Source organism: Oryza brachyantha, chromosome 4 (genome assembly GCF_000231095.2).
Source record: "Oryza brachyantha chromosome 4, ObraRS2, whole genome shotgun sequence".
Lineage (NCBI taxonomy): Eukaryota > Viridiplantae > Streptophyta > Magnoliopsida > Poales > Poaceae > Oryza > Oryza brachyantha.
In genome coordinates, this window is record NC_023166.2 from 15222531 (window position 1) to 15283098 (window position 60568).

General features: G+C 43.1%; 6 protein-coding genes across 9 annotated transcripts; 4 read left to right on the forward strand and 2 right to left on the reverse strand.

Annotated features, from left to right (window-relative positions):
* Positions 1 to 9369: 9369 nt before the first annotated feature.
* LOC102706934 (sphingoid long-chain bases kinase 1-like) lies at positions 9370 to 16394 on the forward strand. 2 transcript variants are annotated; one of them, XM_006652531.3, is made up of 9 exons: positions 9370 to 9783; positions 11002 to 11528; positions 11629 to 11985; positions 13104 to 13197; positions 13295 to 13332; positions 13412 to 13558; positions 13705 to 13804; positions 14563 to 15515; positions 16017 to 16394. In XM_006652531.3, exons 2-9 carry the CDS (start codon positions 11121 to 11123, stop codon positions 16164 to 16166), a joined length of 2247 nt encoding a protein of 748 aa, XP_006652594.1. In that variant the 5' UTR covers positions 9370 to 9783; positions 11002 to 11120; the 3' UTR covers positions 16167 to 16394. The 2 variants fall into 2 exon arrangements, with proteins under 2 accessions (XP_006652594.1, XP_015692174.1); XM_015836688.2 differs by lacking the exon at positions 9370 to 9783 and adding an exon at positions 10460 to 10555.
* Positions 16395 to 21381: 4987 nt separating this feature from the next.
* LOC102707208 (homeobox-leucine zipper protein HOX22-like) lies at positions 21382 to 22519 on the forward strand. The gene is made up of 2 exons (XM_006652532.3): positions 21382 to 21860; positions 21967 to 22519. The coding sequence occupies exons 1-2, from the start codon at positions 21438 to 21440 to the stop codon at positions 22297 to 22299; spliced, it is 756 nt and encodes a 251-aa protein (XP_006652595.2). The 5' UTR covers positions 21382 to 21437; the 3' UTR covers positions 22300 to 22519.
* An 8632-nt stretch (positions 22520 to 31151) lies between these two features.
* LOC102718829 (uncharacterized membrane protein At1g16860-like) lies at positions 31152 to 34480 on the forward strand. Its single transcript, XM_006653563.3, has 4 exons — positions 31152 to 31614; positions 32274 to 32429; positions 33872 to 34083; positions 34178 to 34480. The coding sequence occupies exons 1-4, from the start codon at positions 31216 to 31218 to the stop codon at positions 34374 to 34376; spliced, it is 966 nt and encodes a 321-aa protein (XP_006653626.2). The 5' UTR covers positions 31152 to 31215; the 3' UTR covers positions 34377 to 34480.
* Positions 34481 to 36912: 2432 nt separating this feature from the next.
* LOC121054240 lies at positions 36913 to 38212 on the forward strand. Its single transcript, XM_040523440.1, has one exon. It carries the CDS (start codon positions 37043 to 37045, stop codon positions 37652 to 37654), a length of 612 nt encoding a protein of 203 aa, XP_040379374.1. The 5' UTR covers positions 36913 to 37042; the 3' UTR covers positions 37655 to 38212.
* Positions 38213 to 40140: 1928 nt separating this feature from the next.
* On the reverse strand, positions 40141 to 45445 carry LOC102719107 (probable metal-nicotianamine transporter YSL9). Of its 3 annotated transcripts, none has more exons than XM_006653564.3 (8): positions 45339 to 45445; positions 44611 to 45013; positions 44344 to 44516; positions 43331 to 43428; positions 43109 to 43243; positions 42787 to 42976; positions 42590 to 42704; positions 40141 to 42508 (listed from the first exon to the last, which is right to left on the reverse strand). In XM_006653564.3, the coding sequence occupies exons 2-8, from the start codon at positions 44939 to 44941 to the stop codon at positions 41586 to 41588; spliced, it is 1965 nt and encodes a 654-aa protein (XP_006653627.2). In that variant the 5' UTR covers positions 44942 to 45013; positions 45339 to 45445; the 3' UTR covers positions 40141 to 41585. The 3 variants fall into 3 exon arrangements, with proteins under 3 accessions (XP_006653627.2, XP_040379100.1, XP_040379101.1); XM_040523166.1 differs by having other exon boundaries at positions 44611 to 45016; XM_040523167.1 differs by lacking the exon at positions 45339 to 45445 and adding an exon at positions 45123 to 45278.
* Positions 45446 to 52515: 7070 nt separating this feature from the next.
* Positions 52516 to 55813, reverse strand: LOC102719382 (probable metal-nicotianamine transporter YSL16). Its single transcript, XM_040523694.1, has 7 exons — positions 55291 to 55813; positions 55021 to 55193; positions 54550 to 54647; positions 54302 to 54436; positions 54010 to 54199; positions 53808 to 53925; positions 52516 to 53713 (listed from the first exon to the last, which is right to left on the reverse strand). The coding sequence occupies exons 1-7, from the start codon at positions 55790 to 55792 to the stop codon at positions 52785 to 52787; spliced, it is 2145 nt and encodes a 714-aa protein (XP_040379628.1). The 5' UTR covers positions 55793 to 55813; the 3' UTR covers positions 52516 to 52784.
* Between the last annotated feature and the right edge of the window lie 4755 nt (positions 55814 to 60568).

Here is a 60568-nt window from a genome sequence, read left to right on the forward strand (position 1 = left end):
TTATAGTAGTAAAGATCTTCACCTGATACTGAGCGAATGGCCATGGCTTTGGTGCGCGCCGCGCAAGCCGTTGCTGCGCTGCTTGGCGCGCGATTGGGTCTCTGGTTGCTCGTCCTTTTGAGCAGTATAACAAAGATGATTGTGTTGTACATAGGTGTTAAATCAATCTTTCGAGTACTTAAATTTCGAGTACTTCTGTTGACTATAAGCACGTCACATAGAATTTAAGTTTGATAATGAATTTGATAACCAGGTGAAGAAGAGAAATTACAGGAGTGCACTCATATTCAGCTGCACATGAGCTTAAAAAAGTCTTTTTTAGACCCGCCACTGTGCACGTGATAGGTTAATTTGTGTGAAGGGGGTGTCAGAAGGTGATCTATCGATAAGGAAACCGGGAGATAATTGCGACCAATTTTCACCCATTGGCACGTAATAATAGGAAGATTTTTCATATTGTAATGATTGGGAGCACTCCTTCCATATATGATCAGATCACCCCCGATCTTCCTCAGCACCAAAATAAAGGGAACAAGCATGGTGGTGGCCCGCATATATTGCGCGGCTAGTATTTTTATATAGGTTTTTATTTTGATAATAATTAATTATTAATTCAAAATTAAATTTATCTAAATTTATTTTTACATGGAACCTTATTTATCTCTATTCTAAATTATACTTGTACATACACTCTTTTCTGCATAATAATTAATTTGTAATTCAAATTTTAGATATTTCCAAATTGTATTTATATGTTGACTTCTCTTAATTTACTTATTTTTTACCGGAATTTTAGAAATTGTATTTATAGATGGACTCTTCCCTCAATATAAATTATTTTAAAATTTTTAATTCGACTTTTGCATTTTTTTTATAAACTGTATTTACACATGGACTCTTTTATATTATTTTTCTTTATTTTTAATTCTGAAACTGTTTTTCTAATTGAATTTTTTGCCGTAATTTTAGATTTAGATGTTTCCAAATTGTATTGATGGATGGACTCCGAAATTTGTTTTTTTTCTAAACTATGTTTACACGTATAATCTTTTTAATTATTTTTCATTATTTCTAATTCTTAAATTATATTTCTAATTGGATTTTTTTTAGAATAACGTGGTTTAATTCGATATTTAGATTTTTTCTAAATTGTGTTTACGCATTTACTATTTTTATTATTTTCTTTATTTTTAGTTCTAAAATTGTATTTCTAGTCGGATTCTTTTAATTACACATGGACTATAAAGTTGTATTTCCAATTAGATTTTTTTTATGTTTTTGGGTTAACGTGAGATTTTATAGCCCATAAGAACGAACATGCATATATAATGCATATATAGAAACATAATTATATGTAATGCATATAAACAACTGGCTGCCAGAATCATTACGCCATTGTGTTCGTATGGTTGGTAATTTGTACCCTCTAGAGTGAACGTGGTGTTGGTGTCGTATGATGTATGAGATATATCATGGTCTAACGGTGTAGATTTTTTTTCGATTAACGTGGTAGTTTCTAACCTTAAATTTAGACCATATGATCTAGATATATCATGATCTAGCGGTGTAGATTTTTTTTTCCATTAACATGATAACTAGCATCGTGGCCCGCGCAGATTGCGCGGCTAGATTCGTTATGAAATTTCTTATAATATCAAATATAGTTTCATATTATATTATAAAATATAAATATTAAAGTGGCAATATAGTTTTAAACTCGAACTTAACTTGGATCAAACTTTTACATTCACGTTTTGTTCTCCTTGTCCAATTCAGATTAAAAAATCCAATCCTTCCAAAAAAAATCGACGTTCTTTTTTATCCAAAAATCATGTTTTTTTCTCTTTTTTGATCCAGATTATAAAAAATGCAATCCTTCCAAAAAAATACACATTCTTTTTATTCAAAAAAATCATGTTCTTTTTATCCAAAAAATCATGTTTTTTCTCCTAAAAAAACTCCTTGTCCAATCCAGATTCTAAAAAAAATCCACATTCTTTTTTATATCCAAAAATCACGTTATTTTTTTTATCCAAAAACCATGTTCTTTTCAATAGAAAAATCATGTTTTCCCCCTTTCCGATCCAGGTCAAAAAAAATCCAATCCTTCCAAAAAAAAAATCCACGCTCTTTTTTTTATGCAAAAAATCACTTTTTTCTCCTAAAAAAATTTTTATCTCCTTGTCCGATCCATATTAAAAAAATCCAATCCTTCCAAAAAAAAATCCACATTCTATTTTTATCCAAAAAATAATGTTCTTTTTCTACCTAAAAAATCACATATGTGTCTATTTTTTTTCTCTGATTTATCTACACCGTTATAATCTGGACCCACCGTGATCTAACGGTTCATACTTTTTCTTTTTCTCCGATTAACGTGGTAATTTCTTGCTCGTGAGAGCGAACGTGGAACCTTCTTTTTCTATTACTTTATATATATAATAGATTTCTAGCCTTTAGAACAAACATATGTTATAACAGATATGTAGATTGTGTTCACCTCGGAAACCAATTGTAAGCACCATATTATATTTGTACGTTGATCTATCACTGAACCAAATAATTAAGCATATCTGATTAAGATATTCTCACGTGAAGGAGGAAGTCCGACTCAAATACCGGTATTGTCTTTTTCTCTCTTATAGTATACGGTCTGTTCATTGTCCGACTAAAAAAAAAACTGATCCTTTTTTTTTCCTTTTCTCCTATTTTCTTTCGATTAATCTCAGAATTTCTAGCCCATGAGAATTAACATGATGGCTCGTTTTTCTATTACTTTATATATATAACTAGCATCGTGGCCCGCGCAGATTTCGCGGCTAGATTCGTTATGAAATTTCTTATAATATCAAATATAGTTTCATATTATATTATAAAATATAAATATTAAAGTGGCAATATAGTTTTAAACCCGAACTTAACTTAGATCAAACTTTTACATTCACGTTTTTTTCTCCTTGTCCAATCCAGATTAAAAAAATCCAATCCTTCCAAAAAAAATCGATGTTCTTTTTTATCCAAAAATCATGTTTTTTTCTCTTTTTTTGATCCAGATTATAAAAATGCAATCCTTCCAAAAAATACACATTCTTTTTATTCAAAAAATCATGTTCTTTTTATCCAAAAAATCATGTTTTTTCTCCTAAAAAACTCCTTGTCCAATCCAGATTCTAAAAAAAATCCACATTCTTTTTTATATCCAAAAATCACGTTATTTTTTTATCCAAAAATCATGTTCTTTTTAATAGAAAAATCATGTTTTCCCCCTTGTCGGATCCAGGTCAAAAAATCCAATCCTCCAAAAAAAAATCCACGCTCTTTTTTTATCCAAAAAATCACTTTTTTTTTCTCCTAAAATTTTTTTTTATCTCCTTGTCCGATCCATATTAAAAAAATCCAATCCTTCCAAAAAAAATCCACATTCTATTTTTATCCAAAAAATAATGTTATTTTTTCTACCTAAAAAATCATGTATGTGTCTATTTTTTTTCTTTTTCTCTGATTTATCTACACCGTTATAATCTGAACCCACCGTGATCTAACGGTTCATATTTTTTCTTTTTCTCCGATTAACGTGGTAATTTCTAGCTCGTGAGAGCGAACGTAGAGCCTTCTTTTTCTATTACTTTATATATATATAATAGATAATAGATAGATAGATATTTTTCTATTACTTTATATATATATATAATAGATAATAGATAGATAGATAGATATGGTCGTGTAAAGGGTCTCTCTCACGTTCACTACTGCTGAAACCCCCATTAGCTAGTTCGATCGTTTTGGGCGCTGAAAAAAAAAAACATGTAGCAATCATCCGATAGTGTAGGTGGTGCCCCAAAGGTCGCCACTACCCTGCCTCCCATCACCGACGACCCCGTGGGGATCAAGCCGGTGATCGTTGCATCACCCGAACGACTACAACGCCTACTTTCTCTATGGTTCTTACAAGGGAGACAGAAGATACTGCAATGGCTTCAAATAATGGCCAGACTTCTGAGCTTCCGTATTAGATGATCAAATAGGCTAAAGCATATTATTTTTAGTAGATTAGAAATCGACAGGGAGAAGTATGGTTGAAATTATATTTGTAAAATATATTTTCTATTTATTGTGACAAGGAGCTATATATTAGTTAATGGCTTGAAAAAATTGAATCCACTAATCGATTTTGTGAGACGTTGGATTGAAATCGAACAGTATCAAAGAGAACTAAACAAATTAGCATGTGAGCAACAAACATAGATCTTCACGTGAAATCTAATGAACAAAACATTCGATTAATAGATTAAAAATTTTAAGTGATTGATAAATAACAAGCCTGATGTGACAATGCTATCATCACTATCATATGTTCTGTCTATATAATTGGTTTTAGATGATACTACCTCCGTTTCATAATATGTAAGATATTTGACTTTTTTTTATAACGTTTGACCATTCGTCTTATTCAAAAATTTCATACAAATATAAAAAAATGTCAAATTGTGCTTAAAGTTCTTTTGATAATAAAGTAAGTCACAAACAAAATAAATAATATTTCTATAATTTTTTAAATAAGATAAATAATTAAACATTGCTAGTAAAAAGGTTAAACATCTTCTATCACGAAACGAAACGGAGGGAGTATATCATATGTTGATATCCAATTCTCGGCTATACTATTGAACTTGCGGTAAACGCGGCAGTTGCATAGGGTTGATGTGTGTCGGCCCCTGTTGCTCCGGCTAATCGACGCGCGCGCGTGGGGAGGGCACCTAACGTGCCGTGCAAATAGCCAGACAGTAGTACCGCGGAATAAAGCCGCCGCGCCGAGGCCTCGCCAATGTCCAACGCCTCGATCGTCATGCCCCGCGTCCCCCCTCGTGCGGCTCCTAGCTAGGGCAATCAAGCTACTCCACATAGGTGCCTGTAGCTTCTCATCCCGCCGTAGCTAGACGCGACGGGCCAAGCCGCGCGTGACACGCCTAATTGTGCTCTGATATGATTTTTTTTTGTTTGAATCATGCACGTCTAATTCGACCGTTGGCACGGAGCGTTTGTGCGTGCGAGTGGCCAGGGTTCTTTTCCGGCAAGCACCAACTGATGTGAGTGAAGGGAAAAGCTGCAGTGCACATTGCTGCTTGGTCACAGGGGTGGGGCGTTTCTGGTTCTCCCGATTCAGGAAAGCTGACCCAGGCCAGGTCTTGTGCTATGCTGCAAGCTTGCAGCTGAGTTTTATACTATAGCTATAGCACATGACAAAAAGGAACATACGTACGTACGATTCCAACGAGTCACGCCCTGGCCCGGTGGATGAGCCGGTCGATCGATTGAACATGGCATACCTCCCAGAGTTGACGGGATGTACGCATGTATTTAGTATATTACTGGTACTACGAGACTCACGGAGCTGCAATCCAAACAGGCTGGACTGCGATCAACACAGTCGCCGTCGGCGTTAGCTCCACTGCCTAGCTAATTACCGGCAACTCGATCGATCGAAGTCACCTGGCGGATCAAACGCATATGCACGCGTACGTCCACTGAGGCACTACTCCGATCACCACCAATCCAATCACCCGTTCGTTCCGTACTACTCGTTGATCTGGGCTCCTGCTTCCTGGCAGCAAATGGCAGTGACGTGACGTAAAATCGTGCATGCGCACACGTTCGGCGTGGGCGCGTGGCCCAGCCGGGAACCGACCGGTGACGCCGCGACGACGTAAATTAAACACGGAGTTACTGATCTACGTACGCGCGTGGTCGTCGCACGATCGATCACACTCTACCAGAATGGGGCGCGCGACGGCGTCGGCCATTCACCCCACCAACATCTCCAGGACAGATGAGCTGGGGGGTCGCCACTGTTCACGCAAGTAGCGTCACATGACGCCGGCCGCGCGCGCGCGCGCGGTGGTCCTTCGGCGCAACGCGTGCCCAGACGCTGGAGCATCACCGAGCTGTGCAGCTAAACACACACATACGGGAGGAATCCCACGGGGAATTAATACCTTAACAATCACATCGATCGATCCGTCGATCACAAGCTAAGCTCATGATCAAAGGGGTGGGGGATCGATCCATCCCGGGGAATATAACCATGTGCCCTTCCCGGGTGTAAAAGACGCCACGTTGAGCATTATGATTACCACGATACTCGGTCGATCCTAGCAGTTAGTAAGTGCCACTCACCTGTAATTTCGCGTCTGCAAGCTGTATCGGACACGGATGAGAGATACGTATGTACTGTATTGATGTACATATATACGCATATGTACATGTGGATACAGGCGGAGTTATACGGCACCACTACGCCCCCATCTCCTGCCCACAAGCTAGGCCACCAGTTGGTTGGTTGGTTGGTTGCAACTGTCGAGCTCCACGCCTCCACATAAAGCGTGACATGTTCATTATTTGCCGTCGCACGCCGCTGCGCCGCCGCAGCACTAATCAAGCCCCTCCCAGATATACACTGGTAGATGCTCATACTATCCCGTAGCGTAACCCATCATCCATGCGCAGCAATGGTAATTAATCCGCTCGAGCGATCGGCCAGCCATCACCCGCGCAACCAATGGATGAACTAACCGCGCGCTTTAGTTTGTGTTACGGCAGCACCGACGAATTAGAACTGCCCGCGAGCGAGAGCGCCCGTCCGCGGCATGCAACCGCGCGTCCGTTCGTACCCGACTCTTTGATGCCGGGCACGACGCGTGCCTGGCTCTCTACAGCTCATATCGCCAGCGCGGGGCACGTGAAAATGTGAAATCTCGCCGGAATTGAGCGATCGCGGCTCGTGCTGCCGTGTTGCGATTATTTTACATGCCATTTATTGCCGCGGCCACGCTTTACCGCCGGGTCGAATGGTCGATCGGAACCGATCCGTCTCATCTCAACCCCGTACGTGGTAGTCGGCGACCGGGCACGGGAAGGTTACTTGGCCTGTGCGCGTTCGTGCCCGGGGACCAGGTGGCTAGCATAGCTGAGGCAGTAGCATCTGTACGTACGAGCACAGCGAGACTAAATCCAATCACCGCCGGGCTGCATCCAGATCTGACAGCCAGGTTTCCCAAGTGGAATTAATCCAACTACCTGCCCGATTTGACACCTCGTCCCACGTTCCCATGCATCTGCGCGCGTGACATGGAGGCTTTCAATTCTGCTGGCGCCTGTGAGCGACTAACTGTGGCGACAGTACGATACGTTCTCTGTTCAATTGATTCATCTCTTGCCGATCAGCCTCCGAGGCTGGGCCATCCCTTCCATACGAACTACGGAAGCAACTGGGAGAGAGAGAGTAGTATAAAACATGAAGGGACGACACGGCGCAGGCAGGCAGCTTCTGCGACTGCAGATCGATCACGGTGGTGTGGTCGATCACTGGATCAGATGCGTGAATATAAAAAGGGCCCATGCCGCCACCATGACCTGAGAGTTAGCAGTGGCGGCAGCCTGCCTGAAATCCCTGCAACTATGTACTTTACTGGCCATTGCTAGTATATTGTAATCGTACCATGATTGATTGGCCTAATCTAATATATCCCTCTGACATCTCATGAACGAGGAGTATCTTTCTGTGGCCGGCCGTCAGGCCGGCTTGCTGCTGTTGCGTGGGCTTAGGCAGGCAGGCACGGGCACGAGTGGATCGCATGTTCGTCGTGCACCCGCGTCACTTTGGGAATGTTTGCGCCCGAAAGGCACTCCTCGTGCCATTTCCGCCACCTATCAGCTGCCGCTGTTGCACTTGCGTGCGAAATGCAGAACAGTGGGCGTGGCCCGCTCTTATTTTGGAGATCCAATTCAAAGGATGCCCATATAAAAGAGTCCCTGATATCCCCCGAGAATCTTTGCTTTGCTGGTCTCATTAGATAGGCGGAATCAAAGTTGCACTTGTGACTCGTACTGCCAAATACTTTAGCCGAAAGAAAACGACTCGTGATTCATACACAACACCAACTGCAAGGGTAATGGTAGGTACTAGTAGTAGTGCTAGTAAAATGGTATAGGGTGATTGTGTAAACGTACATAGACATCCTTGTCGATGTTACAGAGACACAGAGCCTTTTGTTCCGGAAGTGCACCACTTGCTGGTTGCTACTGCATTGCAGAGCATGGTCCAGGCATCAAACAGATTTGTGCCATGGCAACCTAAGGAATGCGATTGCTCTACAGAACTACTTCAGAAGGAAGATAGCTCCTACTTTTCTGAATCCTGAAAGAAAGATTGTGAGCTTTGTACTGTAAAGTTATCGGAGTTGGAGAAAAAGAAGTGGACAGAAATCACATCAATGTCCGACGCATATTATCCTGCAATGTACTGGATGCTCTAAGCAGGCTTCTGACACAAGAAGAATCAATTTTGGGCGTCACGACTCCACAGCTCATATGTGCCCTGATCCGGCACCAAAAAGGATTGATCGAAGTTTATTGTGTGCATTTAGCATCAGCAACGAGAAAAAAACTATGCTAGTGCTTATTCTGTATCCCCTTGTATGTTAAGCAAGGCTTAAGCAATTTTCCGGTCCAAAATAATTGGGCCGTGCACCAAGGTGACGTTTAACTTGGGCTTATTCGCAAAGGCAAGAAAAAACAAGAGAAATCGTGTGGAGAGAGTCCAATGGGCCTGTGAAGTAAGCCCAGCTGTGACGGACTGACGGGCCGTATGTATAGCCAAGGAATAATTTCCTATGTCGACATAGCTCCCTCAGTTACGACCTTTGAGAGCTGGAATCCGTTATTTCTAATCATTCTCTAGAAGGAATTAAAGTACTTTCTTTGAGCCACCGGACTTGTATATAAAAAAGACAAGACTGGAATGAACAAGGTGAGCTAAAGTCGCACCACATTATTAGCTTTTGAGCTTTTATTGATGGGAAATAAAGCCATGATTTTCCTGCGCCCCCATTTTCTAAGACCTTCACCGTTAAAGAACGTATGCCAAATCGCCAACGTCACCACGACCACCTTTTTAGACCAAAGATGAACCAGCCAAGTTGGACTAGATCCAACCAAGCCATAAACTGGATATTTCAGCCACGAAATGTTTGGTTAATTCGGGCACTAACTTCTACTGCTACCCAGTCACAGCTTTGTTGCCCCAATTGAAATTTTCTACTGTTTCGCGAGCGTCTGTTCTATATCCTATTACATGCACGAACAAGTGGTCAATCTGTCGGTGTCCACTGAGATTTTTTTTTGCAGGTCAGTCCGGTCGTTCCATCGTAGGCGTGATTGGGGGAGTAAAATCCATCCTAAGCCGAGCATCTCATCATCCACTTCTTGTAACATCGCTTTCTGGACTGGCTCGTCAGGTTTCCAATGGGCATCTACTGAACAAAAGCTAGCACGCACTCTCCAAAACAGGAATACCAGTGCGGGGGGAGAAAAGAGCGGAGCAGAACAGAGGAAACGGCGGCACCGTCTCGTTTCCACCGGGCTTCTACCCCCTCAACCACAACAGCAGCAGCGCAGGCCGGAACAACGCCGCCTAGTGTCCGCCACGCCATTCTTTTCCCCTCGTCTCCTCGCTGCGAGCGGGCACGCCAAAACCCATCGAACGAACCACCCTCCCCCCCACCCCGGCGTCCACCATCCAATCAACCCCCCACCGTCGCCTCCGCGTCCGGATCCTCCTCTTCCTCCTACCACCACCGCCTGCCAGCTCTCGGGGTCGCCTCTCTGCTGTCCCCAGCCCCGCGACCGCGAGAGCTCGCGCCGCGGCTCCCCCCGCCCGTGACCGGGGCCGACGGTTCGATCTGCTGCCGGCGGCGGGAGACGAGGGCTTGCGTCCCCAGGACCCAGGTGAGTTCCGCCTCCCGATCTGATCGTGTCCAGGGGGGGTAATTTAGTACGCCTCGCTGGGTGGCTTCGCCTTCGATCCGCCTGATGCTCTTCGTGCGGTTCAACCTGTGTGTGTGTTAGGTGCGTTAGTTTAGCTGATTGATTGCTCGTCGTGTTTCTCCCTCTAGCCCTGGCAAATAGTGGATTGGTGCGCCTGCCTTTTGACATTCGAATTATGCTAATCGAGATCTGGTGCCCATACTTCTTAGTTGCTATTCGTGCGCTAAGACCTCCATATATGTGCTCGCGTAGACCCTTATGAAACCAAACAATTTAGACTTCTATGGTCACCTATAAACATATTTTTATTAATTTGTAGTCATAGAGATCTGTTTCTGGTATCAACCTATGCTCGATTTTGAACTTCGCAGCCTACTACACTCGAAGTACAGTTTTCTGTATTACGCAGCTCATCATTTGATTGCCGATGCTTGAGAATTCAGTGTCACGTTCTACTTGATAATGCTCATGCAGTCTACTTGGCAGTTGCAAATATCAGGGAACTGAGTGCTGACAGCATCTGTATATCTATGGTTTAGCTGTAAGCTATTAAGCATTCTAGAAGTATGTTTGAGGGCTGAACTGATGAATTTGTGAAATAGTTTATGTTCCTGTAAGTGTCCAGGTATTTCCCTCTAAAGGAAGGCAAATGAATTGCAGAACCATAGCCTATGTGATGACTCATCGTAATGCCATCTTCTAGAGCATGGCGATGACCTAATTTAAACATGAGGTACAGAACTACGGATGCTATCAGCATGTCATATGAACTATCAATAATTGAGAACTGTAATACTTAGGTTAGTGGCTCAAATGCAGCACATGAATACAAATGTTAGAAGTTAATTTGTTCTAAAATAAGCATGCACACAGTTAAGCATAGAGTAGAAGTTCATTTGTTAGATGATAGGAAATCACCATGTAAATATTTTAATATTTATCAGAAGTTTATTAGTTGGAGAAGTGTTTCAGGCTCTCAGTACTTCAACCCTTTGAGGAGTTTTTCTTTAGACCCAAGCTGTTGTGGTGCTAGCCTTTTGTGACTACCTTCTTAGTTATCTGTGGAGATGAAGCTCGGATGTGCTCATTTTTCCTCAACAGCTGCTTGCGTTTGGTCAACAAGTGATGCATATGTACAAGCCAGCTGTATCTTATACTTCTGCTTTCCTTTTGTTGCAGGTTTTTTTAGTAATTAGCATCTTTAACATGGCATTGATGCCATGATCTCATACACCTATGAGGTCATGCCAACTTCCTTACCTATACCGATGTTCTGAAGCCCTCTTCAAAAGAAAGAGATGGAAGTAACTGATCTAGAAAATCCTACTTCCAGAAGCTCATCCCAGAAATCCAGTCGCCGCTCTGGTAGTCGGCGTTCTCAAAAGTCAGCAGGGCAACAATCTTCGCCAACTGTATTTCCAGAGAAAAAGGGCAAATCAAAATCTTCAAAGCAGAAACACTTGGTTTTTGACAATAAAGATTCCAAGAAAGCAAAAAATAGTGAGCAAAAGAATGATGTGGTGGATGAGAAGTCTAATTTCTCCGGTTATGAAATATATTCTGGAAAACTCGTTTTTGACAAGAAAAATAGAATTACAGGAGATCAAATTTCAGCAAATGGGAAAGCCGATACAACTGATGTAAGACTCACAAGTAAAGCCCTAATATGGGGTTCCTCTTTACTCACTCTTGAGGATGTCATCTCTGTAAGTTTCAGCGACCCAGAAACATTATCATAATTCTATTGTTATTTGATCCACTTGGGCTAACCAGTTATGTTTGATGATTTGTTTTATGTGCTGGTAGGTATCTTACAGTTCTGGCGTCCAACATTTTATTGTGCATGCATACCCTTCTAACAAGTATTTGTTTGGAAGGACACAGAGAGTTCGGAAGGACCTACGGTTTATAGCTCCTACTGTAGAGGAGGCCATTTCATGGGTAACATGCTTTGCCGAACAAAACATATATGCTAACATAATACCTCTCCCTCCAACATCCAGTACCGAGCAAGACCCTGATGGTCCCCTCAGTGGTGCTTTATTTGACTACCCACCCATCAAATGTAGAACTCCACCAAGAATACTTGTTATATTGAACCCTCGGTCTGGACATGGTAGATCATGCAAAGTTTTCCATGACAAAGCAGAACCTATTTTTAAGGTACCTTCTGATACTGTCATAGTGTAAGCTTCTACTTTTCGCACTGCAGTAAGCAACATATAGTTTGGCTAACTATTTGTGTCTATTATTCTTCTTGGTGATAAACTTTTGTCTTGAACCTTTTCTTTCAACTATTCAGTGTTTAATCTTGAGGGGACATCATGAGGAATAGAATAGTACCTTTGCTCTTTTTTATATTGAATTAATTGGTTGTTTCATGGTCTATGATGTGCTGCTTTGAATTCTACTCTATAGAACTTAATGTTGTTACAACCTAAAGTTTCTATAGTTATATGAGAGTATTTATGTTTCAAATCTATTGATATAGTTAATGTATATAGATACTTCTATATACATTAGTGCCATCTAGATACTTCTATGTATAAAGTTTCTATAGTTCTCATGAGTAATCTAGATACTTCTAAACAGATTGATGGTTAATGTATACAGATTGTTTGACTATGAAGATTCTTTAGTGCCATCTAAAGAGGAATGTTCGGTGTATTTTTTTTCCTTGGTAATGGAATTTTAGTTTCAATGGTGAAAAACTCACGAAAAGCATGTCATTTTTCTTTTTAATAGATTTTTAGTTCCAACCTGAAATGCTGAATTTTAAAACATATAAAAGATGATTCATGGTTAGATTTCCAAATGGTTAGTTTATGTTTTTTGTTTGATCTACCAAGTACCAATTTATACATGTGATGGGACATCATACATTCCTATTTTAGTAGTTCCACAAAACTTTTACCTGGGCCTCCATGTGATTCTTTAGTAGTAAAGGATTCAATTGTGAATGCATCAACAGAGCTGGACATAAATCTGGGTAAAACTTATTAACAAAAGATTATGGGGGATTATTTAACCCCATTTCCCCTGGCACACCCAGTTTATAAGCCTCATTTGAGATGCCTTCTTTTTTTAAAAAAAAATAAAAGGAATCAAGCTGACTTACTCACCTCATCTCTTATATATTTTCTAATGGATTGTTTTGATTGGTTTTATCCACGCACATTTCTCACCTTGGTTTTTTTTTTCTGTTATCCTGTTTTAATTCTGCATGTGTAAGTTCACATATTGTTTATTTCCATCTACTAATTTTCTATCTTCTGATGTAGCTTGCAGGTTTTCACATGGAAGTAGTGAAAACTACTCATGCTGGTCACGCTAAATCGCTTGCATCTTCATTTGATTTTCGCTCATTCCCTGATGGTATAAACTACACAGATGTAGCTAAGTAGTTTATGTAGGTCAGCACATCAACCATTTCAACTGGTCAAATTGATGATGCCTTAAAAATGTTTTGTAGGAATTGTTTGTGTAGGTGGTGATGGCATTGTAAATGAGGTTTGTCCCTGATGACCATAATATGGTTTAATGACATTTAGAAAACTTAAAGGCTAGCTGAACATTTATAGCTCTGCAGGTCTTCAACGGTCTTCTCAGTAGAACTGATAGAGCAGAAGCTGTATCAATTCCAGTTGGAATAATCCCAGCAGGATCTGACAATTCACTTGTTTGGACTGTTTTGGGAGTTAAAGATCCTATTTCAGCATCATTACTAATTGTTAAGGTATGCCTACTGTTATAGCTTACAATAGGAATTTGTTATGGCCTCATCTTGCAGGAAGAGAGAATTTTCAAAATTGCCCTTATGGATTTTCAGTTAATTTTATCTGGAACTAGATTATCACTAAAAGACCTTTTCCTTGGTAACAGGGTGGCTTTACTGCCCTAGACATATTGGCTGTTGAGTGGATCCAATCGGGACTAATACACTTCGGCACAACTGTTTCATACTATGGTTTTGTTAGTGATGGTAACTTCTTTACTAGACATTTGCTCTTCAGTATTGTTGTTCCTTTTCGGTTTTCATGTATACTGTATGGCATCGGTATCCTAAGGCCACAAAAGTTGCATATGCATTAAATTCCCCATTCCTAGACCTTGCATTCCCATTTTCTTTTCATAAATCTTTAAATTTTAAGTGCTTCGTAAGTTGTATTGGAACATCGGTAAACTTTTAGCTGACAACAGTATTTTCAGGATGTGATAATTATTAACACCCTCATCGACTTATGGTTGTAAGCCAAAATTTGAATTTGAAACTTAATTTTGGAATCAATTTTATGATTTCTTTCATTGCAATTTATTTTACAACATTTGCTTTTGAATCATTAAGGACATGTATATAAAAGTTTTACCGGCAAAATATTTTTTGGTTTCTAATAAGCCGTACGGATATGTATAAGCATAGGCGAAGTGACGGGAGCATAAAATACTTTTGGTTTACCCAAAACGCATGCTCAGTTGCAGACCATAGCTGTGCTAAATCTAATCATCATTGCACACACTTGGCAACATGCAAGTTATCTTATTATATTCTTAACTGGTAAATTTGAGATAACTTGTATTCTTCTCCTGGTCAATTTGCTCATCTTTTTTTCTTCGATGACTGCTCATTAAAATTGAGTACTTTATCTATCCGCATTCCAGTATTTGTGGCAGTGCAATGTAGTGTAGTAGTATAACACTGAGCAAGTTCAATAAGCTGAAAAAACTACTACTTTGCTGCAGTCCTGGAACTTTCTGAGAAATATCAAAAGAAATTTGGTCCTCTTCGATATTTTGTGGCTGGAATCCTGAAATTTTTTTGCCTGCCAAGCTATTTCTATGAGTTAGAGTATCTTCCTTCGTCAAAGGAGATGTCTGGCCATGGAAAAGGTACTGGACAAGACAATGCTGTGTCTGATATTTATACCAATGTAACGCGCAGTCGGTCAAAAAGAGAAGGAATTCCACGGGCTTCCAGTTTGTCAAGTATTGACTCAATTATGACTCCAAGTCGTATGTCACTAGGGGACATTGATACATCAGGTAGCACAGCAGCAAGTACTGAACCGTCAGAGTATGTTCGTGGTCTTGATCCAAAAGCAAAACGCCTTTCTCTGGGCAGAAGCAACATTGTTTCAGAACCAGAAGAAGTTTTACACCCTCAACCACATCACGGATCATTCTGGCCAAGAACCAGGTCTAAAACAAGAACTGAGAGAAATTCCGTTGGTGTCACGACTACAGATACACGATTATCTTGGGCAGCCCCATCAATGCATGACAAGGAGGACATTTCCTCAACAATTTCAGATCCAGGACCCATTTGGGACTCTGAACCAAAGTGGGACACTGGACCAAAATGGGATACAGAGGTAACCTGGGAGTCTGACCACCCGATTGAACTCCCTGGACCACTAGAAGATAATGAAATTGGACCATCAGTGGAACTTGTGCCAAATTTGGATGATAAATGGGTAGTCAGGAAAGGGCACTTTCTTGGTGTCCTAGTTTGCAACCATTCATGCAAGACAGTGCAAAGTTTGAGTTCACAGGTTATTGCACCAAAAGCCAACCACGATGACAACACCTTAGACTTGCTTTTAGTTGGTGGAAGGGGTAGATGGAAGTTGTTGAAATTTTTCATACTACTTCAATTTGGTCGTCACCTTTCTTTGCCTTATGTGGAATATGTGAAGGTAACATGCAAACTTTTTGTTATGCTTCGCAGACATGGCATTTTTCATTCAAGTGCCAGTGCCAAAATCTCTAAACACCTATTTACTACTTATAGGACATCTGAAAGAAATTATGTTGGCAACAAATTAACCTGTTCATAGTTGAATGCATTCTGAAAAGAAACATATTCCAATATCGATGTTCTGCTTTTTGTTGAAAGGTTGTATCAATATGCTCATAAATATCTGTCTTCTTTCATGAACCTTGGGCTCTCAAGAACAGCAGTCTGCAGTGCATTTTACTTTTTGTTATTTCAATAGCCGTATGGTTGACTGTCTCCACCTGTTAGGCCTATGTCTAGGCATTTATGTCGGCTCTGATCATGGACCAGTGAGACTTATCCTAAATTAAGACAATAGTGAATAGTTTGTCAAGACATGATCTGGCCATTTTATTTTCTGCCTAACTATATTTCCTTCTAGTAAAAATAATGTCTAACTCGTTATCTGACGTTGACACAGGTAAAGTCTGTCAAGCTTAAACCTGGTGCAAATACGCATAATGGGTGTGGGATAGACGGCGAGCTTTGCCGCGTCAAGGGACATATACTTTGCTCCCTGCTACGAGAGCAATGCATGCTTATTGGCCGGCAGAGCAGACAATCTACTTAAGTGCTGTAAAATTTGTTGAATTTCGAGTTTTTGAGGCACTGTATTTTCTGTTTCCACTTGAACAACTGATTTTGCTTTTTTTGAGTTGTCTATATCTCGTTACTTGCTAATGGGGGGTGTGAGTGGGTTCAGAACGTGCAGACCTCGAGAATTTGGACTGAACAAACAATGTTGTGATGCTTCTGTATATTCGAGTGATTATAGGAAAATACCTTGATTCTTTTCATTTATCTTGTTTTCCTCCGTCACATCTTTCGTTTCCAGCCTAGGGAATCCCTAGAAGGTGCCTAAAATTAATAAGTAAAACTGAATTTTGGGAATTAGGCTAGAAAACATATCTTCAACAAGTTTCTAAGTTTATTCTTAATCTATACATGTCTAAAATCAGTTCTTGTATCCGAAATTTGGGTTAGAAATATGTGTTTTTAATACAGGTTATTTGGTTGTTGACTTCTTTTGAAGCATGGTTTAATTTTTATGCCTAATATTTTTTTATTAAACCTAATAAAAGTTTTGAGAAAAATGTGTTAGCATTACCGTGGAGATGTTTTTAGGCTAGTCTCAAGGGTTTTATCCATATTTAATAGTAGAGCATTTTTCTCATCCGAAGTATTGTGATATGTCACTGTTTTTTATGTAAAATTACATAGAAAACATTTTTATGTAAAATTGCATAGAAAACAGTGAGGCATTTAATTTTTTGCCACTCTTCCAAATGACACATAACATATTTATCACCTGCTATCTATGACATGTGGGGTATCATGTGTCTATGACATGTGGATACAGTGGTAAATATGTTAGCATCTTTTATAAGAGTAGCAAAAAGTTAATTATTTCGAAAACAGTGGTACCTCATGGTACCTACTTAAGGATAGGAAAAATACTCTGAATAGTACACTACCATCAGTAAAAACAGATGACGTGGCAATGAATTAATAGTAGTGAGTATATTTATTTTATGGGAGTTTCATCGGGACAAAACATTGTTGGTCTTGTTTCCACGATGAAACAACAATGAGAGCAAAAAGTTTCATCTGAACTAGATTTTTGTGATCCTATGCGGAGAAGTCGAACGCATCCTAGCCAAAATCCTTCCACGTGTGATCCTTACATCGCCCGCGCACCTCCCGCCGCCTTAGGGTATGTACAACGGTGTAGATAATTGTTATCTATTTAATATACCCAGATAGTCAAACAGAGGTAAGTTGTATAATGGATAGTCTACTTGCTTGTCTGCAAACATTTAATACACTATTTTTTATGTCTTGTATTTGTTGCATGTAACTAATGCATGACGTTTTTTTCTCTAGGAAATGTTACATATAACTTAGGAGCACATGCCTAAGAGCAAGTTCAATAGTATAGCTAACCACTAGCTTCAATTCATCTATAATTCATCTAATAGTCAATTCATATAATAGTTACCTACAAAACATTAATATATGGTCTCATGTATCGAACATATATTTTATTTTGGAGTCCATATGATATCACTTGGAATGATTAATCTGGCATTTATATGCTTTTACGTGCGAGGCTGTGCGCCGCTCCTAGCTGATTGCATGCCTCCCGGACGCCCGCGCACCTAGGCCATGCGGCTCCCTGCCGCCTATGCCGAACCACTGCATGTGCGTTTGGGCCGTGCTGCTCTCCGTTGCCACACCTCACGGTCCTCACCGACGCCCGTCTTCCATCCCACGAGGCATTGCCGCTAGAAGGAGACCCACCGCTTCACTGCTTACACCGCCGCACCATTAGTTACTGGTGAGCGCCGGTGACTATATAATTTATATGTACGTTTGATCACAATCTCATATAAATGTTTAATATTGTGTCTAGTCCTTTAAAACTATGAGATAAAACTGTACACTGAGAAATGATGTTTTATCAAGAAACTTAACAAAAAATTGATGTAACACTTGAGAAATATGAGATGAAACTGTGCATTGAGACTTGTTTTATAACTTCGTTGGCATGATTTATTGTGAGACCATAATCAGTTTGGGCCTGTAACACGTGGGTTCTGCTTGCAAACATATTTATTTTTGTTTTTTAGACGCTCGTAAATATTTTTGAATGTCGGATACAAATTTATTTATTTTTTGCCTCTGTTAGTCCTGGACATGAATCGATGCATTGAATCGTCAGTTTGCATCCGGAAAATGTCGAGGCACACATGTGCATGAATAAGAGACCAAGAAAGATGCACGAATGAAAAACCTATAATTAATACTGAACTTAACGTGTAAAAATGTATCTATTTTAGTTTCAGCCGGTGTATTCTTCTCCTCGGAGAGTCGGAGGCTAGGTCGACAGCAAATTCCACGTCGAGTTTGAGATATGTTTCTTTAATACGCAACGCCTCCTTGATTAGAAAAAGTTAACCACTGTTAGAGGTCAACTCAAACGATGGAATAAGAGGGCATAGCACAAGCAATCTGGTAGGGCCAGCTAATCAACTATGATAATCTTACAAACTTCTAATGGTCAGTGCGATTTAGCGCAATTCTGCAAAGGGGCCAGCTATGCTTTTTCAGTATAACTGGACGGGCCACTTAGCAAACGTGCGTTTCTTCAACTGGCTGGACTAACTTTAGTTTTGAATTTACTGAGAAAATGCCTTGTATTACTATATAGATATGTCGTGCGGATTAGAATACATGATTTTGCCATGTGATCTTCAAGAGTCTCGTGTTACGCAACTCGCAAGATTAGTCGCTCCAGAAAACCCGGCTTGTATTTGTAGTTCGCAAAGAAGAAAGCGTGAACAAAAAAGATAAGGAAACAGTCATCGATCCGATCGTTCAATCCTCCTCGTCCCATTGCCTATGGATCGGATCGTTTAACTGATCCATGTTAAGAGGCCGAACTATCAAGCGGATGCACGGGTTGGTTTCTGTCCAGGACCACCGAGAAATCGAGAATTAAGCCCAGAGCAGCGACGCATGCAGCAGTGGTAGCGGGGAGGAGTCGTAGCCAGGGAGAGCGTCAGCTTGCGAAATTGGGCAGGCGCGGGCGTGACCGAAAAGAAAACGGGGAAGTTGTGGCCACGCGGCCGCGGGCGCGAGGCTTTCGCCCTCACCGCCCCGTCCCCACGCCGCGGACGCCCACGCGCGCACCAGCCACGAGTACCCGGGGCGACGCTGACCCGCCTCTCCCCGCCACCACTCGCGCGCCGCCGTGTGTCCGCCGCTGCGCGGCCACGCCCGTCGACGTCTGTCCCCGCGCTCGCGCGCGCGGGCCCCGCCGCCGCGCGCGCGCTCTCCTCCTCCTCCCGCCACCCCTTCTGGTCCCGGCTGATCAGTCATCACTACTGATCAGCATCAGCTTAGGCTAGCGCCCACAGAATTAACTGCCACACGCGCCGTTTCCTTCACCTTGCACACCTCTCCCGCCCTGCGCAGCTGTAGCTATAGCCGTGATTAATCGTGGTGTGACCCACGGACAGCTACCGCGCCGAGCGCCTCGCCACCGCGTGCGCGACGCCGACGCGGGCAAAGCAATGCCGTCTCGATCTCCTCTCCCGGCACGGAAGCATGCCTGCCTGTGGACGCGCCGCGCTAGCGAGCTAGACAAGCTATGCTATCTAAGCCAGCCGGAAGTCCAATTATCAAATCCTTTCTTGACGGGACGAACTACCACCGCCACGGCTGTATATATTTCCCCCAGAAAACTGTAGCTTAACTGGCTAGTCTCGTCATTACTCATTAATGGTTGCTAATTATCAACGTGGTAGTTGAACTTCCACAGTTTAATTTGTCTTTAATTAATGAATGAATTAATCCTTGGACAAAAAAAAGGTCGACGTGGTGTGGTTTCGTTGGGTTATCAAGTTGGTGGCCTGAGGCCTCGTACTGACGTGCTCCTGTTGCCCGAATTGTTCGCGGTTCTTTCTAAGTTAAACTCTCGTTCGCTAGCGCGATCGCGGCTTGATTATCCCCGGCCGTCGAACTCCTCCAGATCGAAGGTAAAGGTCATCCAACACATTGGATCACCACCTTTTAACTTACCTGATCTACTCCAACACGTATGGATCGGACAGGAGGCTGGGAACAACGAACCACTTTTTTAGGAGAAAATTTACCGGTAACGGATAATGATCCATCGAGATAAGCTCTCCTCGTCGCACTAAATCGGATCGGATAGATCATCGAAGTGGTGGTTGTCACAGTAGAGCAATTTTACCGTCTAAAAAAAATACCTCACGGTACCAAATTTTTTTCTAATCGTTACGATCTAACAGCACACATACTACTCAGCTAGATCAATGATTTAATAACTCGAGATACTCTTTGTTGGACCGGAACAAATATCATCACAATATCACCTAGCCAGATCTGTCTCTCATCCAGTTACCCCCACCACTGTCTCGTTGGTACGTAAACAAGCAGCAGGTTACTGCAGATCAAGCCGAAAAGAGACCCGGCACCGCGACGCCGCGCGCGCTGGCTCGCTCTACACACTACTTCCGACGCGCATGCGTCGGCCCCGGCCGGTCCTCCGCGCAACGGGACAAACGCGGCGCGCCACCTCGACGACCCTTTCGGGCGAAGCCCCCCGCACACTTGGCGCCGCGACCGCGACCGCGACGCGTGCGTGCGCCGCTCTCCTCGACCATTGGTCTAGCTACCTGTTCCAATTGCGCGCGTCTCCGTCTCTCTCCGGCACACCACCTTTCCGCCACCCATTGGGTGCACCACGGCACGCCATCATCCGCTTCTTCGTACGTGCCGCACACCTTGGCGGCAGCAGCAGTGGTAGCAATCCGTTCCGTCCTTCTCCTCTCCCAGCCCTGGCAAACAAAAACAAATTCCTGCACCGAGGTGGCGATCGCGAGACGGCGAGAGGGGAGAGAAAATACTCCTAAACGAAAAAGAAATCGGAGGTGTACGTGCAGCAGCCAACGATTCGCTAGCGGTAATCCACAAGGAACAGGAGAGCTGGGGAGGAGGAGAATATCTCGTGCTCGTGCTCGTCACCGGTGCCACGTGTCAAGTGGCGATCCCGACACAGCTCTTGCGCGCGGCCGGATTCCTGACACTTGGCGGGGAAACAAAAGCAGCTTTGCTCGGTGTCACGGTGCGTGGGGCCGGGCGGTTTCTTTATCGGCAATCGCAAAGACCACATGTTCGCATCTCCGGACGTGGACACGTCACGCCGCCGCGCCGGTATAAAAGAGGCGCACCGGGGCGGGAGCCGGGAGAGGGATGAATGGTTGAAGAGCGAGCTTGCTAGGCTAGGATCGAGCTGAACGCGGCCGGGGTCGCCATGGATCGGGGTGACCACCTCCAGCACCAGTTCTTGATGCCTCCGCCGGCGCCGGTGGTGCCGCAGCAGCACTTGTGCATGCCGATGATGGCGGACGAACAGTACCTAGTGGGCGGCGGCTCGGCGGTGCCAGCGAGGGGCTCGGCCGGGGAGAGGAAGAGGCGGTTCACCGATGAGCAGATACGGTCGCTGGAGTCCATGTTCCACGCGCACCACGCCAAGCTGGAGCCGCGGGAGAAGGCCGAGCTGGCGCGCGAGCTGGGCCTGCAGCCGCGGCAGGTGGCCATCTGGTTTCAGAACAAGCGCGCGCGGTGGCGCTCCAAGCAGCTCGAGCACGACTACTCCGCCCTCCGTGCCAAGTACGACGCCCTCCACTCCCGCGTCGATTCCCTCAAGCAAGAGAAGCTTGCTCTCACCACTCAGGTATAACTAATGATCAAGCAAGTTAGTAATCATGTGAAGACTCAGATCACGTTCCATAATTTAATCCAGACGTTTACTTGATCAATATCTCTTTGTCTATATGCAGTTGCACGAGCTCAGAGAGAGACTGAGGGAACGCGAGGAGAGGAGCGGCACTGTTGCCGCCACAGCCGCAGCTAGCAGCAGCAGCTGCAACGGAGGCAGCGAGGAGGTCGACGACGACAAGAGGAACGTCGCCGCGGGGTGCCTAGACCTCGACCCACCGGAGAGCTGCGTGCTCGGTGGAGCGACGTGCGCCACGCCGGCGGACGTGTCGGTGGAGTCCGATCAGTGCGACGACCAGCTCGACTACGACGAGGGCTTGATCCCGGAGTCCTTCTGCGCTACGCCGGAGCTGTGGGAGCCGTGGCCGCTAGTCGAGTGGAATGCGGTGGCTTGAAAGACGGAGTTAGCTTAGGTTAATTTGTGTGTACATGTAGCTTGAACGTACGTGCATCACGTGTGCTCGACCGATCAATCGTCCCCTAGCTTGGGACGGAGAGGCGAAAGAGGGGCTGTGCCAATGACGTATGGGGTTCGGTTTAAATTGGGGTTGCAGGTCATTGGAGTAGTGGTGGTTAAAACCTTGGAAGCAATATAAGCCAATGGGCTTTGTGTTTTGGAGGGTGCCAAAATGGAGTAAAAATAGAGCTCATTGGCAACATAAGAATCTATTTTTGTGGTTCTTTGAATTCAGAATGGTCGCTTGGCAATATCATTAAGCCAGTCCAGTCCCATGTCTGCACAAGTACACACGCATATACTATGATGTTGTCAGAAGTTAACCTAATAAGGATTTAATAAAAAATAAAAAACTAATGAGGATTTTGTATGATTCTCCAAGCTAACATCGATTATTGCTTATTATTTGGGGGTATAATTAAATTGTAAAATAAACTGCATATACTTTATTAAGTTATCATAAAGCTACATATTTAACATGATACATCAAAAAATATAGATTTAAGGAAAGAGTATGTCAGGCTACAAACTTTTTTTCAAAAAATGTTATCACAAAACTATAGATTTTAGAGTTCAAATCCGTAGCACTAATGCTATATTGGAGCCCTAAATGCTGTGATTTTGTGATTATTAAGTTGACGTTAAGCATGTTGTTTTGTGATGACTTTATTATTAAATATATAATTTTGGATGTTCTAGTAGTTTTGCGATGAACCGTCTTAAATATATAGTTTTAAATAGTTTGATAAAAGTATTTATATCTTGGTGAAATTTATTCAATTTATATATAACCTTCGTCTCCTTTCCACCTTATTTAATTAACTCCAATTCACATACCTATAGTTGTCTATTGATCCAGCCATGCTTTCTACCCCCACCACACATATATTGTTCCAAATTGAAGTTTTGTTGGATATTAAGAAATGAGCAACAGAAAGAATTTTTTTTCTTAGGATTGAGGTGGCACGACAAGCAGAACACTTCTGAGAACCTGAGATATGCATGGCCAAGAATTTTCTACCATTCCCTGTCAATAGGTCACAAGCACAAAATTTCACACTTGATCACTCTCTCGAGCCTATATAAGATTTCTGTTTTCTTAGAACTGATTTATGGGTTCAATAATCATGGTATTTACCTTCTGCGAGCCTGTTAATTTAAACTAAATATAATAATACGAGTAGTTCATTTATTTGCACTCTTCTAGTGTGTTACATTGAAGCGGGGTAGTTTTCTCGCCTTGAAGTCTCTTTTGTAATTTACATTTGCTGGTTATGTCATTATGTGCCTCTCTTGATACAGGCCGGATTTGCCTTTTATTTATCTAGATTAATGTGGAAGGTTCCAAAAGAGCCTACTGAATTTGCATAGTCAACTAGATTGTTCATCTAAGTTAAGCGTGGAGTATTCCAAAAGAGCCTTCAATTGTTATATATTTGGTATAAAGAAAGATATTCACTTTGCATTGTTATCAAGTTTTTCATCATAAAATCCCATACTCAGGATGGACAATGGGATCACAAGTTGTAACCATCTTTGCTACAAGTTCTTTACTGTCTTTCAAAAAATACATCAAGATACCACACTTTTTAGTATAAAAGGTAGGGATGGTAAAAAAAGCCATCTTTGCTAAAAGGATTTTCATAGTCATCTGAATTTTTCAATGCTACTTATGCCTAACACATATATTGATAGAAAATTGATATGCGTACGACTCAACAATCCGACTTGTGTACGACTCAACCATTCAACGGCTACAGTGCCACTCACTTGACCCCTTTGCCTAATCAATGGTTACGGTGTTTCAGTCATGCGCAGGTTATACAATTGGGCTGTGCGTATAGCGGGACTAATGATTATATCTCTGGCCTCTGCTATTTGACAATCAAAGCATACAATTTTTCATAGTGCATCATAGCTTAAACTTTTGATGTTCACTTCGGACTAAAGGCTGCTTAGATGATATACTAAGATTACCACCATTTATCGTACTTCTACGCCATATTTGCCTAAGTTGTGGCCAACAAAATATTGCCACACTTTATCTAGCAAAACAAGATTGTGTTACACTTTTTTGAGTTGATGACACGTGAGACCATAAGAATTGATAGAGAATCTTGTCACTAAATGTGGTTATAAACCAAAAAAGATGTTAACTTGATCAAACTTACCTAATAAGAGGTGTGGCAACCATAGGCAATGTTTGCAATGGACCAAACAACCCCTTGTACATTGACAATGCAAAAATCCTAGGCAAGTTTTTATATTGTCAAAATTTTAGCGAGATTTGTGTTTTTTTTTTTTGCAAGACTTGGTCGAGCATTACCAAATACTATTCAAAATGCTAATGTAGGATAGAAAACCAAATAGCCCCTAAAAGAACCAATTTTGTAGGATAGAAAACCAAACGTTACATGGAAAATTTACTGTCTTGAAGTTTTGGCATTGCTCTTGTATTGATCATTTATTGGCACGATTTTGACACCAAAACAAAAACCATTTTCTCATTTCCGTGCCAAAATCTATCAAACTGACCCAGATAATCCTCCGCGAGTGAAGTTACCCCTGATTTGTTGCCCTTATTCCACGGCTGATGCGATGATAGACAGCGCGTGATCTGTCCGGAATGCTTGCGATGAGACGCTACACCTCAAGGAAAAGGACGCCATTGTTCCTACACCCAGTAGCCGGCAGATCGCTGTCGTCTCGTTGCTATACAATCAACAGGAGATGAATACGTGCCAGGGCTTTTCGCTTTGGAGCCTAGCAAACATTCCACTGCTCATCGATGTCGACTTTTTTGTTCCCTTTTGCCGCTTTGCGAATTGCCCGCTACTGTGCAGGGGCACAACGCAAGAAATGAAAAAGAGTGCGACTGTGTGAGAGATCCCGATGGGATGAATCCATCCATCGATCGATCAATAGCTAGCAGCAGTAGTACGGGTACCATAGTACTTCTGGACCTGCCTGCCTGCACGTCACCGATCAAGAACTCAGGAGAGGGGGCAGCAAGGAGAAAGTTCTCGAGCTGTGGCCCGGTTGCTCGAATGGGTGGTCGAAACCGGTCCTCCCGGACCGTGTCATGACAGGAGCGTGTAAAATGATTTAGCCGGACAGATATTCCTGAGAATTCTAAAGCTGAGGTTATCTCGTGGACGTCCAGGATATCACAAGTATTTTGGGAGTATTTGATTTTATTAATATTTTGGAGAATGGGAGTGGTGTTTGATTGGCAAATACGGGCCTGTGCAGATCATATGGCTGGCTGGATGCTTATTTATGGAGAAACCTGACAAGCCCGGGATGGGACAATTCATCCTGGTTTAAGTTCGAAATCTATCTATTATATATATAAACTAATAGGAAAAAGAGCCGTCACGTTTACTCTTACGGGCTAGAAAATCTCACGTTAATTGAAGCAAAATAAGAGAAAAAGAAAAAATAAGGATTTTTTTCGTTGGATCGGACAACTCCTAAAAAACGTGATTTTTTAAAAAGGAAAACTGCCACAAAATTTGTTACAACGGTGGAAAATAAGAGGAATTTTTTTTGGATCGGACAACTCTTAAAAAGGAACATGCAACTCCTTAAAAAAAAGAAGGTGATTTTTTTAAAAGGAAAACTTTGTTACAAGAGGAAACATTTTTTGGAATCGGGCTAGGATTTTTTTAAGAAAAACTACGTGAAATAAGATAAAAAAAGAAAAATATGTTTGTGTGGAATCGGACAAGGATTTATTATATATGCTAGAAATTCTAATATTAGTCAAAAAAATAAGAGAAAAGATAAATCGGATAAATATTTGCTATAACAGAAAAGATCAGGTCAACAAATCATATTTTCAATCGGATGAAAGATCGATCAGAGACGAATAACAGAAAAGATCATGTCGACATATCGTATTTCTATTTTCTCCGTATGTAATGGCATACCAGATCAATAGCAATTAAAAAGAGAGACAAAAGATCAATCGGACATATGTATAAGAAATTTCATAACGAAGTAATATATATGAAGAGAAGGTGACAATATCAGTATGAAGATGCGGGGAGGAAGAAAGAGATATTATGACAGAAATTTTATGTAAGTTTGATCTATTGTAGTATTATTCTTATATCTATTATATCAGTAAGATAATATAAAAGGAGTCACCGTTTTACATTGCGTAGAGCATAAAATATAAAAGTTTGATCTAAGTTAGGTCCAAGTTTAAAACTATATTATCACTTTTAATATTTATATTTTATAATATAATATGACACTATATTTGATATTATATAAGAAATTTTATAACGGAGTTAGCCACGCAGTATGCGCGGCCATGATGCTAGTTAATTGATATTGGGGACTAGTCACGGCATATATGCTGGCGATTAACTGGTTTCTTTTAATATCGTTTGTTCTCTATTCGGGTATTCAACATGGGTGACCAATGATGGGTCAGAAACTCAAAGCATTGATGATATCTTATGATTATTTAATTGTTTGGTGCGATACAGATAGTTTCTATAATCGCCTTGCTTTAGGAGTAGAATTGAAAGGATCATTATAGTATAAAAATGATCATTATAGTCAAGGCGACATACAAGGTCACTGTTATACTAGTTTTCTAAATCATCATTAGTGGCATTGCCGGGTATTGGAGCTGGTAGAGAAGAATCTCAATACATGTGACGTCTAAACCTCTGCTTCTAAGAGGAAAAAAAAAGGTTCAATCAGATAGCTTGTTGTCACAGAGATCTTCAGACACTCAAGTATGATGAGTTGATTATCCTCAATCAAAAGCTCTTCAGAATTTCAAATTGTTCTCTTTGTGTATCTGTACACCGTTTCATAAATATTATATGATAGTGTACGTGAAAGAGAGAGAGTCTGCACTCATTTTTTTTTTAGCAGTGCTTTGATCGACGGAGAACGACTGGTTCAGAATTTTGTGCACCAATTCGACCTTGACAATTAACAAACCAACAGACCGATTTTTTGTGCTATTGGGGTGCAACTTTATCCTTTCATCTATGATCTCCGATTTCACCCAAAAAAAGTACTTTTACACCGGATGGCGACCTGCTCAAAGAAAGGAGATCAAAAGGAGTCCAGCACGGCTAAAGCTGCGACTTGAAAGCTGATTAAAACCCATTTTAAAATCAACGGTGTTAGTTCATCCTCAACGTAAGTTTTATTGACACGATTAAACATGTCATTTAAAAAGTTTAAAACTAGATAAAATACCCATCTCTCAATGTATAGTTTTATCTATTATTGTTTCCTAGGTTATATACATGACACAAGTTGTATAGAATGTGAAACTCATTTCATCTCTATCTTTATTAATACTTTATCACACTATCATAAATATAAACATAAAATCTTATTTATTGCATATAAAACTTTATTGAGACTGGTCTTACGGCACTTCAGCTTCGATCAGGCCGTGAAATCTTCTAGAAACGCCCGAAAGGCGCAACGAAAAGCTGGGCCTCCCTCATCTCGAAAAATAAAAGAAGGGCTGGGCCACGTTCTGTTGGGTTAACCGCCCAAACACCACCACTCTGCGAGGATATATATGGCTAACGATTCGATCATTGCACTGCTTTATGGTCCATGCCGGTATCTGATCGCACAGTGCACACATGGACTCATGGAGCATTGTTTTTTCTCCTTGACTTGCGCCGACTGCAAGCCGCGTGTTAAGCCACTCTCTGCCTTCGCAATCGCACTTACTATGCTCCTGCTTCTTTCTATGATTGTATTTGTCTCCGGCCGTCTAGTGAGGCAGTGACCCTGTGCTTAATGCCACTGAAACCTTTGCTACGACAAACTTGCGTTAGCGCGAAGTAAAGAATCTTTATAGCATACAGCTTGCACAGTGCTTGGTCCTTGCTCTGGCAAAAAGCTTCAGCGATCACTCACTGCAAATCTGCGATCGATCGGTAGTGTGCCACACCTTAGCAAAGCAGAGAGAGAGAGATGCAGAAAGCGGCTACCCCGTCTCGGCCGAGGCATGCATGCAGGAGCTGGCCCTGCAACTACAGTACGTGACAGGGACCAAACAAAAGGCTTTGCTATCCAACGGCTGGTCGATATATCAGCGTGCCGACACGATGCGCTGCCGCGACGAGGCGAACAGCACGCACTACGCCTGTACGAGGAGGAGCGCGACGACGGCGTCGTTTCGAATTGCGAAGCAAAATACGCAGCCGTGGCGCGCGCCACCTGCGCGCGCGCGGGACAGCGCTCAAAAAACCGATCGGCTGCCCCGTCTCTTCCGTCGTCGCTAGGCCGTTTTGCGTCGATCTCGCATCCCCCTCTTCATGGCACCGCGAGCAAGACGTCCCGATCGATCGCCGGCATGGCGGCAATGCGGCGGTGGCCACCTGCTAGCTAAAGCTCGATCGGCGGCGATCCGGTGCTGCATCTCCTTGATTTCCAAGGGTTGAGTTAGGCTAGCTAGCCAGGCCGAAAAGACGAGCTTGGTTGGTAAGTGTCAATTCTCTGCCTGCATATAGGCGCGATGATACAGAACGATATGATGGACCAGCCAAAGCGTTGCTTTTTCTGAGGTGGAGGTAGTGTGTGACTTTGTAAGTCATTGTCTAACACCGGTCGATTGACCAGAACATATGTTGTAGCAGTAGCTGCTGGGATCCTGAGAAGGAATTAAAGTTAAGCAGTTGCAAGCAAGCTGAATCATTGGCATCACATTGTACGTCCCCCGGCTGGCTGCATCACGATAGATTAAGCAAGTAACAGAATGAACAGAATCTGGGAGGAACTCGAGTAGTCGAGTGAATACCAGGAATCTCAAATCGATACGATCTTAAACCGTCTCCCACTGTATGGGCCTTGCTACTCTAATTAAGGCCGCGTTCGTCTCCACCCATAAGTTAACTTAACTCCTTCATTTTTCGGCGCACGCTTTTCAAACTGCTAAACGGTTTAGTTTTTACAAAAAAATTTCTATAATAAATTATTTTAAAAAATCATATTAATCTATTTTATATTTTTTTAATAATTAATTAATTATATACTAATTTATTATTATATTTTCTGCATTAGATAAGTTAACTTACCCCTCTAACCGAACGCGGTCTCAGTCTGTGGTAGTAGTATATGGTCCGTCCGTCTGCGGCCTGCGGGCCGTGGCAGATGGGCCCTTCCACACGCCCACACAACTCGTGCTTTTTGTTCCGCACAGGCGCCCAGGCCGACGTACGCCACCCGCGGAACAGGAGGCCCATCTCGTCACCACGCCGTCGGCCGTTGCTGCTGCCTCGTGTTCCTCGCCCGCCGGCACGCAGCGGCTGGCCTCCCATTGAAATTCCTCCGGCCACCGGTGACCGGACGCAGCGGTCACGGCGGCTTCACGGGTGCGGCTTGTGGGCTTCTGCGTGGGAGACCGCGAGCAGAATACGGGAAGCACGGTAAAACAATGGCGCGTTGGTCTTCGCACACGGCGTACGACGCCGCCGGGCGACCAGTCGTGCTACGGTACTACGTACGCTGCCGGCCAGCCACGAGACTACGGGTGGCATTGACGGAGAGAGAGAGAGTACAACGGGTACTGGTATGTAGTTGCCAAATTTTTTTATAGAAACATCACATCGAACGTTTGATCGGATATTAGAAAGGGTATTTAGATACAAATAAAAAAACAAATTTTACGGCTAGCCTAGAAACCGTGAGACAAATCTTTTGAGTCTAATTAATCCGTCATTAGCACATGTTGATTACTATAGCACTTATGACTAATCATGGACTAATTAGACTCAAAAGATTCGTCTCAAGATTTCTTTCATAACTGTACAATTAGTTTTTTGGTTCATCTATATTTAATACTTTATTAGGTGTCTAAAAATTTAATGTGATGTTTTTTGGAAAAAAATTTTATAACTAAACAAGGCCTGAATGGGATCAGAACGCAGATCGGATCGAGGGGAGCCCAGCGCAAGCACCACTAGCGCCTGCAGTAGTGGTGATTCAGAGCAGGTCGCAGCAGTCTTGTCTCGGGGCAAGTGGCGATTTGAGAGTATCGAAAAGATTAGGCCTGTGACTTCCTCTGCCAGCAACGGCTCCAGACTGCTCATCGTATGGGGTCATATGCTCACTTCACTGCTAACTAATCCACCCAAAACGCAGGTTAGGGTTGTTCCAGTTTCTTAATTCTTCTCCTTAGCTCCTTGCCACGTAACAACCGATTCCCCACTACTAGTGGAGTAGAGTACTGGTACTAATTCATACTTGTGCATAGTACTAGTACAGATCACCACAGATCAGTTTGTAAGTACACATGATAAGTAAGCACATGAACCGGACCCCACTAGCCAGGGACAGACGTGCTCGCACAAATTGTGCGAGTACTATGCCAACCGCTTCAGTGTCAGTCACTCAGCCCAGTGATGAGGAGCAGCTCATGTGAGCACGCAACGCCTGCTCCCGTGGTCCACGTTCTCCACACACGAGGCCACTCACCACGGCTTTGGCTGACATCTCGGTGCTGTTTACACGGGCCCCGCATGTCATATTGCCACTTCGGTGCGGAGCTGTAGGCCTTGCTTTTTCGCTCCAAAAGCGAGAGGAGGGTTAAGTACGTCCGTGTACTCGACAGCATACCCCACCGGTGTTGTTTGTGTTTATGACATGTGGGCCCTAGTTGTTGTGGTCCCACATGTCACGCTAAAGTAGAGGGCCGATGCGCTCCACGTTGGTTTCCTTAAACCGCACGCCAAAAAAAAGGGAGAAAAACCAAACCCACCATAGCTAGTAGAGGACAAAAAGGTCCAAGAGAGAAAAAGAGGCGAGAGACGCCCACCCGCAGGACGCACGCCGCGGTGCGTGCGCCGTGCGCGAGCTGATTATGCTTCCGGGCGGCGAAGACGGCAAGCACCACGGCGCCACCGCCGACGAGGAGGCCGCCGCGGCGACCGCGGCCTCGCTGAACGACCTCTGCGCCACGGCCACCGCCACCGCCGGGGGCGCGGGGCTCCCCGTGCTGGCGCCGTTCCCGAGGGTGGCGGTGTGGGCTGTAGCGGCGCTGCTCGCGGTGGGGCTCGGCCTCGGCGCGCTCGTGTTCGCCGTCGTGCACAGCGCCGCCCTGCTCGTGGTGGCCGTGCTCCTGTCCGCTGCCGTGGTCGCGTTCCTCGTGTGGAATGCGGCGGCTACCGCGTCGGGGCGCGCCCTGCGGCGGTTCGTCGATGGGCTGCCGGCGTCCAGCCTCCGGGCAGCCGCCGACGGCCAGCTCGTCAAGATTACCGGTGTATGTTTGCCATGTGCAAACGCATTATCCTTCCTTTACCACGATAGGCTGCCATTGAGTAAAACTTCTACTTACTGCGTCTTAAAATATCGTGATTGCTGAATTTATGAGGAGAATTTTAGTGGAGCCACTAGACAATGGAGAATAATGCATTTCAGCATTTGGTACCGTAATTCTGCATTATGCTAGTGGTTTCATGTAATGTGGCGTTGTGGGCTACAATACCCGAATACACCTGCTTCATAGTGGAGGGTTTGCACCCAGATGATCTTAGATTTTTCTGTAGTCACGTCGTTCAGTATAAATAGGATGGGGCAAGTTATGGTTGGCATAATTGTGAATGGTTGAGTGAGCTCAGCAATATCCAAGAGTGATTTATGTGATGTAGGTCACGAACCGTATGGAATCTGTCAAACGCAGTTGCTTTATTTCCGTTATCAAGTTCGAACTAGTATAGTAAATTGTTCTAGTCTGAACTCTGAAGTGGGGAAATTTACCCATTCAACTTAGGGAGGGCGTGCTATTTTGCCTTTTTTAAAAAAAAAAACGTTTCGTTGTTCTCATTATGCTTTATCCTTGTTAGCAAAATGTTAGTTGTGTTCAGTTTTTAGCATGTCATTATTTTCACATTTCTTGAATATGTCTGTTCTTTTCTGCAGCTTGTTGCGTGTGGTGATATTTCACTGATTTCTTCATACGAGAAAGTAGAGAATTGTGTATATACCTCTACAATATTAAGAAAATGTGGTAGATGGGGTTCTGAGGTTGCAAATCCTAAGAACCGCTGTTCTATGTGGAAATTGACACATGCTGAGGTAAGGATGCTTTGTTTTATCTACATTACGCTCCAGGACTTCTGGTGTTTATATGTGGGTGTGGTAGTCCAATTCAATTTTCATTTGTCTTGCATGTGGGTGCTTTCAAATTTTCATTTGTCTGAGCATGTGGGTGCTTTCAAATTTTCATTTGTCTTGCATCTTATGTCACTAAAATTTTGTCATTTTCCTTATTTTTTTCACTGTTATGTTTATCATTCCTCAAGCTAGTCCAATTCAATTCAACTGTACTACGAATGTGTTTCTTTATTGAGCCCTTTTAACTTACTTCACCTTACTTCTATGGTAGTAAGAGTCGTGGATATATGTTGACCATTGGTTATTTTCATTTGTTATTTTGTTCTAAAATATAGTAGCTTCTCGAAATCAGTAAATGGCAGAAAATGAGACTCGTCAATGCACTTTGTTATTCCTTCCATGCTTAGCGATGCATGCATCTAACAAAATTGGCAACCGCTAGCGGTCAATAAATGCTTGGTATATTAAAAAAATATGTGAATGGTGTTATAAATCCACAGAAACCATATATGCACGAAAATGTATTAACTAAGTGTATAACATAAGCAAATTTGATTTGAAACCTCAAATTCCAAAAATCTGAAACAAATATTAGAAATTTATGTAGATGTGTATAAATTACTTGCACTTTCATATATTGAATGCAGAAGAAAATTTACTGTTTCTAAACAATGATAATTAAATACCAAAGTTGATTTTTTAAAATATAATTTGATAATAATTTGAAATACATATTCATGCAGATAATATGAATTTTAAAACAAAATTAATAAAGTTGTATGGAAACTGAATTTCAAAATATGAATACAAAACTATTGCAGTAATCACTTGCCTTTTATGGTGACCATGCTTATAAATAGCAAGTGCAAACTATCTTGTATTTCCCTATTTGTGGTGTATTACCTCATAGGAGGTAATAGGACTGTCCACCCTTAGATTGCTTTGAAACCAACGGTGTAAACAATCCCGGTGTTTCTTTATTAAGACTATTGGTACAACTGTGTTATTATTTCACAAACTAGAGCTTGCATTGTTGTACAGAAGGTTAATTGCCTATTTTTTCAATTCCAGTTATAGGTGGCCAATATTGTTTATAGCTGTAAATTCATAGTGCCATTTCTAAGTCACGTGCAAAGTTAGAGAGGCTCTGGCTCCATAGTACAATGACACAATAAAAAGATATGCATTTCATAAGTAGATCAGCAAGTAGACAATACTCATTTTTCACAGTTTTTAAAACTATTGCTCATATGTGCTATGTCTGACCTATTTCTTTGGCCTTCCAATTTCTCTAATGCCATAATGTGGTCATTGCTGTAAAATTGTGTTGATTATAATATGCAGTAAGATACCATAAATAGTGTGATATTTCTCTTATTCGAATATTTTGTGGAGTTGGGCAGAGGTTTGCTGCTGATTTCTACATAACGGATGCAAAATCAGGTAAAAGAGCTATGGTGAAAGCTGGGCACCACTCAAGAGTAGTTCCCTTGATTGGTGAAAATCTTCTGGTTACAACAAGTGGGAACACTGAACTATCTTCAACCTTGAGGTGTTGGCTGGACGAAAGAAATCTTCCTTCTGAAGAATCTCAGCCTCTCCGTCTCGAAGAAGGGTAAATCAAATTGCTTGATAGTAGACACGCATTTTGCCAGTAACGTTTCATATTGCACCTTTGTAAACTTAAAATTTGAATGCAAAACTTGTAGGTATATCTGTGAAGGAATGCGATTGAGCGTAATCGGAATTTTAAGCAAAAAGGATGGAGATCTAATGATACTTCCTCCACCTGAACCTATTTCTACAGGTTATGTGTTGCTGTCGTTTCTCCTTCCAACTTATTTTGATGGTTTAGTTCTGAGATTAGTTGACAGAAGTTATCTTACGCCCAAGTCTGGTGTTTCGTGAACCAATCCCAGAACTCATGAGATGTAACAGCTAACAATGCTAGTGTATGCCCTTGCCCCTTGGGATCTTCTACGGGACCACAATATAATTTTAGAATGTGTAAATTCTTACTTGATTGAAAATGCCAATGCCTTGCCCGATCTGGAAATGTATTGGGTATCTTCTCATTTCATTCGGCCCCTTCAATCATCATTGCCATCCTGCAAGTCTGTTACTTTGGTAGTTTGGCCGATGGTGTACACCTATCTTTATACTTCTTTAGTTTACTACTGTACTCACACTGTATGAGATGCCTCGGTGGTGGAGTACTTTCGTAGTTTGGTTCTTTGCATATATGCGGTGGTGTTCTACGAGTTATGCAAACCACATAGGCTGCGGTCGAAACCGACCTAGGAGGAACATTTTTTCCTCTTTTTTTCTTCTATGCGCACGTTCTCCAAGCCGTTAAACGGTGTATTTTTTAGAAAATAATTTTTATATAAAAGTTGTTAAGAAAAATCAGATTAATTTATTTTTTAAGTTTGCAAAAACTAATTAATTATATGTTAATGGCTTTTTTATGTGCGCTGATTAGATAACAGTGACAGTCAACTTTGAAGATTTATTTAAATTTAGAATTATTTTTAAGATTATTTATCGTAGTATGTTTTTTAATCTTTGTTTAGATTAATAAGAACATGTATATAAATTATGTTTTAATCATTAATAAATGGTCTCACTTATGTTTAGAGTTAGCAAAACAATGAGGCCGTAAGATTTGCGTAGAACCTGCCGCAATTGGTGCCCCAGACGTTCTTTCTCCTGACTCTGCTTCACCAAATCACCACCTCTGCAAAACATAAACACGTTTCCCCCTGGCTCAAAACTCGCACCATCCAGGCTTTAGTTCTGCCACCTGCTATACGTTCCCCTCAAAATCTGTGAGAATTCTGAACCTGCAGAAACCCTTGATGACTACAATTCTACATGTTTAAAAAATAGGCAGCCTATGCCGAAATACGCAGCCATCGATTCAGCTACCTCCAGCTCGGGTGGCACGCGAGATCGAGTGAAAACGAAACGAGCAAACACCAATTCTCTCCCTGTTTTAGCAGACGTGCTGGTGGCCTCAGCCGCTAATACTATATCCGACAATCCAAGCGCGCTTAATTTTTCCCCGTGTCAAGGTTGATTGATTGCGCATGTTGCATTTTTTTTCTCCCCCTAATCCTCATCTCACAAAAATTTTCAAGTGCAGGGAATATGGACGGTGGTAGGTGCCCTGTCAATCGTTCCCGTGATTGCTATGCCTGTAAACATTGGATTAAGGATGATGCTCACATCCGCTAGTGATGCTAGCGATGTCCGATTGTTTATCTGTAAGCCATTTTAAATCAGTCTGTCAACTTCCAGGCTGATGACATTCATACATTTGTGCTGCTGTATACTATCAGTAGTTCTGTTCTAACAGAGGAGATAGACAAAGTGATGACATAAAAGGGACGCAGTTACAAGATAGAGGAACGAGATGATACAAAAGGGAACGCAGTCATCAAGGTGGAGGATTATCCATCAGAGATATAATTGATGATGGAGAAACAAAGAAGAAAAGATGGCACAACATATAATTCCTCTCTTATCCAATATTTTCAACCCTGCTCATACGCACCCGTCGACGTCTTGTTTACGGTATATTTGAAAAAATAATTTATGAATAAAAAACTTATATATATGTATTGTTAATTATCTAAAAGATAATACTGAAAAATAAATTTCGGCAAAAACACCTTAAAATCAACTCGATATTCAAATTTTGGTTTATAGGTGTAAGGTGAGAAAAAAAAGATAGAATCGTTCGCTGCTGCCGTCCCCAAAACATTGTTGTTCCGTGCTCAATTTTTTTTTTCTAAATGTGTAGATTTTTTTTTGTTGATTTTACAAGCGCGTGAAAAAAAATCAAAAATATATATGTACCACGGCTATCGGCCGGTCCGCACATTCCATAACTAATACTTCCTCCGTTTCATAATATAAGATGTTTGATTTTTTTATAATATTTGATCATTTGTTTTATTCAAAAAAATTATGAAAATATTATTTATTTTGCTTGTAGCTTACTTTATTATAAAAAAAGTTTTAAGCACGACTTATTATTTTTTATATTTATATTAAACTCTTGAATAAGATGAATGGTCAAAAGTTGCAACAAAAAAAAGTTAAACATCTCACGTTATGAAACGGAAGTAGTATATATTTTTTAAAATATGATCGGTTATACATGTAAAATAAGACAAAAATAGTACATCTTCTAACATTTTTTTTTCTGCGTTCATCCTTTCATATTTTTTTTTCTGGGCGACGATTTTACGCGGAATGATTCCAGATTCCAGATTCCAGGCGCAAAGCCTTCCAAACGCCGGTGGATTTCAGGCGCTGCACGGCCGTGCCATGCGATCATCGCGACGCGATCCCTCGCGCGGCGAGCACACGACACGAGGTCTCCAAACACCCTGGCGACCCCGCTCGGTTGCCATCACCCCCCTTCACCCGCCCGCCCCCCATCGCGACCGCCACTACCCCGGGACAATAATAGCAGCGCGCCCAAAGGCCAAAAGGAAAACCACGCGACGCGCTGATCAGTAGCCACCACACAGGCGCAGCTGAGCGCGCGACGGCGAGGCTCGGCCATGTCCATGCCTGATCGCCGCTCCGGCGCCGCCACGTCCCCGTCGCTCCGCTTCCTCGGCCTCCTCAAGCAGCCCGACGACGACGGCAGCGGCGACCACGAGCTGGAGCTCGACGAGCGCGACGTCGTCTGGTCGTCGTCGAACACTACCTCGCCCTCCTCGTGGGCCTCCACCGATTCCTCCCCGTCTCTCACCCCGTCCGTGGGCGGAGGTATCCACCGGCCACTGTCGTCGTCCCGCGCCTTCCCCGCCGCCGGCAGCGTCGGCCTGTCCGCTCTCCTCGCCGACGATCACACCCCCACCGCGTCTATCCCTGCCGCGACTCGCCCGGAGAGGCAGCAGCCCCCGCAGCCGTACCACCAGTCGGCGCCGGTCGCCGTGCCGGCCTGGCCCAAGGCCACGGGCAGTGACAGGCGTCGCTCGGGTGTGCAGCACGAGGCCGAGGACGACGACGACGACGACGAAATGGTGGTGCCACCGCACGAGATGGCTGCGCGCCGCGCCGCCGCGGCGGCGTCGGTGATGGAGGGCGCCGGGCGGACGTTGAAAGGGCGCGACCTCCGGCGCGTGCGCAACGCGGTGTGGCGCACCACCGGCTTCCTTGACCTGTGAAAAAGGATGCACCTTTGGAGGTTTCGCTCGCTGCCCACGCATCACCATACGAACCACGCAGCTGTTCCTAGCAATCTGCTTCGTGTTGTACTGATCAGTAGACAAAAAGTGGGGGTTTTCTTGCTAATAAATTCAGAGTTGTAGGGGCAATGTTATGATGGCTATTTGTTATTTGTAGAAGTGTCGACGAGAAGTTCTACGTTTTCCCTTGAAGAAAACTAGTACTCCATTGGTTATGAAGCAATTAACGGCAGTGCGCTGCAATTGTTTCAGAATCTTTGCAATTTTCTGCTGGAAATAAGGTATAGTACTTTACAAAGCATCTTAGGAAAGATTTCAGCTTTGTAAATGGTTCTAGGCAGCTAAATTTGCTGGGTGCCAAGGCATGTGTGCTGTTTTGTAAGTATATCATCACTGTGATTAACACAAGTGATTTTTCAACCAAAAACAGAAATGATATTCTAGAGTTGTATTAACATACTTCATTGTGATATCAGTTAGCCAATCAGTTGTGTTCATAAATAAATCAATTGTGCTCCATGAATAATTAAAATAGCTTTTTTTCTGTGGTTAATTGGATTGTCATATGCCCACATTGTTGAGAAAATAAACACTTCGAGTGAAGATAACCTGCCATGCCATATGCCACACCACACCTAGTGTTATCTCGGAAAGATGCCGTATCAAGGGGCAATAAACTCAGATTGTGCATTCAGTGCCCTGTCGCGGACTCGCGGTATCTTTCAACCAACATAAAAACCTATTGTTGAAATGATACACTAAGTCCTCAAAATATTAAAATCTATTATTGGGTGTAAGATAGCATATGCTACTCCCTCCGGTCAAAAAAAATATTTGTCGTTTAGCATATGATTTAGTCAAACTTCTTAAATTCCGATGAATAATTTTGTGTCAAAATAAATTTGTAAAATCTAATAAGTTTATGATATTATCATATACTTTTCAAGGAGAATATGTGTGTATCCTTTGTCTTGTATTTAAACTAAGCATTAGAAATTATCAATGATCAAAATTTTAAAAAGTTTGATCAAATATTGTTCTAAACGATAAATATTTTTGACCGAAGAAGTACTATTTGTTCAGATTTATAATACTAGATTATATCACATTTGATACTTGTTTTATTACATATGTTCTAGATTCATTTATGGATCAATACATATCTTTTATATATATATGACAATAGTTATTACCATCATGTGAATCTAGAAATTACCATCAATGTGAAAGAGATATAACATTATTTTAAGAGAGAGCCACAGAGGTACTAACCTGGGGTTATTTTTACTTTTTGGTGAATATGAACCCTAACCGTCTGTCTTAATTACCCTCCCCAGTCTTGTCTATCCCAAAAGCAAAGAGAACGATTGGTGCTTGCTGTCAAGATTCGGAATTATATTTTTGGAACCTGGAATATTTCGATTATGTCGATGTATCGTTTTCTAGGGGCCAAGAGCAAACTTAACAGCTCATCTAAATTTCATCATTCATATTGTCATTTGAATGATAATCTAAAATAAATTCTCTACATATCATGCATCACTCTAACAGAACATTCATATTGTATCATTTATATATTTTATTAATATTTTGTAATTAGCTTCTCTTATATTGATATTGTTCTCTCCTTTTATAATTGGATGTTGAGATATGAATGGAGAAAAGATAATATCTATATTTGGATTTTTTAATATAGATGATGGGATAGATAATCTGTTGCAATCTTTTTTTTTCCTTCACATTATATATATTCAGGATAGATAATGAGATAGATTTTGCTCTAAACCCATCACTGTTTTTAATCATGCATGCCAATCTTCAAATACTGCGAGTAGGGAATCCATGTGTTAGCCGGCAGAAGCACGAGATGGAGATGTATAATACTAATCAAACCATCAAAATCTCTTATAGTTAGCCGAACAGTATATTTATAAATAAAGTTTTTATATATAGTTGTTTTTAGTGATTTAGAACAACAAAGAATAAAAATAAACTAAATAAAAACAAAGTTAAAATTAATTTTAAATCTAAGGTTAAAATTTTAAATTTCATGTACGCTGCGAGCGAGTAAATCGTTTCAGCGCAAAATTCACCCAAGGACAACATGACACTTGACACCAAGGCGCGGGCGGCGTGGGCGATTCGATTCGCCCGTGCGGCGATGTGCCCGTGGCTCCGGCCGGCGTCGTAGGTAGGCGCCCAGTAGGCGCGCCGCACGCGTGGTCCGGCGGCGGCGCGCGCGCGGTGCTGAGGGGTCGCGCGGTCACGCGAGCGGTCTCGCTCTGGCGCACGGGGGGCGTGGGCGCGGGCCGCGGCCGCGCGGCTTCCTACATCGGACGTGCGGGTTTAGAGATTCTGGTTTCTGAACCGTGTTTGGATTTGCCGCGAGCTACGAGCTTGTTGCTATGGTGAACTGGTCGATTTCTGTTCGGTTTCTTGTGGTGCGCTCTGCAGAGTTCATGAATTTCACTTTTCAATGCAGCCATGCGAAGCAAAAGTTTCCGCGGTTTATCCAAGGCAATTCTGGACGTTAACCCGGGTAAGAGCGTAGAGGATATGAGCAAATGTATTCAGCAATCAAACAGGCCTGAAAGGACATCACTAGTACTAAAGGAGAAATAGGCACTAAGGCGAGCAGTACGCGAGGATTCCATGAAATATTGTCTTTTCAGCGGAGAAACTGAACCACCCTGCGCATCCGAGCATCTTCGGCTCTCGAGTGAGCGGAGACATCAGTGAACGACGTCGATCCACACCGAGGGCTGTTCGTGTGGAGGCTGGAAAATTCACAAGATGCCCTGTCCCTTTCAGGCATCAGCATCTGGATTGTAATGCAGAAAGGCAAGTGACTGCAGCGTTGTAGCTGAACAATTCGCTGTCAAAGATTCATTTTTTAAGCAAGTTTCTTTTGGTTCACAGGATAATTTGGCCGAGCATGCCCACTGAATTGTTTTATGGTGTTCATTGATGACTACACCTATGGGCCTACCGTCCAGTGATGTAAGCCTCGCTGTGGACAGATGATCAACTTGGAGAGTTTCTTCGGATTCAAGAACCCTATTGTGGTGAAACGCTTAAGAGTCAACCAAGCAGCCCATGGATAGCAATGGAGGGACCTACCTGTCACAAATTTTATGGCCCAATCATTTTTCCTTCCAGTTTTTCGTTTTGAGATGGAGCCAATTGCAGATTGTTATCCTTGGAAGATCTCGTCAAATATTCTGATTTGAAGGTACCAAATGCAGACCACTTTTTCATGACAAAGAATCGCCGCACAAGATAACGACTCGACACTTCTTTGCAGTAACTGCTTTTGTATGAGGATTTGATAAATCAATCATTGCAGTAGTTTTATTGGATGGGCATATCTTTCACAATACCTGGTCAGTATTGATCAGTCCATGTAGTACATCATTTCCCAACTCTTTCGCTCCCATACGCATCCGATAACATATCTTCTGATGACACCATTTACTGAAATCAGCTGGAAACTGGCAGATCAAGAATTTTATCAGCTGCTCTTGAAAGGAACTTGTTATGGATAATATTTAGCCAAAGGTGTTCAACTTATAACCAAATATATACATGTATTATGTATATACTACACTTTTTCCTACTGTACAAAATTTCTTCTATTCGCGCCTACAGGCTAAAGCCAACAATTGCACTGGTGACTTGTGAGAGATGAAGCAATCAAATAATTCATTGTTGTTTGATGAATCATCTTGAATCTGGTATGTTACTTCATTGACATGGTAATACGGTTGGCACATTTCCAATATTTACTGCACAGGTACCTCCAAGAAACCCATATCAGCTATCCAATAATACTGCACCATTGCCTTGCTGCATCCTTCTACTGGTATGTGGAGCTTCCGTCGCCCGCGCATAATTACAACATCATTTTACTCTAGTGTGTAGACCTAAATGCCATGCACATTGGTGGACTGATCTTGGCCAAGGCAAGCAAGGACGCTGGGAAGATCCAAAGGCCATCCCCACATATCAAACCAGATGCAACTGCTGGCACCATTAGTGCTGCTTTACTTTTGTCAAGCATGTGCCAGGTGAAGACTATCAGGCTCCCGATACACATGTCGATGGCAAAGCTTGCGCCAACAAGGAAAGGAACCCCCATTGCCATCGGTAGTGGAACCCATCTGCCGTACTTTGGTGGGGAAAGGTCCCTCACAAGGTTAGCGGCCACTGCAAAACCAAAAAATCCATAGCAGAGCTGCAAACAATGCTGAGGCAGAGCAGAGAAGCCCTCAACACCAAGAATCGCCATGTTTCGGTAGACTAGAGCATATGGTGCTTTCCAGTATCCTTCGGGGTTGCCAATGTCAAAGGCATTGTAGAACAAGAAGAACGTTAGCGGTGAAATTACACAGCCCATGGCAGTGCCAATGGCCTGGGCAATAATCATTGACTTTGGTGATGTTAATGTGAGATGTCCAGTCTTGAAATCATGCATCAGATCAGCAGATATGGACACCAGTGATTTCACCAGACCACAGCCTACTAGGCCAGCAACTACACCAGAGTCTTTCCCAGCCCATGCTGCAAGAATGAAGAGGGCAATCTTTCCATAATTGTACGCCATATTGATGTCCGTAAGGCCTGCTCCATAAGCATTGCAGAAACCCAGGGCAGGGGCCAATAAGTATGCTATGACAACATAGTACCACTTCATCTCATGGAACATCATGGGAATAGCAATTACTGCAATAATAGTTAATGCAAGATAACCACAGTAGGCTAGCCAGGAAGGAATATTGTCTCTTGTAAAAACTTCATTACGGTGAAGTTCATCAAGCACAGGAATGGCTTCCCCTATAAGTAGAATGCACCCCATATTAGATCATATATAAACGAGCGAGGTCTTATTGACATGAGTTCTATCAGATTATTTACCCTTCTTTGCATTCTTCAGGTTTGAGCTATCAAACAGACTCTTAATAGTGAGTGCAACTATCTTCACAAAATTGTATAGGCCATCTCCTAGGATGAGAGCTACACAGATGAAGGCCTAAAGAATAACATATGAGGTTGTAAGAATCAAAATATCGTAGTATACTTGAACACTACCAAAATCAAATGACGAAACTAACTTTGTATCCTTGCAGGCTTCTCATGCTGCTTTCTGGTATATCTGCTGAATACCAATCCCCTTTCAAATCACTGATCAGTGGCCACATTACTCCCCATGAGAGAATGGCACCAAGTAGGAGTGACAGATTAACAAGATGGGAGCAAATCATCCCTGCCCCAACATATGTTAGGCTGAAATCGAAGAAGAATCTGATAACCAGAAAAGTGTTGAATCAGACGAATTTGTTTTGTTTTTGTTTTTTTTTTTTGAACAACTCAGGTGAACCTGTTATTAGTACAAAATATATCTAATGGAATAATGAGAAAAGTGATTGCTGTTACGTTTGTTGCCAAGCTTTTAGTCCAAAAGTTGGAAACTGCGAAAACCCACAATTGTCTCCACCAGAGTAAAACCACTGGAAGAAGCTCCAGAAAAAACTCATAGCAAAGTATTTTGTGAATCCATTTACTTGCTGCCTGGTGTGCCAAAAAAATGTGTTCAGTTAACTGAAATTTTATAATGTCCAGTTAATTCATTATGAGTTATGTTAGAGAACCACATACTTTGCCATTGCATCCCCATGAGGTGTGTGGAATCCATTTATAAGCACAGCTGTTGCAGTCCCACTTGGGTAGGTTAATTTGTAGTCAATTATCATGACCTGAAATTTTACCAAGTTTGAAAATAGATGGCGATAATCATGACCTGCAATTTTAGCAAGTTTGATAACAAATGGAATCATCCATTTACATGTGGACAAGTAGCTGGCAGTTCATTTTTTATGTATTCACAAGATAAGCATGTCACTGAAAAATGCTAAGGAGAACATGTCCAGGATCGTGCATAATAAGTCTTTGCTTGACTTCAAATTATGCCTTCAATTAAATTTAACAGCAACTCAAGATTAAAACTTAAGTATATGCTATCTTTTTTTCAGATTACGAAAATCATTTTTATTTATAAAAGCACACCTCAAACCACAAGCAAAATAGCTATATTTTATTCAGAGAACTAGAGAAGTACTACACGCCATAACGAGATGATATTGTTTGTTTCAGCACAAATAGCTATCAATACATTAAGCAAATATGTTGGTTTGTCTTAACCTATTATCAACTAGGCGGTTTAATAAATTCACGATGAAAGAGGTATCCTGATAGGGACAAATTTATTTAATATACCAGAACAATTCATTCAGCAGGCCAAGTTCAAACGAAACCATACAGGAACAAATTCAATCAGCAGCCAAGGTGCAACAAGGACCATAAGGCCACCAATAAACTACATTGAAATGCTACCTGCACTTCTAACTATATCAGCATATGCAAGCTGTGACATCTTCGTAAGGACCAAAAACCGAACCAAGATGACATTTTGATTTGTGAAAAACAAATGAAGTAAAACTGTAGAAGGGACGGAAGATAGAAAAGGGTGAAATGGAGATGATGGTCACTTTACCACTGTGCAGTTTTGTGAAATTCTCAAAAGTGTGAAGGGAAAGTGCCTACGAAATGTTGAAATGTAGAATTGCAGAACTACTGAAGATATACGGTAAACCTGTGAGGAGCTCACTGACCTTCCTAAGAGGGACGAGCGCGAGAAGTCCCACGAAGCTGACGGCGAGAAGGAATCCGGTCATCCACGCAATGCCGGGCTCCTTGTAGCTCCCCGGCACGTTGCCCTCCGTGTCCTCCCCCGCCATCTCGTAAGTCCTCTTGTTGAGCCCAAGCAAGTACGAACCAAACCCACCTGCAGAAAACATCCAAGAACCAATCAGTCAGGATCTCCATTACACGACGAATGGAGGATGGATGCAACGAGTTTGGGGGGGCGGGGGGTTGACCTCCAACGGCGATGCTGTAGCAGGCGACGGCGCAGGTCTGGACGACGGTGTTCTCCTGCCGCGTGAACGGCCGGGCGGCGACGCCGAGGCGGGCGAGCGCCTGCGTCCAGGCGCGGAGGACGACGAAGGCGATGAGCGCGGCGGAGACGTTGAGGGTGGGGACGAGCCCCGTGGAGAGGTTCAGCTTCATCACGATGACGCTGTACATGGCGCCGACGACCAGGCTCGCCACCAGCCCGCGCGCCGTCAGCTGCTCCCGCCACGGCGGCGGGGCGCCGCGGGCATGCGTGGCTCCCTCCTCGGCGTCGTCGCTGCCGTCCAGCCCGGCCATCTCCTCCCCCCGCGGGTGCGCCACCGCCAGCTCGAGGCTCGGCGGCCCGGGCTGCCGCTTCCTCCGCCTCTCCTGCTTCATGGCGGAAATAATTTTGCGGCGTCAGATTCACCCCCGTGTCCGGGTGCCAGGTGAGGCATGTGAATTGAATGAGTTGGTGAAAAAAAAAAGATCTCAGTACGAGAAAATGAGTTAGCACGAATGTGGTGCTAGCTAATGAGCTGACTGAGCAGCAGTGAAGCTATGAACAAGTGTGCTCTCGCCGAGGATCATCACAAGAAATCCATCGGGGCAAGACAAAGATGAAATTTTGATGGGTGATTCTCCAATAGAATTACTGATTTTCTCTTCAGTAGTATTAAGAGTTCCAGAAAGATAATATAAAAAAAAAACTCACCGGACCCTCTCTTCTCTTGCTCCAACCAAAAAGACAGCAATAGCGAGCCAAACGAAACTGAAGGCGAGCAAGAGAACTGAATACCACGTCACAGAAGAAAGGGAAAGGGATTGACAGAGTGAAATAGCATCAGCTTGGTTTTGTTCGTTAGTCAGAAAAAGAGAGACAAGGAGGGCATAATTCCAGGGCGCACCAAACGTCAAAGAAGAACGAGAAAATTAATGGAAGTATAACGATGGTTAGCGGAACTGCGGAAACCTGCGCGCAAGAACTAAGCAGCAGGGACACAACTAAAACTAACCAACCAAAACCAGAGCTCCTCTTCGTCACAAAAGATACTGTACTCCACAGTACCATTATCATTCCGTGCAAGAAACACACACAGAGAGAGTCCCAACGGTTACGAAATGATAAGCATATAAAAACAAAGTCAACAAGGAGGAATCAGTCAATCAAACCTCCAAAGCAAGATCGAACCTTTGATGACTTCCAAAACCCAACCTGCAATTCTACGTGACGCCGAAGCCGCGAAGCAGTCGAGGAGAGGCAAGCTTCGTGAAAACGATGGCAGACGAACGGCTGCAAGTCCCAACCAGAACCATAATTGTCACTTCACTTGTCAGTGCTAGTATTATAGCAACAGAAAAAAAAATCTGATGGTCATTAACTCACCAGCGTACGGGCTGTGATGACGACCGGAAGCACCAGACCGTGGCTAGAGCGGTGCAGCCGCGCCTCAGGGAGAAGGAAGGAGCACGCGCTGCCATGGCCGTAAGCAAGCAAGCACACGCACGCACTGGCCGCGACAAAACACGCGCGCGCACGAGCAATTCACGCATGCCATGCCAAGCGGCGGCATGGACACGGCCGACCCTACTTGGCTGGCGCAGGCAACGCAGCCGGCCGCGCCGCCCTCCCGATCGCGCGCGCGCAAGGTGTTGTTGTGGTGGCGGCGAGCTTCGCACCGGCGCCTGAGGCCCTCCCGCGCTTCGGCTTTGCTTGGGGTGCACTCCCCCTTTCGTTTTCTGGAGGCGTGTGCTCGCCTCGCCCACCGGCCCACGGCTCCCGCCACCACCACGCGCTCGCGCGACAGCGAGATCGCGACGGAATTCCTCCACGGCCACGGCAGCCGCGTGCGTCCTGGATTTTTTTCTTTTTCTCCGGCCGCTCGGTCTGTCTAACCGACAGGTGGGGCCCGGCCCGTATGCTTGGGCAGCTTGAACCATGCGTCTCGGAGGTAGTAACAGTAACCTGAAAACGCATCTGGGCCATCTGGCGTATTTGGGCGGGTTGTCCTACAAAAAAAATCTAATCTAAGGTAAAAGAAAGAAAAATAAGTTATATTAATAGAATAAAAAGAAAATCTTTCTTAATAATATGTGAGGCGACTGGTACTTCTTCTATCATTTTTGTTCTTCTACCGTTACTAGAATGAACTGCTCCGATTTACGAGTCCTTTTCTCTCTAGTCCTAGTATTCGTATTTCGTTTGGTCCACAAAAAATCATGGTACTATAGTTGTGTTATGTATTTTGTTTGGTTCACCAAAATAATCCCAATGGCCAATTCATTTTATCCTAAATGGCTTGCCTACTCTTGCATTTCACCAACACATATTTCAAACCATTAAATGATGTGTTTTGTTGAAAAGTACAAATAAGTTGATTTAAAAAATCAAATAAATCCATATTTTAAGTTTTAATAGTTATTACTCAATTAAACATGTCGATCATATTGCCTGTTTTGTGTACAACTAATGGGCAAAAATGAATCGTTGAAGTAGGTCTTTCTACTAACACAAATAAATTTAGATCATAACTCAACACTTATAAGTTTTATAGTAGTTTATTTTCTTTATTGTTTAAATCGCTAAGAATATATATATATATATATATAAAAGGCCTGATGAGTTGATTGATTTACGTCCAAAATAACAAATAAATTTACTCGTTGACAATACAAATTATCTCCATGTTTACCGCTCTACTAACCATAGTGCACATACTATTGGGTGAAGTAGAAAACAATTTGATCCATTGGATTAACAGTAATGGACGTCTAACACTGATCTAGAGGTACGGTAAAATATTCCTGGCGTTACATTCGTTGGAGGTTAGCTTTCCGTTGATCACTAGCCTTTCGCAGAAGCCAGCAGTACAAATGTATTGATTAGAGTAGTCGATAGCCTTGCTACCTTGCACTCCATTATGAATGGGCCTGTACACACAGATTTGGGCTTCACGAAAGTGTAAGAGTCTAGCCCATTAGCCCAAGTTTTCAGTGCTCATATGCTCTCTTCTTTCTCTATATGCAATAAAGTACATGCACACTATCCAATCTCTGGCGACAAGGAAACTAGAACAGATGCTCATGGCAATATGGCATCGTCAATTAGGCGCCTTCCTTCTTTGATCATGGATCAGTAATATAATCAAAAGCTCTAAACTTGTCGAGGATTTGGAGCACAAACTAAGGTGGTGTTTAGTTTGCAAAAAAATTTTGTAAAAACATCACATCAAGTTTTCGGATATATATTTGAAGTATTAAACGTAGTCTAATTATAAAACAAATTTAAGATTCCGGCCGGAAACCGCGAGACGAATTTTTTAGCCTAATTAATCCGTCATTAGCACATGTTGGCTACTGTAGCACTTATGGCTAATCACTTTCTAATTAGACTTAAAAGATTCGTCTCAGGATTTCTTCCGTAACTGTACAATTGGTTTTTTGGTTTACCTATGTTTAATGTTTTATTTATGTATCTAAAGATTTGATGCGATGTTTTTGGAAAAAAAAATTAGGAACTAAACAGGTCCTAAAGTTCTGCCATGCTATTTTCCGTATCATGTTCTGAACGCAAAAGGCAAAAGGTGGTCCTTGGTGGTGGATTAATTAACAAAACAGGCAAAAGCTTAGCCTTTTCGAACTCCTGATGGACTAATTTAAGCAGCTAGCTTCTGGTGGTTCTTGATGCAGAAGTACCAGGCAGCAATCATCATTATCAAAATCTCAAGACACGCCCATGCACCACTTCACCAGTAGGCTGGCCCCAGTGACTTTGATGGATGCTCCATATTGCTTCAAAGCAATGCCCCGATGACCTTGAGAATTTTATTTTACTTTCCACACGTTGCTCTTTGCGTGGGCTGCAGCCATGCAGTGCAGGCGTGAGGATAGCAGGGCACGATTCATGGCCTAGAATTCTCTCTGTTTCCCTGTGGTAGTGTTAGGTGCTCAGTAGGTTCCCTTTCCGTTGAGCACAATGCGATTCTCTCAAGTTTTGAGATGGCTGATTTGCAGTACAGAATGTACTGCAACTCTGCAAGGAGTAGTGAGAGGTATAATGGTACGTTGTACTTCGGTTTGGACGAGTGTAGTAGTATTAGTCTTCGTGTGATTGCTTTATTAGATCAGCGTACCAGGTTCCTGCAAGTATTTGTAATTGACAAGCACTACTTGACACTCGTCAGTAGACGTGGACCTTTACATAGTCCAAAGATAGGGGTAGTTTATTATAGCCGTCAGAAGTGCCTGGATAATCGGTTGACCTTACTATGATGGATATTTTTCTCAATTTTTTCTACTGAAGTTGCTTTTGTACTGCTATCGATTGTACTACAAAGAACCTGAACTCTAGCGTTAACCAACCTGATTTATTTATGGTTGTGGAAACAAATGTTCAACCGTCAACACAGAGATGCCAACACTCGAATCGTATCGACATATTAAAAAAAGACCTAATATCAATTAAATAAATAGAAATGGGGCTTTGAACCCAAATCGGCTAGCCCATCACCTCGTGAGCTAACTAAAAGATCCCTCTATTCGTCAGTAAAACCAATACCTAGTCAAGACCACGAAAAGATATCTCTGAACTTTGCATCGATGTCGTCACAAAATCAGTGCACCATTCTAGCTTTTTTAACAAACCGAGGATCTCCCTTTACATCAGAGAAGGAAGTTCTTGGTGACAGTCCACGACAAGAGGTCCCCGGTTCACTAGACCGGGACCGCCACTAGTTTTTGTTAGCGTAATGCAAAAATTAGAGATGACATCAAAGACCAAGCAGAACTAGTCTCTTAGAGCATCCCAACAGCTAATTTATCCCATTCTCTATCCTAAAAATATCCTAAAAATAGAGGATAAAAACTATAAATTGAGCTCCAACAGGACGGCTATCCTATCATATATATTTTTAGATGTCATCTATATTAGAAGAGAATTCATATTTAAGTGATCTCTCTCCATCCTCCAAAGAGATATAGAGAATGTTATATATGGATGATCTAGTGGAGTACAAAAAGATATGAAGGATAAAACTAGTTTAGATGATCATCCAAATAAAGATATGAATAATTAAATTTAAATAAGTTATTAGGGATGCTCTTAGGGCCAGCTCCCTCGTACCAGCAGATGAATATGACGATAACATTGAGCCTTCTTTTGCTTGGATTGCCGAGTTGGGTGGCAACATTAGCCCACCATTCCAGTTTTAATTTGAAATAGAATGGTGCTATTGAACTATAAGGGTGCACTTCTTTTGCGACAAAAGGAATACTGAAGTAGAACTAGCTTGGCTGCTTCTGCAGAGTGTATTTACGGTGCTCTCTAGTGACATTATTCTTCTACTACTGCTGCTGTCAGGAGAAGAATTTTTGAGTATTTTATTTAGAATTGTAGTTATGAAAAAATATTCTATTATTAGTGATTGATGGTGGAGTCTAACATACACGAGTAGAAAGGGCTCTCAAATATCACATTCCCAACGAGTTCGGATTATGCAGACCCCACATATTTCTCGTGCCATATATCATGATTCATAAAGGTATTCACAGTGCATTGCATCCTATCAAGTATCCTAAACTTGAACTAGGATGAAACCACTCATCAAATAATAATATCTTTCACGGTGCTAATAGCTATAACGGGTGCTACTATTTTCATGCCAATCCTTTAGTCCTTACATTATTTCTTATTTATATATAGTCTAAAATCTTACAATAAATACCCTAAATATCATAAACTGATATTAAACTACATATCTTCTCTCTTTTGTCATTTATCCATACCGCTCCTCTCTGTCGACACCGTCGCTCCCTCTTCTATGTCTGATAGGATTGAGGTGGACAGCAAGCTCGATGTAATGACGCAGGTGGAGCTCGGCGTAGATCTGAGCCTAGCGACTAGCAGAGAAAGGTGGTGAGGCGGGCGACGAACTTGATACGCCAATATAGATGGAGCTTGATGAGGTAAATTGAGTCATTCCCCGTTTTTAGTTGCCGTTGTCACTTTATCTCCCATCTTCTGTCATGGTTGGACGGTTTCTCTCCTCTATCCTATCACGTATGGTGGCGCTTTCTCTCCCTTCTCGGTTACCACCACCGCCCTGTCTCCCTTCTCATGCCATGGATGATGGTGGGCCCCACGTTAAGGCACGAGGGGACGGAGGCACAACCTCCACATCGCGGACCCTATCATGCCTCAGCACCATCTTTGTTAAGACCATTGTGTCTTGCCAAAGACATGAGCGATCTCTTAAAGCTACTGTCGTCATTATCTCTATCATCCATGAAATATGGCAGCAGACGTGGCGTGATGAGACCACTTGCCACGTACCTCCAAATGCCCTAAGTAGAGATGACTCAGGCTATCCGTCCGGCCGGCCGCACGCACGCACGCTGCCGGCTGCGTTCCACGGTCGTTTTCCGGATCTCCGACTCGTCCGTCCATCGCGCGCATCCTCTCTCCTTTGTTCCTGGAGACCTCGCCGGCTGTCCTTCACACACCTAGTATACGGCTATACCCACAACGCGACCGTCTCGGGAAGCACATCTGACAATTCTGATCTTCCTCCCCCAGTCGGCGGCGGGCGGCGCATGGCGTTCCTTCCTCAGGTGCACGCCCCTCTGTCACTGCCATCGTCCCCGTGACTTTCTGTACTCCTCAACGGAGGACAGTGCAGATTCCATCGTCGACAGCACATGCGCCTCATTCAACTCATCAGTCTCATCTAATTATTGTGATGCTGTTCTGTTTTACAATGGTTTGAGAATCCTAAAAGAGGAAATATTCTTCGGTTGCGCTTAAAAAAAACCCTGCTTTTTTTAGTGATGGATTAAGCAAAACCAGACAAAATATTCAGTCTTTTCGAAGATCTGCAGGACAGATTTAATCAGCTAGCGGTATCTGCTGCAAAAACAACAGGCAACCGTCATCTGAAGAAAAAAGAACAGCAGCAAGCAGCAGCTCTCTTTTGTCTGGATACTCTGAATTGCCGCCAGTAACTTGAACGCACGTGTTTCTTTCGTTCCCATCCGCCACTGTTCGCGTGGGTTGCAGGCGCGCGAAAGTGGAGCACGACTAATGGCCGAGATTTTTATTCCTTCTCGTGATCATACAATCCATCCAGCCAATTATTCAGCGAACCTATCCTGCCTTGGCAACGAGAGAGTCTATCTGACAGAGTGACAGTTACACACACACAAACTCCACTGACGAAAAGCTCATGCACACCCGCGTTGAAATGCACCAACGATCTCTCTCTTTCTCGATGATAAACATCGGCAACCTTTTCACTAATGCTTCAGTCTTCACCAGAGGCTGCAACAAATCAGTGCAGTCCAAGCTCAGAGGTGACGTGCAGTGGAACCATAAAGAGATAAAAGTCCAAAAGGTCCTTGGCTTCCATAACGAGTGTCCAATTCAGCGAGAGAGGACAGGCACGAAAGGGAAAAAGGCGACGTGCCAAAGTTCTCAGAAACCTGTGGTGCGAGTTGGGGAATCTGTTGGTGATAAGTCGAGGGAACCGCAGCGATGGGCAAATTCGATCGGAAAAGGGTCGTCGCCGATGCGGACATGGTAGGCTGGCTGACGGCAACCGGCACAGCCACACAGCACGCCGAGTCGCGTCGCGGTGCCAAGATGCCAGTATTTCTCTCGGACAGAGATAGCACGACGACACTACTGTGCTCGTATTTTGTCCTCGACTGTGTTTTCAGTACAAGATTTGTCCCAGTCCAATATCTCGAGTTATTGGTACTGTGATTGTAGGATCTAACAATGTTCGTACTACTCGATTAGATTCAATAGTAAAACATGATTTAGTATCATAAGATACTAGTATCTCGAGATACTAAACTGGAACAAATCTCTCTCTCAGTATCGTAGCACTCGACGCTCGAAAGGAAGCACACAACTAATTGATGTGTTTAATTCTTTAATTTCCTTCTCAGCTGATATACACAGTACAAAAACACATATAGACATCATTTCTGCTTTTGGGAGGATTTATCCGTCGTAGCTACGCTCGATCTTCCGCTCGCCGCGCCTAAATCTAAACTACAAAACGCTCGAGCTGTTTGCTTGACACGATCTTTTGTTTGTTCTTGTATATGACGTATACGTCCGCACTGGTGCGCTGTAGATTGCAGCAATGCATTGCGTGGCTTAGTTTCCCGGTGTAAACTTCATGCAGATGGGCGGTTTAACCTTGGCCAGCGCGAGCAGCGACGAAGGGAAAATCCATATCCCGTCGCCGCAGATGAGGCCGGAGGCGACGGCCGGCACGAGCAGCGCCGCCCTCTTGCCGTCGACCTTGTGCCAGACGTACACCACGAGGCTGCCGACGCACATGTCGATGGCGAAGTTGGCGCCGACGAGGAACGGCACGGCCATGGCCATGGGCAGCGGCATGAACCTCCCGTACCTGCGGGGCAGGAAGTCCCGCGCCAGGTTGACAAGCACCGCGAACGCGAAGAACCCCGCGCAGAGCTGCAGGCAGTGCCTCGGCAGCGCCGAGAAGCCCTCCACGCCGAGGACGGCCATGTTGCGGTAGATGAGCGCGTACGGCGCCTTCCAGTACCCGTTGGGGTCGCCGATGTCGAACGCCCTGTAGAAGAGGAAGAAGGTGAGCGGCGCGACGACGCAGCCCATCAGCGTGCCGACCACCTGGCCGACCAGCATCGACCGCGGCGAGGTCAGCGTCAGGTGGCCCGTCTTGAAGTCGTGCATCAGGTCGGCGGAGATGAGCACCAGCTGCTTCACCAGCCCGCAGCCGACCAGGCCGGCCACCACGCCGTCGTCCTTCCCCGCCCACGCCGCGAAGATGAACAGCGCGATCTTGCCGTAGTTGTAGCCCATGTTCATGTCGGTGAGCCCCGTGCCGTAGGCGTTGCAGAACCCCAGCGCCGGCGCCAGCAGGTACGCGGTGATCACGTAGTACCACTTCACCTGCCGGAACATTATCGGGATGACGACCACGGCGATGGCGCTGAGCAGCGTGTACCCCGTGTAGGCCATCCACGTCGGCATGTTGTCACGGTTGAACACCTCGTTGCGCTGCATGTCGTCGATCGCCATGGTGTCCGCGTCCGCCACTGCAACGCAGGCGCACACTAGCCAGTAAGCACCAGCCAGAACTAGAAATGCGCAAGGCGATCTAGCTAATCTTTTTTTCACGGTTGCATTTACCTCTGCTATTAAGACCCCTGCGCTTTGATCTTTCGTGTACGCTCTTAAGAGTGACAACTATCACTTTGACGAAGTTGTAGAAGCCATCTCCGACGAGCAGCGCAATGCAGATGAAAGACTGCACAAGTAGTGATTTTGAGGTAAAATTCAACCCGGATATGCGCATTGTGCGGCCTGGATGACAGATGATTGATGAACATACCTTGTAACCAAACAGGCTTGTCATGCTACTTTCAGATGCCTTAGCAGAGTACCACTTCCCCTTCTGCTTGCCGATGAGCGGCCACATTATTCCCCAAGAAAGAATCGCGCCGAACAGGAGAGAGAGGTTGACAAGGTGCGAGCATATCATCCCGGCGCCAACATAAGTGAGACTAAAGTCGAAGAAAAATCTGGCGATGGAAGAATTTGCCCAGTAAAAAAAACGGGTTTTCTCGATGCAGTTTTACTATTGAATCCTAGTATGATCAGTGAAAAGAAACAGTAAAAATTACGTCTGTTTCCAAGCTTTCAGCCCAAAAGTAGGGAACTGGAGGAATCCGCAGACGTCACCGCCGGTGTAGAACCATTGGAAGAAGCTCCACAAGAAACTGATGCCAAAATACTTGAGGAATCCACGGACTTGCTTTCTGGCATTGAGGTGAAAACATTGAATCAAGTGAGCGAATCCTAACTATTTCTGCAGCGTTTTTGGTCGGCTCAATCATGATTTCATCAGTACTGACTGAAATAAAGCGCTTACTTCGCATTCTTATCTCCTTGAGGCGTGTGAAACCCGTTTATGAGAACAGCCGTCGCTGTCCCACTTGGGTATGTTAGTTTGTAGTCGATGACCAGCACCTGCCAATTATCAATTTTATGAGATTCGTTGATTTTAGGCACGATTGCGATAATTAGCTCACTTTTCAGTTAAGAAAGAAAAAGACTGAAGGACATAACAAACGTAGGCTGGATTTATCAGTAGTGTACTGTAGCAGCCCAAACCATAACAAAGATGGGTTAATGGAATAACTGATGACAAAAGGAGAAAACGATGGTTCAAGTATGCTGCTGATCGTGGTCAATAATTGCAACTCATGCTAGACGATAGTACAACCAATGCCAATTTTTTCAGAACGTCTGACAGCAAGATCAATCCCAGAAAATTCAGAGATTGACAGAGATGGTAAACGCTGAATGGTACGGCATGGAAAGCGAGGATCAAAGGGGGTACCTTTCGGAGAGGGAGCAAGGTGAGGAGCCCCACGAAGCTGATGGAGAGGAGGAATCCCGTCATCCACCCGATGCCGGGTTCCTTGTAGCTCCCCGGCACGTTCCCCGGCGTGCTCGCGCCGGACAGCTCGTACGTCTTCTTGTTCAGCCCCAGCAAGAACGATCCGAACCCACCTGAGGACGCGACGCGATTAGCGGGACGAGCAGCCAAGATCGGGCCGGGGTTAGACGAGGGGAGGGATGGGGGGGGGGGGGGGGGGGGGAAGCGTACCGCCGTAGCCGATGGTGTAGCAGGCGACGGCGCAGGTCTGGATGACGGTGTTCTCCTGGCGGGTGAAGGGGCGGGAGGCAATGCCGAGGCGGTCGAGCGCGTGCGTCCAGCCGCGGAGCGCGAGGAAGGCGAGCAGCGCGGCGGAAACGTTCAGCGTGGGGACGAGCCCCGTGGTGAGGCTCAGCTTCATCACGATCACCGTGTACACCACGCCGATCAGCAGCGCCGCCACCATCCCGCGCGCGGTCACCTGCTCCCGCCACGGCGGGACGCGCTCCGCCTCGCGCGCCGCCGCCGCCGCGGGCTCCGACTCCATGTCCGCCTCCGGCGTCTTCTCGATCTCCTGCGCGCCGCCGCCCGCGCCCATCGCGTGGCGGTCCATGCCGGCTGCAGCCCACGAGGCGGGCCCCCTGGGCACTAGCAGCTCGAGCTCCGAGATGGCGACGCCGGCGCCGGCGCCTGCAGGGGTGAGATGTAACCGTGAGCCCATCTGTCTACCCATACCAGGCGACACCGTCCTACCCCATCCATGTGCCCGTGCATTGGACAGCAGACTACAAGCCGCCGTTGAATACTCTGATAGGCAGGATTAGTTACACACGAGTGGCCTCTAGCAAGTCAAGAGGCATTTGGCCATCCGCCACTCTGCTCCACGGCGCCAGAAATGACAAAAAGGGGCAGCCAAGGCGGATGATTGGATGAACAAACAACCACAACTCCGCGAGCACGAGCATGACGACAGAAAAAAGAACACGATCCTATATCGAATTTTGACGATCACGCATGCGCAAAGCCTCACCTGCTTAGCCAAAGCAGCAGCGCAGCACCCACCCACCCCGCCCGCCGGTCGAGGAACGAACGCCACACGGCCGCGCGGGCAGCAGGAGACGGGAGGGAGAAAAAATATGCGGAGATGGCACGGCGAGAGGAGAGCGTGGTCAATCTATATAGGCGTCAACCGCGCGGGCTCCGGGCTCCGGGCTCCGGGCTCTGTACTGCACGACGAATCCAGTACACGTTTGCGCGCGCGCGCGCGCGTGTGGACGTAGGGAGAAGTACAAAAAAAGAGAGAGGGGAGAATTTTCGGAGGCCGCGGTGCAGTACAAGGGGAACGGACGGACGGCGAAGAAAATGGCGGGGTCGGTCGGTGATGTGCGATTTTTTTTTTTTTTTTTTTGCCCCAGCACAGCAGCGACGAGGGGTTGGCGATTGGAGTTTGGGACCCCGCAGGCCACAGCAGCCTCTTCTTCCTGCCTTGCACTTGACTTTTGCATGGTTGGGTGAGGGATTACGACGTGATGGGGGTGACCAAGTGAGGCTGAGGCCAATGGCTTGCATATGTTTTTTCTTTTTTCTTCCGTGGTTGGATTTGATATTCATGTACTGGCGTACTGCTTGTCCAGTTTCGGTCTATGCGGTCTTTGCGTGATTTAGTCTGCGTTCGTTTCAGGTGCTACGGTGCATGTTATTAGTTGTTGGTCATCGTTTATCTTTTAAGTGAAAAAGGTGAAATGATATATTTATAAACAAAAAATTTATGAATAAAATTTTTATATACGTATTATTACCAATTTAAAAGTAAATATTTAAAAATAAACTACAATGAAATAATTCCTAAATTAACTTCCTAAATTTTAGATCGCTAAAAACGCATATATAAAATATTTACTCATAAATTATTTTTTGTTTTCATAAAAGAAGCGCTGACCCTGTTGGTTTCTACGTGCACGCTCACTGACCTGCTAGACGTATGTTCATCATCTTTATATTTTTTAAAATAGATTTTTTTTAACTTTGCAAGTAGTTAATTTTACTATTTTTATTATTAAATAGCTATCATAAAATTAGAATATTTTATTAATCATCTTTCATCATCTATATAAGAGCAACCGTATAGTCGGATCACAAAAGCATCCACGGTATTGAAATGTTTGTACGTGCATGCAAACGCAGACCTCATGCACCATATTGATTGATACAGATGGAATAGATTCAGTATATTTTTGATTTCGTGTATTAATTATCATGCGAATAGGCCACTAGGATGCGTGTGTGTTCATGGAATATGAGAGACTGCCTGCCATACTCGTAGCGTGGTTGAAAGCAAGAGAAAAAATTTATTGCGTCATATCATTAAATGAGTAGATTTTTCTATGTTGAAAACCAAAAGAATATTATTTGGAAACAAAAAAAAGGTGGTCTAGTCTGCAAAATGCCTGAATCCATTCCCCTACTCAAATAAGAGGGATGATTGTGGAAAAAACCAAACAATATATTTGCAAATAAATAATAACGTATGAATAAAAGTTATATATATAGAGAGATCTCTAAAATCTAATGCTAAAAAATAACCTTTGATAAAAAAAACCACAAAATCAACTCCATATTTAAGATAAATAATATAAATTTTGGCTTATAAGTATAAGCAAAGCTAAAAGATGTGGTAATACACTAAAACTTAGCACCATCATGGATGATACTCCATCTGTTTTTTTATTAATAATGTGATTAATATTTTGGATCTATCATCCATCTTGTTTGATATTTTTTAAAAATATATATACAAATTATAGGCATGTATATTTAATGATAAAACTCATCACAACAAACGTTTAATATTTATATGCTTTTAATAAGATGAATAATCAAATTTATATTCAAAAGTCAATGGCTTAAAAAATTTTAAATGTTTGTAGTAGAGCTTTTTTCCCATCCTTGAAGATGTACCACTTTTTTCTATATAAAATTTGGTATCTTCTAGTACCTAAGGTATCAAGAGTTACCAAATTTTACGTAAAAACCAGTGGTACCTCTTCAAGTATGGTAAAATTGCTCGTTGTAGTATCACATGCGTACGCCTCTGTGTTTTTAGCATGTGTTACTCCCATCGATTGTGGGGTGTACGTCAGTATGTATTTGCACGTCTTTCGTGTAACAATAAGAAGAGGATTTTACAAGTTACACTCACTAAAATTTATCTGATATGCTTAACCACGAATCAAGACATTATTTTTGGATGGTCAAATTCAAGTTAGCCGCATGAACTCTGCCTGCTCACTGTTCAGTGAATGGTGTTCCCAAATTTAATAAGAAACATATAAGGCAAAGCAGCATGAACCCAACCCGGCTTGTTCAGTACATGGTGTACCAAAATTTAATAAGAAAAGGTAGCATTCTCATGAGGCGACTTGCCAGTTGCCAGAAATGATATGGCAAACAAAGACTATAGTATTCCCAAATGGAAATCAAATAGAATGAGATAATGATCGTCGATCGAGCCCCCAATCAATTTAAGATAATAGACTATATAGGTTGTACAGGATTGATATTTAACTGTATATGGTTAATTTATAAAGTCCCGCAACACTGTCGGAAGTCAAATGTATATTAGAGATAGCCACGTGTGCTCGTGGTTTCTAGTAATGCAGCATTGCAGCGTATGGCGATCTGAACTAAATACGGAAAACAGATAAGGTAAATTAGCATTCGTCAGGCAACTTGCCAGAAATGATTTGATGTGGAAACAAAGACTGATATTTATTACTCTTTCCGTCTCTAAATGGTTAACATTGTTAATTTTTTTTACGCGTTTATCTATTTATCTTATTTAAAAAATTACATAATTATTAATTATTTTTTATGTCATTTCACTTATTGTTAAACATATGTTTATGCATATATATATATATATATTTAAAAAAAATTAAATAAGATGAATAGTCAAATATATATAAAAAATAAAAACGCCGAGTATTTAGACATAGACGGAGTTTATGACAACTCAAATAGGCATAGCACAGAGATCATCGTGACCCAAATCAATACGTAGAGTCGTAGAATGGTCGATCGACAAGACGACAAGCCTTCTTGTGATAAAGCACCAGCATCAGCCTAAAGGCAGCAAATGTCATAAGACAAGCTCACAAGCATGAAGTCTGCTCCAACCCTGGACTTATGAAAGAAGCTAAAAGGGTTGTGACGGTACCAAGCAGCTGCAACTGCTGACGCTGCTCTCGAACCGTTAGTTAGGGGCTGTTTAGGAGAAGGGGATCTTCTGTCCCATCGAATATTTAAACACTTATTATAAATAGTAAACGTAGGCTATTAATAAAATTCATGTATAATCTTAGGCTAATTCGCGAGACGAATCTATTGAGCCTAATTAATCCATGATTTGCCTATGTGATACTACAGTAAATATGTTCTAATTATAGATTAATTAGGCTTAAAAATTCGTCTCGTGGATTACCACTCATTTATGAAATTAGTTTTTTTATTAGTTTATGTTTAATACTTTAAATTAGTGTTAATCCGATATGACATGAAACTAAAAAGTTTATCCCCATCTAAACAAGCCTTAGGCTAGCTCCTCATGGAAGAAAATTGTATGCGACATAAACGTCATAGTCTCATAGATGCAAACAGAGTCTATAACGAAAAGGTTGTACATGGCACGGTGAACAAGACACAACCTGGCGAAGACTGAGGCCCATACCCTGGGCCATCAAGCCCATCCTCCCAGAGGGGAATCGGAATCAGAAAGTCTGTGGAATAGCCTTCCACTCGGAAGGGATCCTACGGGCGCCGGCTTCCCCAGCGTTGCTCCGCCCCCGCACTAAACACTGATTCATCGCCCATGCCGACCTTCTCGTGTATTGCTCCCTATCTCTTCCTGTGCTTTACCCTTTTGCCTCAATGCTGCTTCCCTCCACGCTGCCTTGCCGTCAATGCTGATAATATCACGTAGAATCATATGATATCAGATAATATTAACAAATAATTATATCAGTTATCAATGATAATAATTAGTATCATCAGAAGCCAGTACCGCTCACATGATATCTTGGTACTTTATCAACAACCACCAAGCTGTGTTATCAAGGTGCGTGTCATTGGCAACATTTTGCGACGTGCAAGGTATCCTGCGACGGGGAAGAGAGCTCGCACCAGTACACCGACCTCGGCCATGTTCGGCAGCTGGTTATTAAATGGCGCGAAAAACAAAATAATATATTAGTATATGATTAATTAATTATTAATAAATTGGAGAAATAGATTAATCTAAATTTATAAAACAACTTTTATATATATATATTTTAAATATATTAGTTTGGAAAGCATAAGTACGAAGAAAAAAAAAAGAAATATGAGTTAGTATCACTGGCCGCCGAACGCTGCCCTCGTCGTCTTCTCCTAGAGCGTGGCACGCAGAGACGCGCGACGGCAGGAACACGGCGTAATCAAAGATGTCTCTCTTTTATTTTGTGCGAAAGTTCGT

Bases quoted from the DNA above. Each gene is read 5' to 3' on its own strand.
- LOC102719107 (XM_006653564.3), bottom strand. From the start codon at position 44,941: ATGGCCGGGCTGGACGGCAGCGACGACGCCGAGGAGGGAGCCACGCAT. The intron at 44,517-44,610 runs GTCAACCCCCCG...TGTTTTCTGCAG, and splicing joins CTACAGCATCGCCGTTGGAG to GTGGGTTTGGTTCGTACTTG. The intron at 43,244-43,330 runs GTATGTGGTTCT...TTGGCACACCAG, and splicing joins CATGGGGATGCAATGGCAAA to GCAGCAAGTAAATGGATTCA.
- LOC102706934 (XM_006652531.3), top strand. From the start codon at position 11,121: ATGGAAGTAACTGATCTAGAAAATCCTACTTCCAGAAGCTCATCCCAG. The intron at 13,559-13,704 runs GTATGCCTACTG...CCTTGGTAACAG, and splicing joins CATCATTACTAATTGTTAAG to GGTGGCTTTACTGCCCTAGA. The intron at 15,516-16,016 runs GTAACATGCAAA...ACGTTGACACAG, and splicing joins CTTATGTGGAATATGTGAAG to GTAAAGTCTGTCAAGCTTAA.
- LOC121054240 (XM_040523440.1), top strand. From the start codon at position 37,043: ATGTCCATGCCTGATCGCCGCTCCGGCGCCGCCACGTCCCCGTCGCTC.
- LOC102719382 (XM_040523694.1), bottom strand. From the start codon at position 55,792: ATGGGTAGACAGATGGGCTCACGGTTACATCTCACCCCTGCAGGCGCC. The intron at 54,437-54,549 runs GTAAGCGCTTTA...CCTCAATGCCAG, and splicing joins CAAGGAGATAAGAATGCGAA to AAAGCAAGTCCGTGGATTCC. The intron at 53,714-53,807 runs GTAAATGCAACC...CCTGCGTTGCAG, and splicing joins CAGGGGTCTTAATAGCAGAG to TGGCGGACGCGGACACCATG.
- LOC102718829 (XM_006653563.3), top strand. From the start codon at position 31,216: ATGCTTCCGGGCGGCGAAGACGGCAAGCACCACGGCGCCACCGCCGAC. The intron at 31,615-32,273 runs GTATGTTTGCCA...TCTTTTCTGCAG, and splicing joins AGCTCGTCAAGATTACCGGT to CTTGTTGCGTGTGGTGATAT. The intron at 34,084-34,177 runs GTAAATCAAATT...CAAAACTTGTAG, and splicing joins CCTCTCCGTCTCGAAGAAGG to GTATATCTGTGAAGGAATGC.
- LOC102707208 (XM_006652532.3), top strand. From the start codon at position 21,438: ATGGATCGGGGTGACCACCTCCAGCACCAGTTCTTGATGCCTCCGCCG. The intron at 21,861-21,966 runs GTATAACTAATG...GTCTATATGCAG, and splicing joins AGCTTGCTCTCACCACTCAG to TTGCACGAGCTCAGAGAGAG.